The 72089-nt window shown below is 42.8% G+C and overlaps 1 protein-coding gene across 1 annotated transcript; it reads left to right on the forward strand.

The window, feature by feature from the left end:
* The first annotated feature begins 23245 nt into the window (after positions 1–23245).
* On the forward strand, positions 23246–33295 carry gdf6a (growth differentiation factor 6a). The gene is made up of 2 exons (XM_078217035.1): positions 23246–23567; positions 32412–33295. Exons 1-2 carry the CDS (start codon positions 23246–23248, stop codon positions 33293–33295), a joined length of 1206 nt encoding a protein of 401 aa, XP_078073161.1.
* Positions 33296–72089: the final 38794 nt, after the last annotated feature.

Consider the following 72089-nt stretch of genomic DNA (forward strand, 5'->3'; position numbering starts at 1 on the left):
CATCTGTTGTCAGGCTATTACTTGAGTCTACAATTAAGGATGAAGTGACTAAGTACCTTGAAATTCTTCAGTTGATCAGAGAGAGGCAGAATGGATCTGTAAAGGACAGGTTGCATCTGAAGAACCTGATTGAATTTTTTGAAGTAGTGAGCAGTGGAATGTCTATGAATATTATTTATATGGACTTTCAGAAGGATGGCATTCAATAAAGTCCCACACAAGACATTGCTGACTAATGTTGAAGCTTATGGCTTGAAATGGGTGGCACGGTGGCATTGTGGTTAGCACTGCTGCCTCACAGCGGCAGGCACCTGAGTTTGATTCCAGCCTTGGGTGACTGTATGGAGTTTGCACGTTCTCCCTTTGTCTGCGTGGGTTTCCTCCGGGTACTCTGGTTTCCTCCCACAGTCCAAAGATGTGCAGGTTAGGTAGATTGACCATGCTACATTGCCCCTTAGTGCCCAAAGATGTGCAGGTTAGGTAGATTGACCATGCTAAATTGCCCCTTAGTGTCCAAAGATGCGCAGGTTAGATGGATTAGCCATGATCAATGTTCGGGTTTACACGGATAGGGTGGGGGGAGTGGGCTTAGGTAGAGTGCTCTTTCGGAGGCTCAGAGCAGACCTAATGGGGTGAATGGCCTCTTTCTGCTCTGTAGGGATTCTATGAACTAAGGCAGATTCTTGACCTGATTTTAGGATTGAATCTGAATGGCATTTATCTGTTCCTTTGAATCTTATTCATATCTTACCTATATTTTATGGAAAAATAGAAAATAGGGCTGGGAGATGGCCATTTAGCCTTTTGAGCCATTCAACATGATCATGGCTAATCCTCTATCTTAATGCCATACTCCCACTCCTACATCACAATGGTGATTACATTTCAACAATACTTAATTGACTGTAAAACACTTTGAGATGTCCAGTGGTTGTGAATAGTACTATATAAATGCAAGTTTTAATTTATTTTTCTTTTAGCTCACTGATGTTATAGTTTTAATGTGGAGATGCCGGCGTTGGACTGGGGTAAACACAGTAAGAAGTCTAACAACACCAGGTTAAAGTCCAACAGGTTTATTTGGTAGTAAATGCCACTAGCTTTCGGAGCGCTGCTCCTTCGTCAGATCTCCCACTCCACCTGACGAAGGAGCAGCGCTCCGAAAGCTAGTGGCATTTGCTACCAAATAAACCTGTTGGACTTTAACCTGGTGTTGTTAGACTTCTTACTGTGTTATAGTTTTAACCAGTTTATTATTTTAATGGGTAAAATAATGCAAAGGCATTATTATATGGGGATTTTTTTTCATGGTGAGCTGTTTAATGCAGATATTGTGAATTTTGATATTCCTACAGTATGTGGGATGGAAACACCTTTCATGGACAACAAATCATATCTACTTCAAGTACCTGTTACCTCTGTAGGTGTTCCTGTGATTGGAATTTTCAGCGTAAAAGGTATCATGTGCTTATCTACAGCATATGTTAAATGCAATTGCTGCTAATTCATAGTGAGAGTACATTACCTTCTCATTGTGCAAACCTGCCACTGGATTCCCACAAATGACTCCAAATGTTTTTGAATAAATCTTATCACCTGCAATTTTTTTCCTGTAACTGAAATTTCTAACATTCAAAATAAGGGTTTAAAACTTAGAACGTTAAAACTTACTTATTTTAACAAAATGATGATTGTATTTATCCACTGAATTGTGTTTTTTATATTTTGCTAGGCTTTTAACCTAAAGCTGTTAGCCTCTCCCTAAAGCTTAGGCTAGAACTTAATACTATTGCCAAGAGCTGTGTCTCTTGTGAATTGAATTTGGATTCTGTCTTCCTAATAAATCCTGGGATACATCAGTACTATTCGGTCAGCTGCACTCATGGAAGATTGCAGCAGTTCCTGCTCAGGACTTTATCAGGATTATTGAAAGAGCAATTTCAAAATCATTATTTCAGTAAATGTGTCTTAATGTGTCCTTCCTTATTTCATTTATATATATTTTTAGAAGTCAATGAGCTGAATTTTGAAATCTTTAATTACCTGGACAGCAGGTTCAAAGGTCTGAGTGGCCTACTCCTGCTCATAAATCATATGTTTGTAGGTGTGAGTTTGCAAGAATCTGGAGTACCTATAGGCCATACTGGCTAAGTAACATAGATTTCCTTCCCTGGGAGATATTGGTGAGTCAGGTGGACTGTTATCCCACTCTAAAAGCTTCATGATCACGGTTACTAATACTAGTTTTTATTCCAGATTAATTTAATCAATGGAATTTGAATTCTGTAGTTCCTGTGTGGGGATTTGAACTCTTATCTCTGAGCTCATTCATCCAGGCCTCAAGAATGATGAGCCCAGTAACATAACCATTGAACTAACATCTTCCCATTTTGCCTACAAAACTCAAACCACTTTGTTCAAATTAGATATGATTCTGTGATTGGGCAACATTTGTTGAATAATCTTCAATGTGCTAAGAATTACTGTCAACCAATTTAAGATTATCAGTTAGGCTCACAGCCTGGAGCATTTATGTGTACTGGAAGCTACATATATTAATACTTAGGGCTCTGATCTTTGTAGACAGAAAGTACAGGTACACACATTGCACCTGTTTTGTCACCAAAATAAGTGACAACCACTTGCTCACTCATTCCTCATGGCAATGCCTTTATCAATCAGAGCCAAGCTGCCTGGTTTAAATTTCAAGCAATGCTTGACAGTTAACTGTCAGTCACCATCAACAGGTGCATTCTCCATAGCCCTCTAACAATCAGAGTCCACTTGCCAAAGGATCAGCATTCTCTCCTCATTCAGTATAAATTGTGGCTCCCTCGTGAATTGGTGTTCTTGCCAAGTGTCCAGGTCAGTGCAAGATGAAAAGTTTTGATGTGTCTATTTTCAGCAATAAATACCTCTTCACCCAAAGGATGGGAGAGGTGTGGGACTCTACTGCACAAACAAGCAGCAGATGTTAGTGGAATTAATAATTGTGATGGGTGGGTTTAAGTGAACCAAAGGAATTTAGGGAAATGCAGTCAAAACGGGCAGATGGAGTTGGAATGAAGATCTGGTATAACCTCGTTGATTCAGGGAAAACAAAAGCTCAAGAAGCTGACTGACCTTTTCCTGTCCCTATGTTCCTCTTGCATTGTTTTAATGTCAGAATCCAATCCAAATGACTTGCACTTGACCTCAGTGCTGAGGTTGGTGTTTAAATTACGGGAGAAGTACAGTGGTTAGCACTGCTGCCTCACAGCTCCAGGGATCCAGTCCGTTTCCCGGTTGGGTCACTGTCTGTGTGGAGTCTGCACATTCTTCCCTTGTCTGCGTGGCTTTCCTCTGGGTGCTCCGGTTTCCTCCCTCAGTCCGAAAGACGTGCTGGTTAGGTGCATTGGCCAAATTGGCGAAATTCTCCCTCAGTGTACCTGAACAGGCGCCGGAGTGTAGCAACTAGGGGATTTTCATAGTAACTTCATTGCAGTGTTAATGTAAACCTACTTATAACAATAATGCATTGCAAAGGAGGCACGGAACTCCAACTCCCAGTGCTGGATAATCTGACACCTGATCTGCGGGTGGCAGAGTGAACCAGCTCATTTATAGTTGGTGATGGGACGGGGGTGGAGGGGGGAGAGTTAATAAAGACACGTGACATGACAATGACATCATTCAATGACGTCGCCTGTTTGTTCACGTCCACCCCCCCCCCCCCCCGCCGCGCCACCATACAACTAAAATTAAATGTTTATTCTGACAAAGTCCTAGTGATTTCAGGCTGGATGCTTTTAATAATGTACCAGCTCCTCTCTGCTGGCCAATGTACCTAAGCGTTATGGCGTCACCATGCAGGTACTATAATGTTTGTAGACTGAGAGCACTTTAAATCCAGCCAGTTTATGGAAGCTATCAGTGTGAATCGACTTAGTGAGTTCGGATACTTGCCCCACTCAGGAGTCAGATTCAGCCGATTCTAGAGGGATGGGTCTGAAGTTATTTTGAATCGGTGCAATGTTACTGTGTGAAGTGTTTGGGGAATTGAAACGGAACAAGCCAGCAATGTACTTTTCCGTCTGAACTTGATGAAAATTGGAAGCTGCACTGATTACACGAAGGCCGCACTTCTACAGTTTGTAGAAAGTGTGTCTGGTGGGGTTATTATGTGAGATGATGAATATTCATACATAAGTATTGACGGAGTGCCAATATTTCTAAATATAACTTCTGTAATCCTGTGGCAAATATTTTGGCACTCAGTCAGTCAATACTTGTATATTAATACACACTATGAATACATCTGAGTACTCAGCACTTGTATATTAATACATATTGTATGAATACATCTGAGTACTCAGCACTTTATTAATACACACTCATAGAAAATGAAGTCTCATAGAATTGCTACAGTGCAGAAGGAGGCCATTCAACCCATCGAGTCTGCACCGATCACAATCCCACCCAGGCCTTATCCCCCGTAACCCCATGCATTTACCCTAGCTAGTCCTCCTGACAACTAAGGGGCAATTGAGCACAGCCAATCCACCTAACCCACACATCTTAGAGCTAATACTACCTCTAATTTCTCTTTAAGCCATGGTTTGGCCACCATTCCAGTTTTAGTTTTGGCAACAGATTGCTGGAGGTCACCCTTGTACTCCTTGAATGCTTGCCAATGCCTATCCACCGTCATCACTTTAAGTAACACTTCCCAATCTATCAGGAGAGGGGGTGGACACTGTATGAATACATGAGTACTCAGCACTTGTATATTAATACACACTGTATGAATACATCTGAGTACTCAGCTGCGCTCAGTTTTGTTGACAACCACTTTTTTACAATTAATGGTAAGATACACGTCTTTGGCAAATCAGGGAACATTCATGGCTTTCACTTTTTAGAGGCCTGCGGATTAAGTGTACAAACCGGGCCGATGTTTCTGGCCGCTTACTTCAACCAGGTGTTTCAGCCTAATGCCAGGAACACAACTGACTTATGCCCCACCTGCACCGCACTGCTGCACACCCCTGTGACCCTTTCCAATCTCTCTGTACATTCCATAAATCTGCACACTCCGTCGCACCCAGTCTTAGGGGAGCCAAAGTTTCCTGATCCGCTGCTCGCCTTACAGCTGGTGTGAAATAAAGCCTCTTGTTTTATCAAAGGGAAACTTGTGTCCGAGGGAAATCCCCTTTTTTTCCATCGCAGATGGCGAGGCCAACTTGTTTACTTTAACTTCGAAATGATGCCGGCTACTTTCAGATGAATTCGGTGTATATTTGTCTTACGGTTTTCATTATGAGTGAGGGTGGCATTGGGATTCGGACATTAACACAAGAGCTAGTAACTTTCAGTGCTTTTGGTAAGTATTGGATGTATGTCCTCTAGCACTTCAGATAAGGCGTCCGGGTATTGGGATTGCGTGTATATTTGTATAGAAATGCATTTGAAGGTGTTAATGTGATACAAATGTATGTCTTCTACCTGTTCATTCGGCGAATGCATTAATTGTACAGGCCTATTTAACACATGTACGTATCTGTATGTTAAATATACCTGCACTGCTCAATAGCTATCGCACCAGTCTACAGTTGTGCCCCTTAATTAAACGCACGATAAACTGCGAAAGATCTTGTACAAATGATCAAGAAATTGAGAGAGTTCAACTTTTCCCGCATGGGGGATGTGTTACTACTTAAAGGCACAACGTTGATGTAAATGATGTAAATATAGGGTTTCTATATTTCTATATTTCTATATTTCTATATTCTATATTAAATGGCTGGCGATTGGCTGAATTCGTGTGTGACACTTAGGGCAGTAAACCTTGTGTCCGCAATTTGACAGCGATGCAGTGTCCAGCTTGGGTAAGTGCTCGAGCCACCTGATTCTGTTACAGGGAAACTCTTCAATGCGACAAGACCCCAAGCTATTTCACCTCAAATGATGTAATTCAGTTTAAATGCTGCCTGCGGGCTTCTGTGACCACATAAACACCATCCATTCAAGGGTTTGGGACTGTTTCCGTGCCAAGATGACTATGCTATAAATGTATCAAGTTTAGGGTTAAACTATTAGCATTAGGAAAGAACGCGATGAGATCTTTTATTCATTTCACGCAGATTGTTCGCAGTTTATCGTCTCCACTCAAAGCTCTTTCTGAAGTAAACTCGTGTCCATTTTACACTGAGGCCTTTTTTATTTTAGAAACATTACGTTTTAAAAAGAAAATCGAGAGAATTATTTATTGTTAATACAGGAAAATGGTGCTCGAATGATTAACTAACTGATTGCGAAATAATTTATTTTTCGATTAAGCTATTCAGTTTGAGAGAAGTTACAAGTTCATACTAGATGTCGTTGGGCCATAGTTGGAACACTGGATAGCCCATGATAGAGGGAGATAAAGGGCTGTTTAAGAAGCAGAACAGTACAAGATTTGAGGACAACGCCATCATGTTGACTGCTATCAAGGACCCTGAATATTGGCAACCATGATCGCCAACGTTGGAGAAGAGAGAGAGATTCAAAGCATTGGACGGTGCAGCTAAATATTACTAGAATGGGGGAAGATATATAGTTATGAAGAAAGGCGAAAAAGAAATCGGCCTCCTTCACCAGAACTTTCACCAGGTTTGAAGAGAGTGGGATCATGAAAAGATCCAAGGGAGAAAATAGTGCAGGGTTGTCTCCGCTGGTTGGCCATTTGGCAACACAGACAGACCGACCGACTGAAGAATATGCTGGGGAGTTGGAATGTCTTCCCAGCCAGGGCTTTAGAACAGAGAACCACACGATTGAGCATTGAACATGTCATGTAATTTTAAAAGGCGTCGGTTCAAGGATCTGAAATATAAGGGTGTGTGAGACGATGCGAATGGCATTGGGATTAGAATCGATATAATCGCCACCGCATCGGGCACCTTGCACCAATTGCGCTTTTCTGCGTTTTCCTATAATTGTGATAGAATCTTACAGCACAAAAGGAAATCATTCGGCCCATCATGCTGTGCCAGCTCTTTGGGAGCTCTATCCTAATTATTAATGTTCTTTCCCAAAATCTGGCTAGGTCCAATCAGAGTTGAAAATGCACCTATCTCTCCTGTCAAAGCCCTTGGCCGTGAGTCCCTGTTTGCATTGGCTATTTTCCATTGAACGTCATAAGAGTCATAGAGGTTTACAGCATGGAAACAGGCCCTTCGGCCCAACTAGTTCATGCCGCCTTTTTTTTACCCCTAAGCTAGTCCCAATTGCCCGCATTTGGACCATATCCCTCCATACCCATCTTACCCATGTAACCCATGAATGCGTTCGAAACTCCATCCAGTGATATATTAAAAGTAGGGTATGTCACCACTCTGTGCTGCTGAGGAGTAAACTGGTTGGCAGTTTAACTCCAGACTCACCCACAACATGCGAACGGAGCCCAGGAGGACACTGCTTCAGTCCGGTATCAAATTTAGATTTTTTTTTTAAATCCTCAAAATCTTACCCTTACGCTTCTGCATGCGTCATATGCATTGCACAGAACTCTTCAATGTTCTGAACGGCTGGAAGCACCCGTCTGAACTGTCGACATATTGAAAACACAATGACAACGAGTATTACTCCGGTGGTCCACCTCAATATTGCGGTGTTTAGAAGTCAGTTTGCAACCAGGCCACATAGATCAGACACAGCCAGGTTAGAGTCCATTTATAGATCAGGCACAGCCAGGTCAGAGAGTCCATTCATAAATCAGGCACAGCCAGGTTAGAGTCCATTCATAGACCAGGCACAGCCAAATTACAAAGTCCATTCATAGATCAGGCACGGCCAGGTTACATTGTCTATTCATAGACCAGGCACAGCCCAAGTTAGAAAGTCTATTTATAAATCAGGCGCAACCGGGTTTGGGAGACCATTCATAGATCAAGCACGGCCAGGTTGGAGAGTCCATTCATAAACCAGACACAGCCAGGTTAGAGTCCATTCTGTGATATTAGCCGTTCCAATGTAAAAGCAGCCGTAGTGCACAGAAACCCCTTGTGTTTAATAATCGCGCACGAAGTGAGTCCCCAAAGTGTCCTTATTACAAGTGTCACAGGTCAAGCATTACAAGCTGCATCCAAGAGGTTGAACATAAACCACAGTAGGGATAAAAAGAAACTACAAATCTGAAATAAAAATGGGTTTCAAAAGCAGACAGAAGAGGACAGTAGGAAAAGAAAGACATTTCTACAAATACCCCAGCACTTGTGTGTTCCAGTATTTCAAAATGGTCAAGATATCTGTTGAACAAATTATTGGAACTTGCCTAGTCATTAACAGTTTGTGAAACCGCAGCGTAATGATGTGTCCAAGTCTATTAATAATGCCACAGATTGTTGCAATTTCAGTATTCTTTAGCACAAATCCTACCTTTTCTTAACTGGTGGCAAATATAGTTTCGAGTGAGTCTGTATAATGAGTCCAAAGATGTGCGGGTTAGGTTGATTGGTCAGGTTAAAAATTGCCCCTTAGAGTCCTGAGATGTGTAGGTTAGCGGGATTAGCGGGTAAATATGTGGGGGTAGGGCCTGGGTGGGATTGTGGTCGGTGCAGACTCGATGGGCCGAATGGCCTCCTTCTGCACTGTAGGGTTTCTATGATTTCTATGATGAGGACAGAATTTAGCTGTGTGTGGGGCGCACACATGTTTGCGGTCTAAAAGCTCCTATTTGATCACACATTATAAGATGTGTCGGTAAATGCTCATTTTAATTGAAATGGACTCAATTCAAAGGCAATCCAAACATCACTGACTCGTGCCACCTGGGTAGTTTCCCCAGAATGTGAGTATTGGTCTCAGAGCCGGCCAGGTTATTGCCAAGGGCAATTCACCCTCATGTCACTGCAATCTCACAAAGTTAGCTCCAAGTCCAATTTCGCCCAACGACTACTTTTGAATGGAGAGTATTTATAGACGATTAACAGGCATTTTTGTGGAAGTGTTAGAAGCTGGTTGGTTGACATTTTTGTATCGAATTGATTGACCAAATTCATGGGGTAAAGCTGCAGCTGTCCCCGAAGTGGTCAGGGAGAGGGGGAACCCGATTCTTAAAGTGAGGAAGACAAACCACTGAAACAAAACGCTGATACTATACGTTCTCCGAAAGTAGCCGAACCACCTACAATGTTTTTTGAAACATGAAGTGGGGATATCGGGCCGGGGAGACACAGCGAGTCAGATTAACCCTCACTCTCATACTTTGCTTAAACCGTGACCAGCACACAGGCTGAGGGGGTTATTAATAAGAAACAGGAAAGGCGAGAATTTAGAGAGGTTTCTGGCAACATCCCTTCAACCCACCCTGCAAAGTGGGTAAGAGCTGTAAGCATTTTAAAAGTTTATTTATTAGTCACAAAGTAGGCTTGCATTAACACTGCAATGAAGTTGCTGTGAAAATCCCCAGTCGCCACACTCCGGAGCCTGTTCGGGTACACTGAGGGAGAATTTAGCATGGCCAATGGACCTAACCAGCGCATCTTTGGACTGTGGGAGGAAACCGGAGCACCCGGAGGAAACCCACGCAGACACGGGGAGAACGTGCAGACTCCTCACAGGCAATGACGCAAGCTGGGAATGGAACCCGGGTCCCTGGCGCTGTGCTAACCACTGTGACACCAGGCCTCTCCAGCATCTCTAGCAACTATTGACCCTTCAGAGGACAGTTCGGGTGCGATGTGGCTCCCAAGAATTCTAATTCTTTCCTTCCTCCTCGGGGTCGGTGCTCAAAGCCACCCTGAGTTTCCAGCCCAGATTCTGTGACACATATGCACCAAACTCTGTGGTGGAAGTGCAGAATAAAGAAAGCTTAGCAATGCTCTGCTCTCATTCATCAGATACCATCTGGATGGCAAAGGGAAAGTTAGGCGCCGCCAACCAGCAGAGTAATGTTTGGCGCCAACGTTACTCAACAAATTGACAAATATATTAAAGCGGTGTTGCTTACTCTTGTGGTTTATTAAGTTGAACTGGGAATGGTAGGGCGTTTTCTCGCCTCGATCAAAAGTGAGTTATTGTCTCAAGTGATCTCGGTTTCCTTGGTAAATGTTATCTTGCTCTCAAGGCGCACGAGAGGCCAGAGGAGCAGCGAAATCTGCACGGTGAAAATACACGAGAGTAAAAGCATTTCAGAAAGCAGGTCCTGAAATGTGTTCTGGTTCACAGGAACCGAGACTGCAATAGGGGACACGAGAATTGTGTAAATGTGAAACTATAATACCAACGGGCAAATTCACCGAAAATAATGGCAAGTTGCCTTCACATTTTAGGGCGAATGTGTGTGTCTTCATGGGCTCCGTTTCATTTCTGTTACCCTGCTTCATCTGAACCCCTTTCATGTCGGTTCGTTCGGTTAGTTTCGTTCAATGTACTCGAAGGAAAATGCAAATTGAAATTCTGCACAAATAAAGTGCAGTCAGGCTATTTTTCTCTGATGTAAATGTTATCTCCTCTCACATCCTCACTCCCAGTAGGAAGGTTGGAGCTGGTGGGGTTTTTTTTTTAACATCGAGGCTGCTCTGGCAGCCAGTCTCTCTTTCAGCCTGCTTCGTGGGAGGTCGGAATCGAGACAGATTCACATCCGTCTCAGGTATCAGAGTCGATCACTCCCACCTCCTGTCAAAGAACAGAATCCAGACTTTTTGTGCCGAGTGTCTCAGCGTTGCAGAACCTGTTAATACGGCTACGATAGACACAGGCACCCAGAGGACCCAAGGCAAGTTCAGTGTCCAGTAGCTGGAAAGAACAATAGCCAGCGTTATGGCAACAGGTGTTATTACAGAGCCTGAACTGAAGCCAAGTGTGGACCTGAAGTCACCATGCTTCCTTCCCAGTGTCTTGTGTCCGAATCCAGGACTGAGCTGGGAATGGGGCGGGGGGGGGGGGGGGGGCGGTGGCGGGGGGTGGAGGGTGATGTCTCTGTGTCACTTTCACCGGCCACACTATCCATTCAGACATCTTCATTGAACAGAGATCCGACGCCAGTAATTTCCTTTTGATTCCACTTCCACAGAGGAAGACTGGGTTCAAACGAAGGGTTTCGTGAGAACACGGGGTGAGCAGAAAATAATAGCTTGCTGACGATTTGAGCCTTTTGGGTCTTTTCACTACTTCAATCATAATGGTGGGTCACGTTCACTTCTTAAAGCAAAGCAAATTAGGAAAAGCTGGGATGCAATATTGTCCAAACTACTTTAGGAGCATCAATTGCATTATGCTTGCTGTAACAATCCTTGTATTGTATTCTTAGAATACATCATGCCTTTTCTTATTTTTAGCTCTACCGAGGCTTAGAGTCATAAAGTTTTACAGCACAGAAAGAGGCCCTTCGGCTCATCGTGTCCGCGCCGACCATCAAGCATCTATTCTAATTCCATTTTCCAGCACTTGGTCCGGTAGCCTTGATGAGATGATTCTATCCTTCTTTCCAGTTCCTGCGCTCGCAGTGAACTGAAACATTTCATTGAATTTGTTTCCAATTTCCATCCTTCTCACACCGTCATCTGGGCTACCTTTGACTCTCCTCTCCCGTTCCATGACTTTTCCTTCTCCAGTTATGGGAATAGACTATTTACTACTAGTCCGTGGACTCAACAGCTACCTTGGTTAAGGTTCTCTACACCTTGCTTTCTGTAAGGATTCTATTCCATGCTCCCAGTTTCTACATCTCTGTCACATCTGTTCAGACAATGCTACTTTCCACACCGAACACTTCTGACCCGTCTTCCTTTTTCCTCAACTGACGGTTTTCATTCCCCCCCACCAATAGCAAAGTTGACAGGGTCAGGGCCATGGACTATATCTGACCTGTTTCATTCACTTCTGCTCACATCCCGTCCCTTCCTTCCCAAAACCATGATAAGGTTCTCCTCATACTCACCTTTCACCCCACCAGCCTTTGTATTTAATGGCTCCAAATCCACCATGTCTAGTGTGATGGCTTTGCCAAACATGTCTTCCCCTGACCCCCGGTTTCAGAATTAGACAGGGACTGTTCCTCTGTAACAGTTTGATCTGCTGGCCACTCTACCTTTCCTGCAATACCTTTCTGTGCAAGCACAGGAGATGTAACACTTGCCCTTTTACTTCTTCCCTTCTCACCATCCAAGGTTTCAACCACTCTTTCGAAACAAAGCAGTGATTTGCTTGTACTTCTGCCAATTTGTTCTCTGCTGTAGTCACAGCTCACAATGTGATTTCTTCTACGTTGGGGAGACCAAAAGTAGATTGGCTGGTTGCTTTGCGGAACACCTATACTCAGTCTGCAAGCATAACCTTGAGCTTCCAGTCACCTATCATTTCAATTCTCCATCTTGCTCCCACACTGACCTTTCTATCCTTGGCCTACTACTGTGTTCCAATAAAGCTCAAAACAAGCTTAAGGAACAGCACCTCATCTTTTGACTTGGCATTCTATGGCCTTCTGAAATCAAGATTGAGTTCAACAACTTTAGATCATAACCTCTGCATCCATTATGTTTCACGTTTGCTTTGCTGGTTCTGTTTTTTCTTGTTTCTTTATTTCTTTGCATTTAAATAGCTGCTCACCAGCCATTCACACCTCATCTAGACACATCCTCTGTTTCTTTACTATACATATTATCATTCCCTTTGGTTTTTGTACCATGAAACCTTCCGTTATTTAATCTCTCCTGCCCTTCACCCTAGCACAGATCTTAGTTCTTCTTACCCTCCCAAAAGCTCTTACATTTCAATCTTTTTCTCAGTTCTGTTGAAGGCTCATTAACCTGAAACATTGGGCATGATTTTCCGTCCGCCTGTGGCATGTTTTGTGGCAGCAGAGGTGGGATGCCATTGGCCGGCAGTGGGATCTTTAGGTTCTGCTGCTGTCAACAGGGCTTCCCATTGTTTGCACTCTCTGCCGCCGGGAACCCGCTGTCAGTGGGATTGGCTGGAAAATCCCACCCATTGGCCAGAATTTTACCGTCCCGCCCACCAGAGGAATCTGAACTGGGGAGGGGCGGACAATGGGAAGGTCCGTTGACCTCACGTGGGATTTTACAGTTTCGGGATGAGCGAGGCCGTAAAACCCCGTCTTGTAGACTCTTTTTCTCACCACAGATGCTGCCTGATCTCCTAAGTATTTACAGCAATAAATGTTGGTCCAGCCAGTGACCTCCACATCCCACAAGTGAATTAAAACCAACATTCTGGTTTTCATTTCAGATTTGCAGCATCTGCAGCATATTGCTTTGGTGCTGTCATTGGCAAAGTTAAACTCCCATCCATATACAATACAAGATTGCTTGATAATGCATATGTCATATGCTTTGCAGTTTAAAATTACATTTACAGTTATTACCTATAATTTATCTTATTCACCATGGAACAACTACGTAATTTGCATTCTCTCTAGTCTTCTGTCCATAAAAAAAACATTTCAACTCCAAACTCCCTTTCCTTTCAAAACAACTTTGCCTGTCCCATAGAAAAAAAAACTAAGAGCTTCGCCAAAATCAAACCAGGTAAATATCGACTGGAGCCAAAGAAGAAGATTTTAGGAGGGGTGCTTAAAATATTGCTCAACAAAAGAGCCTTAAAGTAGGAGGCCCTTGAAGATGTTACCACATCTCCAATCTGTGTCTGTCTTTCTTGCTATTTGCATCTCCCTAGTCAGAGTTTTGCCCCTCCCACAGAAACAAAATATATGACATACACTATGACAGTAACCTTTCTCATCTCCTCTTCAACCTTTGGCAATGTCGACCATCCCACCCCTCTCCAATATCTCTAGTCTATTGTCCATCTCAGTGGGACTGCCCATGTGTGGGTGAACTCGTTGTCTTTTGTCTCTTGAAGTGGAATTTCTCAGCCTCCAACACCCATGGATGCGCCCTTCAGGAGTTCCCTCAGCATGCATTGTTGATCGCCTTCTCTTTTCCATTTACATGATGCCCTAGGTGACAACATCTATAGACATGGAGTCAACTACTGGAAAGTATCTAATGTGATCCAGCTCAACCACTCCATTTGTCATTGCAACCTTCCTTGTCTCCACTGTCTATGATTGCTCCTGTGCTGACTGCTGGACCAACATCCAGTCTCATATGAGCTGTAATTACCTCCAGTTAACCATTACCTTTGGAGCTCACCATAATGTCTGTATGAATGCCACTGATTTCACCCCTTCCTGATTTCTGTAACAGTTCCACCTTTGACCTTTCTCGTCCTCATGCACACACCTTCTACTTCCAGACCCATTTGCCATAGAAAGAATGCAATGAGATTCACCAAAATATGATCAGCTCAAACCCTAGCTGGCTTCCCATTTTATAATATCTGTAAATGTTAGCTCATCCAAATTCTGCAAAAGTATTCTATCCCACACTTTCTCCTTCCTATTCATTCTCCTTGTTCGTTTCTAGCTTTTGGTTCCGCCAATACCTCTAATTTGAAATTCAGATCCTTATGTTTAAATCCCAATTTGGTCTTTCCCACTCCTGGAGTTAATTAAGGAGAGCCATTCTGGATTTGTCAAAAACAGATTGTGTTTGACTAATCTGATTGATTTTTTGATTAAGTAACAGAGAAGTTTGATGAAGGGAAGACAATAGATGTGGTCTATATAAATTTAAAGAATGTGTTTGACAATGTACCAAATAAAAGGTTGGTTAACAAAATGGAGTCTTGTGGAATGGGGGGGTGGGGGTGGGGGGTGGGGGGGGGTGGGTTGGAAATCAATGTCAACTTGGATTTTTTTTAAATGGCTTAAGGACAGAAAAAAATGAGTCTTACTAAGTGATTATTTTTCAAACTGGAGGATGATAGGCAGTAGAGTTCCCCAAAGGTGAGTGCTAGATCTACTGCTTTTTTGATGTATGAATGACTTGGACATTTGAACACAGAGTAAAATTTCAAAATTTGTTGTTGATATCAAACTTGGGGGTGCGGCAAATAGTAAGGATGATCAACAGCAACAGGACATAGATTGACAGACAGAATGAGCAGACAAGTGGCAGATGGAATTTAGCACAGAAAAGTGTGAGGCAATACATTTTGGCAGAAGGGATAGGGATGGGGGAAGTTCTAAAGAGAGTTCAGGGACAGGAGGTCCTGGGAGTTCATGTGCATAGCTCATTGTCAGTGGCAGGACATATTGAGAAAAGAGTTAGCAAAGCGAATGGGATCAAGTGCGTCATAAATACTGGCACTGTGTACAAAAGCAGGACAGTTATGCTGGACCTTTATAGCACTCTGGTTACAATGAGAGTATTGCAACTGGCGCTGGTCAACACACTTTAGGAAGGATGTGAAGGCCTTTGAGAGTTTGCAAAGGTGTTTTAACAGAGTGGTTCCAGGGTTGAGGGAATTTAGCTACAATGCTATTATGTCGGAGAAGTTGACGTTGTTTCCCTTGAAGCAAAGGAGATTAGCAGGGAGAGGTGGAGGGGGGTGGAAGAAGTGATAGAGGTGTGCAACAGTATGAGACATTTAGATGAGGTAGACAAAGTAAAGTTGTTCCCATTAGCTGGTGATGCAAGAACTAAGGGAGATCAACTTCAGGCTTTGGGCAAAAGGTATGGTGAAGATATGAGGAAAAAAATCTTTTGTACAGAGAGTGGTAATTATCTGGAACATACTGCCTAGGAGGGTGGTAGAAGCAGAGATGATCAGTGATTTCAAAGGAAATTGGATGGGCACTTGGGAATGCATTGCTCTGCAGAATGCCGACATGAATTTGATGGATCTCCTTCCATGCCGTAATGATTCTGTGACTATAATCTGCTTCTTGTGCCGTAACTAGCACAAAATCCCATTCACCCACCATTACAATGCTAAGCAATGAAGCAATCTCACATTCAATAGAAACTGATAACTGATGTTGGTTTTATTGACAGAAAGAAAATCTTGCATTTGTTGTTTACCTTTCTCATCCTAAGGCTGTCCCAAATTTCATCACAATTAAAGAATTGCCTTTGAAATGTAATTAATGTTACTTTGTCACAAATATGGCAGCTGATTTATGCAATAATAGGAATGACCAGTTAATCTGCTCTGCTGGTATTGTTTGAATTATAATAGTTGGCAAATCAACTTTTTGTTGTTCCTCAAAAGTGTCATGGGATCTTTTGTGTACATCGAAATAGGTAAAGAGAGCTGCAGTTTAGTATCTCATCTGAAAATGGTGTATCTGACAATGCAACACTTTGTCCGTACTGCACACATGTGTCAGCCAAGGTGACATGCTCAAGTCCTGAGTAGAGACGAACTGATTCAGAGTAGCATACTACCATTCCAGCAAGCTGATACTTCTCTTCTTTTCTTCCTGATTAAGCTGATTTTGTTCTACTTGTGCAGTGGTTAGCACTGCTGCTTCACAGCTCCAGGGACCTTGGTTTGATTCCCGGCTTGGGTCACTGTTCGTGTGGAGTCTGCATGTTCTCCCCGTGTCTGCGTGGGTTTCCTCCGGGTGCTCCGGTTTCCTCCCACAGAGCAAAGATGTGCGGGTTAGGTGCATTGGCCATGCTAAATTGCCCCTTACCAGGGTAAGTATGTGGGGTTGCGGGAATAGGGCCTGAGTGGGATTGTGGCCAGTGCAGACTCGATGGGCCGAATGGCTTCCTTCTGCACTGTAGGGATCCTATGATTCTAATACAGAAGCTATTTTGCAGTGACACAAGATTAGTAATATAATTAAACCTTTACAGGACAGCATTTCAGAATAGCAAAACCTTATATTCCTTCTCCTCAAGGCAAGATTGAGATAGTCAGCAAGGCTTCCGAAAAATGATTGTATTTTATTTTAATTTGAATTGATTGATTATTGTCACATGTATTAGTATACAGTGAAAAGTATAGTTTCTGGTGTGCTGTACAGACAAAGCATATCGTACATGGAGAAGGAAAGGAGAGGGTTCAGAATGTAGTGTTACAGTCATAGCTAGGGTGCAGAGAAAGATCAACTTAGTGCAAGGTAGGTCCATTCAAAAGTCTGATGGCATCAGGGAAGAAGCTGTTCTTGAGTCGGTTGGTACATGACTTCAGATTTTTGTATCTTTTTCCCGATGGAAGAAGGTGGAAGAGAGGGTGTGTGGGGGGTTGTATTAAATGTTGCATTGAATTGTACTGGAATTTTGTTTTTTTTTCATAGATGGTTGAATTTTAGTCCCTTTTATTACTGTAAACATATCTTTAGTGTGTTATGCAGTAAGTCCCAAGTCACATTGTCAGGTGTATATCACACTATGCACAGAAGCAGAAGTGCTCTGCTCATCAGATCTTTAAATGTTAATATTTAGCTGGAATCAGTGAGCGAGCTAACATTAAAAGTGTTAAAATAAGTTCATACATTTGCCAGAAGCTTGAGTAATATGAACATTTTCCAAGATATAGTTTCTTGGAATCAATGCTGTTTTAATTGGAATCTGAATCTGCTCCTTAAATTTTAATACTGTTTTTGTGTCAATTCACATTTTTAAAAAATGCTTAATTGGCCACAAAATACTTTGGGGACATCCCAAGGTCATGAAGGCACTATATCAACGCAAGTTTGTTCTTCATTCCATTTAGTTCTAATGAATCGACATAACGGTTATGTTTAACACCTTCGTTGAGAAATATATCAGAAAAATTGTTGCATGACTTCTGACACAGAACAATTTATCTTTACCTACCATCTATAAAGCATTCTAATGTGCTCTAAAAGTTAACTTGGGACTAATTTAAAAAAATAATAGCTTGACATTTGGCAATGGAATGGGTTTCCACTCTGGGGAGGGAGAAAGTGCATTCATTGTTGTGTTTCTTTCAGTTGATATAGCATTCCCCACTGACTAGGTGTAATCTCCATTCATTCATAACAAGGAGGCCGCAACATTACATATCGAAAGGATTTACCGGTATTACCATTATTTATGAAAGATTAATAACTCTTTAGTTCCCTAAGAAGAGGATCAATTACCCAATGTCAAACATAAAGTCAGCAAATGTATTTGCCTGTGTTCCAGAAACTGGTATTGTGTTATAAATAAATCAATAAGGGAAAATTGCTGTATGTTATATCACTGCAAACCTGCCGAGTATAACTAATTGTTTTAACTGTGTGATACAGTCCAGGCCCTGTTGATTCTGCTTCTGGCTGAATTGTAGCTTACAGGGGTCATAATTCTCATTTTTACCAATTTTATTGAAAAGATGGTGCGAAAGTGTAGGTATGAAATACTAATGGACCATTCATCTATCTTTAGAATTTCTATGACCATTCCTATCTCTCTCCAAAAATAGCAAAACATTTTATAAAACATTTCCATTTTAAACATCAGTTTTGTTAAACTGAGTACTGAGGACATTGTACAGAATGCTGGAGCATCATGGTCAAATTACTAAGTGCCAATCTTGTTAAAGCTGACATATCATTCGTGAACTTAATGAAGAAGAATTTTGAGGTATCAAGCAGACATTCATAGGAGCCAAAAGGTGATGCATTTATTGATTCATTCTGTGGACTAGAAATGAGATATAATTTGGAATATGAGGTACGAGTTAAAAACAATGTGATAATGCTAATTACTAAATCAATGGCTGTTCCATATAACTTTAAAACCACCGCCAGTAAATTATGGGACCTTAATCCACATCCAAAATAATGTGACTTATAGTTGATCAATGAATTGGTTCTGTGATTCAATCAGAAGTCCCAAATTGTAAAAATATTATTTATAACATAGTTCACAATTACTCTGTGGAACTCGATCCATGAAATAAATTTCATTACTTCTGTTTAAATGGTCCTAATTCAGAGCCAATCCAATTACCTGATTCTGAGAGAAATGAGCTTCTGCCTCCTGTGAGAGGAAGTTTTGAATTAATTCCCATAAAATGCCATCACATGTATTTTGAGGTTGAGTTGCATGCTTATTTTTAAGGAGAGATGGGTAGACTACTTTTAGCAGTAGAAGATTTTTCTCCTAACCTTTGAGGGTAGATTGTTTTTAGCCATTTGCAGTATGTGATTCTCGTGCTCATCTTGCAGTTTCCTTTCACTTATCTTATGCATAACATATATCGTAATTGGAGGTAGAAACCTGAGCTTGATTATATTTTTAGCCTGACCCTGAAAAATGCTGGAAATGAACAATAGGTTGAGTAGCGGCTGTAAAGGAAAAGACAAGTTAACAGTTGAATAGAGGCTCCTTCTAAGTCAGAAAAAAATGAAGACAGTCAAGCTCTATTAAAAACAAAGGGTGAGTAAAAGACAGGTATCAAATTTGCTGAATGAAGTTAATAATCTGTGAACAGATTCCTTCCACAACACCTGAATTCACCTTTATTTCACTTGCACCCCCCTCCCCACCACTGTTTCTCCCAGACACTCTCTTATCCAGCTATTGCAGCTGCAACACCTGTCCATTCATTCCTTCCCAGACAACTGTCCCAGGCCCAAGCAATTTCTGTATGAGACTGTGATTAAAATGTATTCCTTCCAACCTAATACATTGCTCATGATGCAAAATGCTATGCATCAGGAAGATCAAGTGCAGACTGGGAGACAGCTTTGCAGCCATCTCTGCTTTATCTATTAGCATGGCCTCTCATTTGTTTGGTACTTTGTGTACCCCTCACATTCTCAATCTAACATTCCATCTTTGACCCGCTTAACTGTCCAAGCCAAGCTCAATGCAAACTCATAAACAACCTCCCATCCTTTTCTTTGGCAATCTGAAGTATTCTAGCCTGATCACTAACTTTAATGTTGCAGTTCTTGGCTGTCTTGCCCATTTTTGAGCCGATCTCTCCCATTCACATTCTACTGCACTTCCTCCTATTTTAGATGTGTTCTACATTTTAAATTTACAATTTCAAATCAAAATTCTGCAGATGACACATATGCTGATACATTGATAATGGGCTGCCTCTATCACTATCCACAATGGCGAGATTGGTCGTCTTTTAAATAAAGGTTACATTAGTTTATTGTGTAGCATTTTGGCATGCACCAAATTTATATGTACTGGCTGCTTCTTCCATTGCAAGTAATGACAGTGCTCAGTCTAAATGTTGTTGCAGAAATATTAAAGGGATATACCAATAGTGCAAACTTCTGACAGCATGTCCAAGCAGCATTTCCATTCACATTAATTCTTGACAAGTTGAAGTTAGCCAGTTCCTGGAAGTATGATTGCACCCATATACAAAAGTGATAGTTATTTACTGCAGATGAATAAATTAAGCCGCAACAATAAAACCTACTCATTTAACTAGTAGAATGACCAGAAATGACCAATTTACACCAAATGCTTGTTGGTTTTGTACTATATTTATTATTGTGCTGGAACATAAATTTCAAAAATTCTATTCAAAATATAACATCATAAACCAAAAACAATGAACCATATTATGATGCCTTCTGGGAAGGCAGTGGTGTAGTTGTATTGTCACTGGACTATAATCCAGAAAATCAGGGGAAGGTCTGGGGACCCAGGTTCAAAGCACACATTGGCAGATGGTGAAATTTGAATTCAACAAAAGTCGAGAATTAAAAGTCTAATGATGACCATGAAACCATTGTCAATTATTGTAAAAACCCATCTAGTTCACGAATGTCCTTTAGGGAAGCAAATCTCCTGTCCTTACCTGCTCTGGCCTACATGTGACTCCAGACCCACAGCAATTCCAATTCCAGCCTCAGCTCACTTCTGTGTGGAGTTTGCACATTCTCCCGTGTCTGTGTGGGTTTCCTCCGAGTGCTCCAGTTTCCTCCCACAGTCCAAAGATGTGATGGCTAGGTTGATTGGCCATGCTAAATTTCCCCTTAGTGTCAAGGGAACTAGCAGGGTAAATTCATGGGGTTATGGGGATAGAGCCTGAGTAGTATTGTTGTCAGTGCAGGCTGGATGGGCCAAATGGCCTCCTTCTGCAGTGTAGGGATTCTATGATTCAATGTGGTTGACTCTTGACTGCGCTTCTGAAATGGGTTAGAGGGACATTCAGTTAAAGGGGCAATTAGGGATGGGCAACAAATGCTGGCCCAGCGACCCCCACACCCCCTGAACGAATATTTAAAAAAATATCTTCAGCGTCAAAATGATTATCTTTTTCTGCGCTGGGCTTCAACCCATTCTAATGTAGGAAAGTCAGCGCTGTCTGCTGTTTAATCTGAATACATGCAATGTCTTTGCAGTGCTCTCAGTTGTCCTTCAACCATTTTCTCCTATATTTTCATGCTCCAAAGCTTCATGAATGAAACACTGGACGTATTAAAAGATCATTATTGCTGATGTACCATGATCGATTGCTTTGTATATCACAATTGGAATCGTATCCAAAAACAGTCGTTCCTGCAATTTACTTAATTTTGACAAAGAAACAAGCACTTTTTTCTAAAGGAACTTTGGAAAACAGTGGCTATATTTTCCTTCATATCTTTACAAATACTGCTTGAGTACAGTATTTTCGCACTCTTTTATGTTTATTCTATCATTTTCCCTTTGTACTAATTTTCATGGAAGGTAAAAGTGTAAAGTACATTTGGCGTTTCCATCAAATTTAGTGGACAGGTAAATATACAATCTATTTCCGATTTGTGCCGCTTTGATCGAATTATTCATTAATATATGTTAACTGAACAGCACAGCAACATGGGAATCTGGTGATAAAAGGTAAAAGATTAGATAATAAGCGATGAGGGTCTGCGGATAAAGAGTAGACTGTATCCCTGCTAAGTAGATTGATGGTTATTTATACTATTATTTCTAAAAGAGTATCTTGTTTACGGATAAATTGCAGAAATCTACGACCGTTGTGTTAATTAGTATGGGGCAATCGATAGAAATGAGGTTAAAAACACAAATTTACAACAATAAATAAGGTCACCGTTGATTTCAACGTTAATTCAGTGGATTCAGATGTTAAATCAGCACAGGGGTCGAATTTAAAATGCAGGCGTGGGCTATGGCACATCCTTGTATTCACTTACAGTATGTGATTCACTACTGCTTAGTACTGCCACCAGATGGGGGAATCGTTTAATGTTTTAGGCATTGTCAACTTTACCTATACGCGCAACAACCTATAATTGAGACATAGCATTGAGGGTGCAGTGGTCAGCTGGGAGACATAAGCTTGGTAATCATGAATAATTTAGAATGCAAACCTCCCCCACGGCCCGCATATAACTTGCTGCATTGTCTTCGTAATTTACATTTGTAGCAAATTGGAAACCTAGAACAATGAAGCTAGTTTAGTTATAAACTATATAAAACAGAGTTTGAAGAGTAATTACAGTTCATTATTAGAAGCTATTAGTGACTGCGGATCACACTTCATTAAACAAAAAGGGCTTGCATTTATGTTTGATTTACTAGCATTATGTTATTTGTCCACAAACTTATAGAGTTTTCTTGCACTGATAAGACACAGAAGTTAGTTTGATATTCATTTTTAAATTTAAAATCTGAAGATACATACAGGCATCTGTATGTAACATTGATCATGTATCATTTCATTTTGACATTAGAGGGAACAACTTCTCACTGGTGAGAATAAAGAATGGTATCCACTCAAATAGATGACCATATGACTGCTGCCTTGTCTTGTTTGTCATCCGTTTTGCAGTAAATCCGTGTGTGAAATATTGAATGGAAAATCCATAAATTGACCTGAGTTTATTCTGGAGGAGCGGGTTTCTTTAAAAAAAAAGAAACATCTGACCAGTGCATTCTTCTGTTCAACTCTTGTGAGAATGCAGAACTGTTCCTGTCATGGTTAACTTTTCCGTGGGAGGATGGTGTTAGTGTTCTGGGGAGTTGGTTTGACAGTGGGTGGTGAGGGAGGGGGGAGAGTGAAGTTGTTCTTGGTGGGGGTGTGGGTGTGGGGGGGGGGGGGGGGGAGAACTCCAGCCACCCACCTCCCCCCCCCCAAAAAAGCCACCCCCCCCCAAAGCCATTCCCCGCCCCCTGGCGGCGAGGGGAGGGCAGTATTCGCCACTCCGCCAATGAGCGAGCGGCGGTGAGTGGGCGGCTCGGCTCTGAGTGTGAGGGCAGTGGGTGGCGGGGCGGCCGGCGGGGCGGGAGGGGAGGGGAGGGAGGGACACAGAGAGTGAGACAGAGTGAGGGGACACAGAGAGAGTGTGTGTGAGTGAGTGAGCTCTGCGTCCTGGGATTGATTTGGAAGTTTTACCCCCCTCCACACACACACACTCACACTGCACACATCCAGCGATCCGAGGCGCCGAGCGCAGCGGCTGGAAATTCCACCGGGGATGGATCCGCTCCGAGCCGCCGCCTTCTTCCTGTGCTCGGTCACCTGTTGCTGGTGGGATTTACAGAGCGTGGAGCCGGCAGCCCTGTCCCCGGCTCCGGCCGCTGCTGCCAGTGCCTCCGGGGCAGAGCCGGGGCTGCACAGGGCGAGAGAAAGCCCTCAGCGGGCTGCCAGGGGCCGGCGGGCCGACAGTGTGAGCCCTCACCACTTCATGATGGCAATATACAGGACTTACTCTGCAGCCGAGAAACTGGGAATAAACGCCAGTCTCTTCCGCGCGACCAAGTCTGCCAACACCATCACCGGATTCGTGGACAGAGCAGGTTGGTCCTGAATTAACATCTCCCTTCTCTCGTTTTGTTCAGAAAAGAAACGTTGCGACCTTATCTTATACCCAGTTCGTTTGCTTTCCCCCTCATGTGACCCTGTATGATCTATGTACATTTTCAGATCAAAAATGTATGCCTGTTATTTTAGGGTAGATTTAGTCTGCAGCAATCTGTGCCAGTCTGTGTTCAACGGGTTCTGAGCATCTGGGATCGGGTACTGGTTGCTAATCCAGGAGAAGAGGGCGATTGCTGGCAGCCCCCTTGCCTTTGCGAAGGATAAATCCGAGGGCAATAATGTTAGAAGGTTCTGGGGGTCACTTCCAGAAACAAGAAGGGGGCACTCAGTGCTTTTGGGGTCTTTGCAGCTTGCAACATTATAATCTAACAGTCCCCAGGTAAACCTCTTTGATTCTCCACAATGTGGGCAAACCCTGATTTTAAAAGATTTGGAAAAATACTCAGTCTTAAAACAGCCCTGGGCTCTCAGAGCAGCCCAATGCAAACATTTACTGCACCCACTTATCAGTAATACTGCCCTACCATACGCATTGTGGGAGTTGATGAGATACTTTCTCCCAGCATTTAACCTGCTCCATTATGTAAACGTTTGGCAAAATAATATATTTTTCTTTTTTTAAAAAAAAGATTGATTGAAAATAACTAATCCCGTTATGGCAGCCCTAAAGATCACTTGTATCTCAGCTTTCGTTAAAAAAAAAACGAAACTTGTGCATTGATGTGTTTGGGGAAAAGGAAGCAACAGTTGCAGAGTCGATTCGACAGCTATTAAGCTTAAAGGAAGTGTAAATAAAGCTAATATTTAATAAAGCTGATTACTGGATATGATTATGAAGGAGCTGTGGGGCTCTGACCAGCCTGGTAATCGGTTTACAGTTAATGGCACATTTCTCAAGATGTCAATCCCACTGTAACAGTGCGGGGCAGCCGCGCAACTTCCCTTCCCTCGGTATGACTTCAATGGAGGAATGTTTCCGAGCCCAGGCTGACGTTTACCTGTGATTAATAACATGCTAATTGATGTTAGGCCTTAATGACTTGTTGTAAATTCTGGCCTTGCCCTGCTCTCTCCCGCAACACAGACCAACCCCCCCCCCCCCCCCCCCCCCACCCCACCACCACCACCCCACCTTCACAAGAACCTGTCTGATCTTTCAGTGTTAAACTGCAGGCAAACAGCTTGCATTGAAATCAGCTGGATTGATTGGTCTATCAAGAGAGATCGTGTAAATCACCTTATTTTATTTCATGGTGATCTTTAATTTTGTGTTCCTGTCTGTCTGGGGGTGAGGGGAGGCGGGTTGGCGGCACCAGGCACTTGGCCCTGAAGATTTTGAATGTGGCTTAGCCTGCAACTCCATTCATGAGTTGCTGGCAGCAGGGGAACATACCTGTGCGGGTCAGGTTACCCGGCTCGTATCGCAATAAGGCAACAAACGTGCCCAAGAGTAACGGTAAGCATTCTGGGATAACATATGATTTGAAATGAAAAGAAAAACGGATCTATCTGAGCACCTGAGCCACCTTGAGAGGTGAACGGATGACGGGACATATCTAGGAGGGTTTGAGAAGACAGGTTTTATCGAAGCTACATGATATTCCTTCCAAACACCTTCCCTTCCCCCCCCCCCCCTCCTCACCCCCGCCGAGCAGCTCAAATCAATTGTGAGTTTATTTAATCTTTTATTTAGAAATCGTGATTGCGAAAGCGGACAAGTGCGATAGGGTCTAATGAGCTGGTTTGGAAAAGAGTAGGGAATGACAGGGAGACTTCACTGTGAGAACATCAGCAATTTCAGTCTGACTCGAACAGAAACTGGACCAGAAATTCACAGCGACGTTTGGGATGTTACCGATAGAGCAACATTGGAACGGGATGGACATCCTGATGTTGGGGGCGGCGAGTCCAGAAAGCAAGATCGCAATTTTAAAAAAAAATATGGGGCGGAATTGTGAGAAACCGATTTGTTCTTGTGCGGTTAGTTTTATTTTGTTTGAATCCGTTACTGAAAGGTTAACGTCACCGCAGACCGAGAGCCTGGCCTCAGACACATTCCCCGATTGAACTGGTTCCCGGGGATAGAGACCTGCCCGGCTGCCCCCGCACTGTTCCAGGAGGTGTGGATGTGACATGTGGAGAGATACCTGTAAACCGGTAACAAGGCTGGCCAGAGCCCCGCAGCCTCTCCAGAGTTCCACCCAGCTATCAGCTCAATGAAATATCAAGGTTTATTTATACTAAATTCCTTTCGCACCATAGATGTAAATGCCCCCTTCAAATGCGGGAAGTAAGTTTGTCATCCAGTGCCGGCCAGAGTCTTAACTTGGTGACAGTTTCTCGGCTCCGGCCTGCTTTGTGTGAGCAGAGGCAGTGGCTGGAGCAAACCTCAGTCTCCTCGCTGATGTGATTTGATGTGTCACGGCTATGACCCTGCGCTGGACCTTCTGTGGGTTGCTTAGCATAAAGACAGTGATTTGAGTATTTGAACTCAATGATCTAATTGAGTGTTCATGTCACAACATATCAAACATTGTCTGTTCCCCCATAATGAACTGGCCCAGCCAATGGCACATCACCAGCAGAACTTCCGTTCCCCTTGAAGTGGTTATTTCTTTTACTAGCCACCACCCTCCGTGATCGCTACTTTGCTGGGCATTAATTGGTGGATGTGAATTCCGCTGCCCTCGAGAACTTAGCAGACTTCTTTTATTCCAGCAATGAACCAGTTTCTTAAAACAACACTTACAGTACAGCTTGTAACCGACCGCTTTTGTTCGAACCCAGAACTCCCACCATCAGTTATAGAGTCATAGAAAACAGGTTAATAGACTAGAGGGCATTAAAAAAAACAGTCAGCAAAGCACAAGGCTGGAGAGGTATGCGAATTTCATCGTTCGTTACGGTCGCAAGATCAGACAAGAACGAGTTGAATGCAGCAAAATTACTTTTGGCACATGAAGTAACTCATTAAAACGCAGATGGTACGCGCTGGCCTCGGGAGCCCCAGCATTAGAGCTTTCAAGGGTAAAACATGACAATTAGGGAAAAGAATTAAAGAAAATACGACAGGTTTAAGCAGCAGCATCTAACGCTGATTTTTCTTTAAAGCAAAAGATGATTTTTTCACCAGTCTCATTACAAACACTGGTGATAACGATTCTCTCCCCGTGTGTCAGTGTGTGTGCGCGAGTGTATGGTACATAATTGAATCTACTATTGCATTTCTTGAAGTAGAAATAATGAATTCGCTCCAGAGAACCACATCTGCCTGTTTGAGGTTAAAGACATCATTAGTTGGATTTTAAATCCTTTACTTGCTCCAGGTTGCATTTCCAGTGTGAGAGACAGTAAAGCCGGGTTTAATGCGGGCCTGGGAAACGACAAGAACCTGGAAAAGGGGGATAGATTTTCACAGCCACTGACATTGTATTTTAACTACAAGAGCGAAGCTCCCTTGTCTAAGCAGCTACCTAGGAGTGGGTCGAACTAAACGCGGTTAACAAACTTTAAGACGCAGGGGAAATGAAATATAAGCAGGAAAGTATTTTAATGGATGAAGAGGGAATTGGAAACTGTTAATTATTTGGTGACCTTGTATTCGATTTGTTTGAGAGCCATATAAAACGCTAATATGGAACAGACGCTTAAAGGAACTGCCCAAACAGAAGGTTCCAATCTAAGTTTAATATTACAGTGTTCAGGCAAAGTGAAGGGAGAAGGGGGATATCAAAACTTTTAGTGGAATCGACGGAGGAACATGCTCTCTGACCAAGTCCAAACGTGAATCTGAGGTAAGAACGGCCCTTGGCGTGCAGTGTATAAATATTTAAGATGCGTGTTTTATGGAAACGTTGCCGATGCGGACGAAACTTAATGCTCGACGCAAGATTAATAGTAGGTGATTCTTTTCGGGGCCGCTTTCCTTTCAAGCTCGCATTCGCCGCGTATAATTTTAACTGCATTTCTTTGACGGTCATTATCAGTGTGGAACAAGCTATAGTAGTAACATGCATCTCGTTGAACCAATTTCCGACGCTTCAAAACTAAATGAGTGACCTTGGCAATCTTAAAATCAAATCATTCCAGCTCCAAACTCATTGCCTCCTCCCGTGTTTACGCAGGTTAAACGCGTACATATTTTTGGGGTTCTAAAAGAGAAAAATTAAGTTGTGCTGACTGTTGGAACTGAATCTTTGCTGTGTTGTTTGTTAGCGCCATTCATTCTTTTGACACTCCGGGACCAGAATCGATGTTGGCACAGTGCAAATTGGTTTCTGTTTTAAATTAGTCCGCTTCCGCACTGGATGTACAATAATAGAGGCCAGGGCCAACCTCAAGAAGAGGGACCATTTGGTGATTATTATACATATATATATATATATTTTGCACTAAGAGCAATTGCGTACATCCACAATGAAACCAAGTGTTGCAGCCATAGGGATAGCATGAGATAGGTGGAAACTGGCAGACTGATGGAAAGAAGCAATGGCAAGTACATACGCCGAGCGAAGCAAGTGGACAGGGCAATAAATTAGACCAAATCATTTCTTTTAGTATCGCGGTTAATTTAGATGTCGTGAAAAGCACATTCTCTGGCAATTGCTTACTTTCCACGATTTGAAAGTAAATTTTATCCCGAAGTCCAATACTGTTATAGCCAAATCATCTCGACACAGGCCAGTGGCTGTGCGTCTTGCCTGTTGTGTTTATGTCGAAATAAGACTAATTTGGAATTTGAATTCAGTCTTTCTTTCACAAAGGGAGGTCAGATAAGATGGTGAGCAGCAGACTGGAATATGGAGCACTTGTCTCCGTCCCTTTGTAATCCTATTCAAAGTTTGTGGATGAGATTAAATGGAGTAGTAAGCGAGTTGAATAGGGTGGCAGCAGGCACGGGACTCAGTCTTCTCTAACAAAGCAACATGGCACGTTTGACATAAATCGCCTGGCTGGTTCTATTTGTACCAATACTTCAGCTATAGATGTGCACGGTGCAAAACACTGTCCGAACTGAGTTTCCAGCCATGGTAAGCGTGTTCGAAGCAATTCGACAATGCTTAAATCTGTATATATATATATATATATAATCCTGAATGCAGTCGCCATGTTTTCCGTGGGGTTTTGCTCCGTATGTCTTGAGTTGCAGGGATATTCGTAAACAACTAACATATTGATTTGTAGGAAGGGAAGCACTTTACACAATACTTCCTTTAAAAGCAACCCTTTTTGGAACGGAGATAATAGTTTTGTAAAAAATAGAAACGACACAATCCCAGTTAACCAGCATGAATCTTTGATAATTATTGAAGCTCTGAGACTTATTATTTTCCTGAATTGAAGGTATCCTGTCACATTTTATTTGCAGGTTTTGGATTGATAAATTTAAAGATCTTCTGTGTTGGATACAATGGACCATAAAAAAGAAGCTACTGATTTTAAAATGCAAACAGTCAGGGGGTTTTGCGGCAGTGCAGCACCCACCTTTACACCCTCCTCAGATTTCTCCCCCCCTCCCTCCCCCCAATCAAGCCTTTTTCCCGATTCCAACTAGTTTGGAAACAAATGTGGCGAAAGGGCGGTGCCAGCCTTCCGACACAGGTTGCTGCTTTGGCGGCTAGTGGAGGGACTCCAGAGAACAAAGCTGGCTTTTTCCTTGTGTGAATGTCACCCTCAGACTTCACTGTGGAGTTTTTCTGCAGATATACACATGACACTTTGACAACATTACAGGGCCCAGGTTTAACGGAAAATTTATTACTCGGTCATGTCAAACGACACCGCAGTCTCTCATGTCCTGCCGACCCTCCGCGGTACCTGTCGGCATGATTGTGGACTTTGGTTCACGTAAAATATCCGTAACATTCCAGGAGAGGGCTTTATTATCTTTTGTTTTTAAAGTTAGGTTTTATTTCCAAATTTGATGCAGTGAAGGAATCTAGTTTTGCAGAGCCTGACAAACCCCTTTGCCTGATATATGCACACTCACGGGTAAACCGCACTATCTAATCAACACGTTAGCCAGTCCAACCCTGGTCATTAAGGGAAACTTCATTAGGCAATGGTCTGTGAAATAGTGAGGGGAGAGAGAGAGAGAACAGTATAAGGGAAACCAGCTGGACATGAATGTTCTTCAGGCGCTGTAACACCATAGGCTGGTATCATTTGCCCATTAAATATACTGTTAACCGTGTAAGTAATTACTGTATTGAAAAGAGTGTTGATTTTAAATCATGCTGACAAAGTAAGGAGCTGGATCTATATAGAAGTTAAAGGATGGTATTGCAATATCACGCTGTCTAGACGGATTTTGGCCACTCCAGCTCTTTAAATTAAAATGCAATTTCGCATGGTTAACGACTACACACGCACAGGCACGGGTCACGAGTGAAGAGAATGTTAAAATGCATTCCTAAAAAGTGTATACATTGGAGACAAGAGCATGGGGCTACTCATCTGGTTCAAATCTGTTCAAATTGGCAGAGCTCGGTCTGTGTGGTATAGTTTGATTCTTTTCTGGAAAGGAAGGCTTACAGACAATTCCCCAGTACGACACACGAGCCCACTGTCAATAATAATTCTTTCAATGTTCTACATTGTATTAGGAATGTTTGCACTCCAAAACGAATCCACCTGCCAGCTGGGATCAGGGATTTGGACAAAGGCACGGGGTTGGTAAAATGACTGCATCATCTAAGTCGAATGCACACGTGACTTTAGCCTTGCATATTCCTGAATTCTAGCACAAGATAAACAACAAATTGGGGATTAAAGCTCGAAATTCGACGACGAGCATTTATGTGTGAAGAAAAAAAATGTAGTATATTACTGAGGGAAAGACATGTCTGTCTAACCATTCTGCTGTTGTGTAATCGCCATTGAGACAATACAGTGCATCAAAAATACCCCGCCCTCGTAAACATCTGCACTCCAGGCAAAGACTCCGGGTTGTTTCAAATGTAGTGCAAAACTGAAATGTTTGATCATTTAAACGCTCATGCGTTGATTTTCTACACCAATCAGCGTGCATAAAGAACTGTAGATGTTCTGTTTTAATGGCTCTCCCGACCGCAACAGTTCCCCTAACAAGCATAAACACACACATTTAACACCACTAATTCATTGACATTTTGTACATTGCAAGCCAAACATGTTTTGCTTGTTGTATGCCGATTAACCCGATCAATCCACATGCAACCAACTGAGCGACGACTTGGTATTTCCGACTACAAGGTCTTATGCAGTGATTTCTCTGGGGAGGTGTGGCTGTTTCTAAGCACACATCTGCAGTGGCTATTAAAACACATCGTGGATAGATTTTCATATATTGATGAGACACCGTACCTACGCTAACATGTGAGCCAAAAGATAATATGCATTTGATTGGACATTTGCTGCTTGTGGTTGCAAGGCCTTTGTTTTTCTTTTAAAGTTTAAGTGTGATCAACTCAACTGCTCTTAGCGATATAAATAATTTAAAATATCCGTGCATGGGAGGGAAAGACAAATTAACTATTTTAATAATTACCGCAGCAGATTATTTGGACATGGGTTTATTGTAATTTATGTGGTAGACTACCAAATCAATGTACTCTCTTTATGGCCTATTCGTCAAAACACAATTTCAGCGTAATATCTCAGACAAAATAATAAATAAATCTAAAACAGAATCACTAAAAGTCTACCGGAGTAAGGCACGGAACATGTTGGGTTGTTACATTTCTATCCAATAGGCTGAAATATTAATACATGGATTGGGAATTATTCTCTCCCCTACCACCCCGCCAAAAAAACAGGAAACAGCTTGGAGGCAGGAGCTCGTGAAATCATGACACTGCGACTTTATGCATGTCTCTTTAAATCAAAACAGTACTTAGGCTCCAGTTTCATAGCCTGTTGTCATATAGAAGTTTTATGGGCGAGTTTGGGGCAAGTCCCGAGGAAGTTATTTTGCTTTCAACCTGTCTCAACGTGGCTCCGAATAATTTATAATGGCTCTGCTGAAAGCGACCACAATGGAATCCGAATTTAAAATGGCAATCTGTCTGTTCCAGCGATCGCCAGTTTGTGCTGGGACATAATTATTTCACAAAGAACGAACAACAGACGGCACAAAATGTGCAGCTTCTGCGAAAGTAACTTTAAATCTTATTTGCATGTAGCCCAGCTAAAGGTTTGAGCTGGGGTTGCAGTGTCAGTGATTGCTATCTGGTTAATTAGCACTCGCAGCATTGCGGAGCAGCATGGTTTCAAATCTTGAAGAGGAACTTCCTTTGAAACAAGTGGGGTAACGAGGCGATACTCAGTCTGGTGACCGTACAATAACAGCCTTTCTTTTTCTTTATTATTGGCAGCTTAAGTTATTAACCGTCTGACAGAAAAGGATTGTCTTGTCGAACTCAATGTGAGCTGTACCTAAAAAAAAATGAAAGGCTCTCGAGATCCTTTAGTACAGCGGGAACGAAGCCAGTTGAGCCTGTCAGGAATTTATTTTATTCTTATAGAATCATAAGAGAAGATGTCAACTGATTTCTGTCGCATGGCAGTCACATCTATTTCATTTATTAGAATAGCTTATCTTAAATTCTCCCTCAGTGTACCCGAACAGGCGCCGGAGTAGGGCGACTAGGGGATTTTCACAGTAACTTCATTGCAGTGTTAATGTAAGCCTACTTATGACATTAATAAATAAACTAAAATAATCTCTGGTCACCCTAGAAATAGTGTAGAGAGAAACACTGTTTGACCCTGAGCGATTTCCAATTAATGAGCCTGGTTTATGTCCTACCTTTTAATGTCTGTTTGCACTTTTTCTTTTACAGACGATCCTTCGCACTCACATTTAAGGAGACAAAAATACTTGTTTGATGTGGCGACCTTGTCGGACAAGGAGGAACTAGTCGGGGCTGAATTGAGGTTACTGAGGAAGACACCCGAGAAATTTCGGAACCCGCACTCAGGTCTGTACGACATCAAACTGTACTCCTGTTTGACCGAGGGTCAACCACCCAAGCTGCTGCAGTCCAGAACGCTGGATCTTTACCACTCGGATGCACAAGGATGGGAAGTTTTTGATGTTTGGGACATGCTGAAGTTCCTACAGTCTGCCCAGCTGTGTTTTGAATTTAAGGTGACATCGAGGACAAGCGAGCGGGACATTGACCTGGGGCAAGCCGGCTTTGGCCGGAGAGGGAGGCAACCTCAAGAGAGAGCCCTGCTGGTGGTGTTCACCAGAACTCAGAAACGGGAAAACCTCTTCAGCGAGATGAAAGGGAAAATCAAGTCATCCGAGGGCGCCGAGGAGGAGGGCAGACTTCAGTTCAAAGCGCGGAGGAAGAGGCGAACCGCCTTTTCCAATCGCCACGGCAAGAGACATGGCAAAAAGTCCAAGTCCCGCTGCAGTAAAAAACCTCTGCATGTGAACTTCAAAGAGTTGGGCTGGGATGATTGGATTATAGCTCCCCTGGACTATGAAGCCTATCATTGTGAGGGAGTATGTGACTTCCCGCTTAGATCCCACTTAGAACCCACCAACCATGCCATTATCCAAACCCTCATGAACTCCATGGACCCTCACTCCACCCCTCCCAGCTGTTGCGTTCCTACCAAACTGAGTCCGATCAGCATTCTGTACATCGACGCGGGCAACAATGTTGTCTACAAACAATACGAGGACATGGTGGTGGAATCCTGCGGGTGCAGGTAGCAAATTGCCCCTCACTTCGGAGGCAGGGAGCCTACCGTGTATAGATTTGGCGACATCACGGGGGGCGGAAGGCTGTCCGCTTGGAGGACCAGAGCCGCTATTTAAAAAAAATAATGTACTCAAATAGCTGCGGTTCTCACACCAGCCCTCCCGAATCCCAAAACATCAGGGCAAGAAAGAAAAAGAGAAGGGGAAGAGAGAGAAATAAAGTCTAGAATGTTTCTCTGTAATTTATTCATATAACAGTCATTTAGTGGATATGACATGGATATTTTAATACACTACCTGCAATGACCTGTAAGGCGGTATGTAACCCCTCTGCAGCCAGACATGTCACACTCTATAAGGCGTCACATTACAAGCGATAAGGGGGCTAAATAACTCTGGGTTTCCGTTCACACAGAGGAGCGGAGAGCCCTTCAAAGTGGTGCAAAAACAACTAATCATGATATGGTGATATTGCTCTCCGACATTGGAGGCAGAACATTCCTTCGGAGAAAATCTTCCCGCGCGTTATCTTGCGAGCAAGTTTATTCATTCAATGGGAAGTTTAGTTGTGGTCGGTCCAGATATGTATTTCCCATTTATCCTCCCCAGTCAATGTGCCTTTTCAGTGAAGGGTAGAAATGGGCAGTTATTGACATCCACTGACGGTTCTCAGACTGGTGTGTGCTTGGATTGCCCCCATCAGCACATGCCCCATCCTCAGCGCCCCCTCTCCTCTCCCTGCTATTAGATGATTCCAGTCAGGGCTGGGTCATTGAGTGGAGGTAGAAGGAGGATTATGTTGGGTCAGTCTGCAATCATTATCGCAGTGTGCACAGGATGCCACCTGTTCAAACTGAGCCAGTTTAGATTAGGGGGAGAAATTAGGGCCCAGCTCCTTTCAGGGGCTGGCATGCGGAGTGTAATGGGACCCGCAAGCAGAAGGCAAAGCTGGGAAGAAAGTTTCCGTCCCGTCCCCCCCGCCCCCCACCGACCCCATTCGCCGCAGATTATCTGTTGATCTCGATTGCCCTTTTAAAGGTGCATGTAATTTAGCAGACACATACACACACACACACACAGCCACAGCTAATGAAAGGTAGAGAATGACTCCGCTCCCCCAGGTTTCTTGCTTAAAGAGGGTTATTCCCTTTTCGCTTCTGACATTCCGACAAGATTACCAGCCAGAAAGAGCCGACGGCCAAAAAGGAATTGTTGCAGATTGTAATTACATCTATGGTGGAATTTAAAATGCCTGGTGTGATTAAAAACTGCGAGAGAGAGAGGGGTGGGGGGGGGGGGGGGCGGTAACAGCACCTAGAAATGACCAAACTGACCTTGATAAAAGGGACAAAGCGGACAATGGGATCGGTGGCATTTCACCAGCGCTGCACAATACAGTATTTACAAATTTAGGTTGGGAACAAGCAAACTCTTGTACAAATAGTTACCTTCCGCCGGCGATCGCAACGGGAAAACATTTGGAGAGCCCTGCTTTGCTTGAATTAGGATTTTAAAAAGAAGAACAAGTGCACTTCTCTCCATTAGTAAAGCTTTGCTCAGTTGAATCACCACTTGCTTGGTAACCCCCAAGGGACCACGTTGCAAACTGTAACTTGCACCATCCCGCAATTAGGAGGCGGGGAAATAATCGACCCCCCTCCCCCACTCACCCCCAGTCACCCCCACCCCAAGACCGTATGTATAAAAAATGCACATTAGCTTTGATGCACTGTTGTTCATATGTTGTGTTGTATATATTGTGTATTTAAACGAGACTTTAATGTGCAAAATGGAGAAGTTAACAATTACATTAAGTATAAAAAAAGATAATGTATAGATCTTTGTATGCACTCTGAACTTTGTGATATTTCTAATATTTTTTAAAAAAGAATAATATTTGAGTTGTACAGGGTTTTAAACGCCAATCAAACATTGTCTGACATCCCCAAGGTTGTAATTGTCCTAAAATAATAACGTGTTTATTTCTTTTTATACCGAGGGTGGAGAGACATCTTTCAATGCCTACCTCACATTATATTACAATGCTTAGAATTTCATAGAATCCTGACAAATTCACTTTTCGGATAATCTGGCGTAAATAGTTGTTTTCTTTTAACTGGCTATATCCTCACTTTTGCTGTATCATTAAATTTTTATTTGATCAATTTGTTTGTCATTTCTGGGTTCATTTCGAAAGTCTAAATGATAAAAAAGTACAGATACCAGCATCTTGATGAGGCCAAGTGAGCATTGTGTCTTGCACGCTGTTGAATCGGTAGATATAGCTGTGTCATTCACTGAACCGGACTTAGCAATCAGTGTAATGTTTTTAAAATGATGATCTATTCGCCTGTTTTCATATACATTTTCAATGTGATATTTGTAACGTGGGTGTATATTCAGTTATTTAGATGTTACATAAATTCGTTGCCACTTTTAGTATAAATCAGCCTGCAAAGAATGCGTGCAAGAAGGACACACTGGAAAAGTGACATTGGCTAAATTATTTTCTCGATGTTATAAGGGTGCATTCACATTGCAGCTATCCGTCTGGGACTGGACTGCAGCCTCGATCAGTGAGGCAGAATTCCAGATCCACTGTTTAACTCCTAACTGGCTGAAACCACAACTTTCGAATAGATTGTTCAGCGGACAATTTGGTCTTTTGCTGGATACGTTCACATAGTCAGCTCTTCATTCGAATTAATATCATGATGTGGAGTTGCCGGCGTTGGGGTAGGCACAGTAAGTAGTCTCACAACACCAGGTTAAAGGGAATCTGGTGTTCACAGTAAGTAGTCTCACAACACCAGGTTAAAGTAAACCTGTTGGACTTTAACCTGGTGTTCTGGAATTAATATCAGTTAGATTTACAAAACATCCAGGTGGCCCAACATGGCCACCTAAGCCCTTTGTAAACCAGGTATGGCACCACAGTGCATTTACACCATCTTTCAGACTGAAGTGATATGAGATAACCCCTCCAAGTAGTTTCACGCTGCTTAGCTTGAGAATCAGCGTTTGGGTTTGCCGTGAGAATTAAGCATTAAGTGGGAAACAAAATTCATTTTGCATCAATGTTTAACTTGCAATATAATGCACCCTAATGTTGTTTTCATTCAAACCATTCCTAGGCACACCAAGGCATTGAATCTTTCCATACCTACCCCATCATTACATCAGAATGCCTTTAGGAAATACGATTTATTTAGATATAAAATTAGTAAAGGTAAACAAAGTTCCAATAATTATAGTGTTAAGAAAACTAGAGGTTAACAAAAGAACTCAAATATTGCATCAAATGTTTAGATCTCCTGTTTATAAATGTAAAATTATATCACAGGTTATTTAGGAATTTTAACAGATGGAATATACAATGAACAAATGATGTGGTTCAGGAACAGGGTAGCTTGTTGGATTAGACACTGACCTTTCTCCTCTGGGTTCAAATCCAACCCATACTATTGGATGAAAGTCTTCTCTGTTGGGAGTTACATGGCCTAGGTAGGCTTGTTTACTTTTGTTGGCCATATTCCTGTAAGTCCAAAGCCATAGCATTTTATCACATGGCATTGCCTGAGCTTACATTCAAGGAATGGCCATGATGGGGTCAACTATGGAACTGTATCTTAGTGAAAAATCAATGCCATGACAATCATCCTTCAATGACAATCAGTGCCAGGGGAACTGTAAGCCGGTAAAACTCACTGTCAGAACAACGCTACCACAATGAGGTTTGATGCTAAGGACACAGAAAGTGTCAACACCCAGGATAATGTAGTACATTATGTACACCAGGCTAACGGTATCCTAGTGAGATTTGATCATAGAAAATATAGAAATCCTACAGTGCGGAGTAGGTGTTTCAGCCCATCGAACCGGCATCAACAACAATCCTACCCAGACCCTATCCCTTTAACCCCACCTATTTACCCTGCTACTCCCCTTGATACTAAGCGGCAATTGAGCATGGCCAATCAACCTAACCGGCACATCTTTGGACTGTGTGAGGAAACTGGAGCACCCGGAGGAAACCCATGCAGACACAGGGACAACGTGCAAACCACACAGTCGCCCAAGGCTAGGATTAAACCCAGGTCCCTGGCACTGTGGGGCAGCAGTGCTAACCACGGTACCACCCTGCCGCCCACAGAATAGAGATTGAGCTTCCCTCGATCCAGAATTGAATCAGCGACCTAAGGATGACAATTTTAACTATGGAACTTGATGGCAGAAAACCATGCACAAGTGAGAGTTTATGCCAGTGCCTGACTGAAAGTTAATACTTTTGGGCAAGAGGGTGAACAAATTGGGGAAAACAACAGAAAAAAAATAACCATGCTGTTGAGAAGGGAGGTTATCGCATTGAAAGGAAGAACTCCCCTTTACATTCTGGGCTATTAATATATAGGATTTCCTTTTATGAGGTGTTGTGTTGCTAACTTTTCTGATGCATGATTCAAAGCCTTTGTATTATTTTCCAGGAGCTGATAGTTGCTGATTCAAATTCTTTGCAGTTATTTTTAAATTCTAGGTGCAAAGGCCACCCCAGGAATCCCCTATGGTCCCTAAACCACGGGAAGGTCCACACTGCATTGGTGAGGTTCAAAAGCGGCCGGTTGCTGTACAACGAGACCGGCCTCGCATGCTAAGTGATGAAGTAGCGCTATGTCTCAGTGTTGACACACAGGATGACTAGAGTTTCCACTTCCTGCAGGCAAAGCTGCAGACAGCCTGCAAAGTGAAAGGACGCAGATCCAGACAGCAAATAACAAGTGGTTTCCTCTTGCGTTCCTAACAAGTGTTCAGAGAATCAATTGTCCATTCCAGGAGGATTGGCAATCCAAAGTGAAAAAAAGTTTTGAAATTCTCAACAGCAGTGACAGCTTATATTTATATAATGCCTCTCAGGTAATGAAACATCCCAAGGCACTTATCAGGTCTGTTATAAAGCAAGATTCGACACTGAGCCACATAAGGAAATATTATGGCAGACAGCCAAATAGGCAGGTGTTAAGGAGTCTCTTAAAGGAGGAAAGAAAGTTATCGAGATGGAAAGGTTTAGGGAGGGTATTCTAGAACTTAGTGCTGTGGCAGCTGAAGGTACGACTGCCTTGGCGGAGTGATTAAAATGGAGATGCAGAATAAGACAGAATTGGAGCACAGATATCTCAGAGGGTTATGAGGTTGGATGAGATTACAGAGATGGAGAAGGGTGAGGCTGTGGGGGATGTTTAAAACAAAGATAAGAATTTTAAAATGGAATCATTGCTTCACCAGGAACTTAATGTAATTCAGTGAATACATGATTGATGGATGAACAGAACAAGGAGCTGGGATACAGGCAGTAGAGCTTTTGATGACCTCAAGTTTAGGTAGGGTTGAATGTGAGAGGCTGGCATGGAGAGTGTTGGACTGTCCACATCTAGGGGTGACAAAGATATGGGTGAGCAGTTCTTGCAAAAGAGCTGAGGCAGAGGTGGAGTTGACTGATATTACAGAAGTAGGAATGGCCAGTCTTAGTAATGGTGCACATATAACGGCAGAGGCATATATCTCAAGGCCAAATGTGAGCCCCCAGTTCCTTGTAGGCTCAGCAAACATCATAAAACTAACTTGGCATGAGCTGGCAATTTCAAGTGGAGAAATGACAGGATGAGTGATGATACACAAGTGCAGTAGGGGGTGCTGTTCTGAAGTGGTGGATGAGGTACATTTTTGGACCAGAAAGGAACCTTTAGTTTGCTTATGCCTGAGCAGTACATCGGGAGCACTGAAGTGTGAAGCATTCTGTCCTTCACACTAGGATTGCTCAGTTGGAGCACAAATCCATGGAAAAAAATCTTAATGTTTGCTGGATTTTGTAATCATCATGGATGATGCTTTTTCAGCTTCAGATAAATTTATTCCTTTCTGTCTTCAAGATGGTGATTCAATTGGAATGCAGTTCCACAGGTGCAGCAGCTTTACACAAGCTCAATCAAATTGCCATTCTCCATGTGTGAGTCTGGAGAGTGAGGCTCCACAGTGGGAAGTGGTGGCAATCTAACAGAAATTCTGGCTCTGTGATCCAGTGACACCGAGGAAGATTGTAACATTCCCAACTCTGCTCTGGCAAAGGGAAGCACAGAATGAAAATGGACCAGATACATCCGAAGAACAGTACCACTTTATACTGAAAATTTGTGATGTGCCTATCAACACTTGCAATATATAACTTATACTTAGCAGTAATTACATTCTAATCATTGAAATCTTTCATGTAACATTATTATTTTATCCATTGAGAAGACTTGTTGAAGCTTTCTGGAATGTAAGAACTGTAGCGTTATAAAACATGTATTTCCAGTCCAGAATGTTAATTTAGTTGCTTCAATACATTTGTCATATGATCATTTCAACCATTAGAATAACTTTGATGTGTTTTTGAATTGGCAATTTGCAGAGCATTGTTGAACAGTAGCTAATTTTCATATACTAGAGGAGAATGAAATTGCAATGTTGGAAATTTGGAATGCTGAAATTAAAGAGGGAGAAAGGAAAACACCTTGACTGATGATACTATGGAAAGCTTAGACGTGAATGTTTAAGGAATCTTCCATTATTGTTCGGCCATATCTAGTTTCGTGTAGCACTTTCCTTTATACAAACGCAGAGATAAATCTAAATTTGCTTTGATAAGGACACAAATTTGCATGTTGAAATTTGTTCATTTAGGTTAGTAAGTGTAGTAAAACATTGCTATATTTTCTCAGCTCCCAATCCATTCAAACTGGATTTACAGTTCTTTGTACAGTGTTCAAGTTACAGTATAATGCAAGTGCTTTAGACGTTGTATAATCCTAACTGTTAATTGGGTGGCAAGCATGGATGTTGTGTACAGAGTTGAGGGTGGTGGAAGGGATTGGTGTTGTTAGCATGGGGGTGTGTGAATGAGAATCATGTGCTAAAGTGAATGTCTACTTCTTTCTCTCCAGGACTTATCTGACCAAATATTAACATTTTTTTGTAACATATCACAGTTTCTTATTTAAAAATTTCAATTCTGCGTCAGCATCTTGATGCTAAATAAACTTGTCAGCAGAAAATGTTTCATCTCCTTTCTGTTATGTGAAAAACCACCAACATACTAAAGGTTGAAAGCTCTGGATAGAAACGATTCATTTGCACTTACTGTCTATTCTTTTGTTTATTCAGTTAAAATGACATTCTTTGCTAGATACCAGACCTTCATTAATGGATTCTTGTCTTCCTGCCAATGACTATAGTAGTTTTATTGCATCTTTGATGAATGAGTATGATCTCTTGAACTGTATAGCACTTTACTTGTTATCAGCAAACAGGCTTAATTACAGAAATTAGTGCGTTTAACAACCTCAATATAAAATCAGATGCCCACTACAAGTTTTTAGTACTTAATTGAAAAGTGTCCTGAACTCATTATGAAAGTATCCTAACTATATAGCTAGAATATAATGTACACTGCAGGTTTGTATGGAAAGAGAGCAGTTTGTAATAAATTTTGGGGTCAGAATGAACAAGGCAAATTGAATCTGTTGGTAAAATGAGCCACAATACTTGCAACCAATTTCTTAAATCTGGATGTTATAAAGTTAATTGCATGAAGGAATGAAACAAACATTCTCCATCAATTGACTACAGCCCTTCATTAAAATAGCTACATTTAATACATAGCCGTAACCTAAAGTGAGGAAGCAATGGCTTAGAAATCACTTCCAACTTCTACATATTGGCATTTTATACAGGAAGACTTGAAATGAGTAGGTGAAGCAAAGTTAGAGGGAATTGGTTTGGTTCAGTGCAGTTGATCTTGTAATCATTTTGTTTGTTCATGGATTGTGAGCACTGGTGGTGTGGCCAATATTTATTGCCCTTCACTAATTGCTCCTGAGAAGCCACTTTCTGGAAACGCTGCAGTTCATAGAAACCTGACAGTGCAGAAGGAGGCCACTTGGCCCATCAAGCCTGCACCAACTTCAATCCCACCCAGGCCCCATCCCTGTAACTCCAGATATTTACCCTGCTAATCCCCCTGACAGTAAGGGGCAATTTAGCATGGCCAATCAATCTAACCCACACATCTTTGGATGGCACAGTGGTCAGCACTGTTATCTCATAATGCCAGAGACCTTGGGTCACTGTCTGTGTGGTGTGTGCATATTCACTCCTTGTCTGCGGGTTTCCTCTGAGTGTTCCGGTTTCCTCTCACAGTCCAAAGATGTGCGGATTAGATTGATTGTTGTCGATGCAGGCTTGATGGGCTGAATGGCCTCCTTCTACACTGCAGGGTTTCTATGATTCCATGATCTTTGGACTGTGGGAGGAAACCGGAGACCCGGAAGAAACTCTTGCAGACACGGGGAGAATGTGCAAACTCCACACAGACAGACAGCTGAGGCCGGAATTGAACCCATGTCCCTAGTGCTGTGCCACCCATAGTGTGTAGGTGTTTCCAAAGTGCTGTTAGGGAGGGAGTTCTAGGAATTTGACCCAGTGACAGTGAAGAAACAACAATGGGGGGAATTTTACCATTTTGAGTCTAAGTGCCGAATCTGGGCGTCAAATAGATCCGCGCCTGGAATCCTCTTTGCAGCGCGCCCATACGCGTTTTACCGGCTCCGGCCCGATCCGTGCTGTGGGCGGGGCTTAGCGCTGGCGGACCAATCGGAGCTCTGAATTGCGTATGCGCAGTTCGAAAAAAATCTGACGGGGCGCCCCGGCACGAAACAAAAAGCCGAAAGCGGAGAGAGCGGCTCTCTGACGTTCATCCTCTGGTCGGGGGGGAGGGGGGGGGGTGGCAGGGGAGGGGGTGTGACCTATCATCCCCTGGGGGGGGGGGAGCGGAGGAGAGGGGGTGTGACTGATCATCCTCTGGCTGGGGAGGGGGGGGGGGGGTTCCACTGCCTGTCTGTGGCCAATCCCTCCTGGCACCATCACTGGTACACTACCAGCCACAGCCATCTCTCCCGCTCTCTCGCACCTGCAGGGAAGAGTAGTCGGTGGCTGGTAGTGTACCAGTGATGGTGCCAGGAGAGATCGGCCGCAGACAGGCAGCGGAACCCCCCCGACCAGAGGATGAGACGTCACACCCCCTCCCCTCCCACCACTCACCCCCCCCCCCCCCCCCCACCTACCCCCCGTCCCCCCCCAGGGGATGGTCGGTCACACCCCCTCCCCTCCCACCCCCCACCAGGGGATGAGACGTCACACGCCCTCCCTTCCCACCACCCACCCTCCCCCCCAAGCAGGGGATGATCGGTCACACCCCCTCCCCTCCCACCCCCCACCAGGGGATGAGACGTCACACGCCCTCCCTTCCCACCACCCACCCCCCCCCCCCCCCCCAACCAGGGGATGATCGGTCACATCCCCTCCCCTCGCGCCCCCCCCCCACCCCCCAGGGGATGAGACATCACACCCCCTCCCCTCCCCCCCCCACCCCCCAGGGGATGAGACGTCACACCCCCTCTCCTCCTCCCACCCCCCTTCCCCCCCCACCCCCCCCGACCAGAGGATGACCTGGGTCAGAGAGCCGTTGCAGTCTCTGACCCCGCTCTTCGGAGGCTGCAGCGGCAACTTCAGACTTTTATTTTGCAGGTCGGTGACAGCGCGGACGCGGATCGGGCCAGAAGACGGTAAAGTGGGATTTGGCGATAGAGTTGGGCGCGCGGTTCATTAAGTCGATTTAAATGCATGCAAATGCATTTAAATCGTCGGGCCGCTCGATTCGGGCGCATGCCGGACCCGCGCCCGAATTGGGTGTCGGTAAAGGCGCGATCTGCTCGGATTTGGGTGCAGATCGCGTTAAAGGTCCGACGCCCATCTTTACTGCGATTTCACGCCTGAAAACGGGGGCAAAGCTTTGGTAAAATCAGGCCCAATATAGTTCCATGTCGTGGATAGCATGTGATTTGGAGGGGAATATTCAGATGGCGGTGTTTCCATGCTGCCTTCTGCACCTAGGTAGTAGAGGTTGTGGGTTTGGAAGGTGCTATTGGTCATTTATTGCAGTCCGGATGATACACACGGTTGCCACTGTGTGGGAGCCGTGGGAGTGAATGGTGCGCCAATCAAATGGGCTGATTTGTCCTGGATATTGTTGACATTCTTAAGTTGTTGGAATTGCACTCATCCAGGAAAGTGAAGGATATTCTATCACATTCCTGACTTGTGCCTTGTGTATACTGGACAGGCTCTGGGGAGGCAGGAGGTGACTTACTGTAAAGTGCATCCAGAACTGGGAACGTTTGTTTGGTACATGCATTTTCTATGCACAAGTGATAATTCTGGATACCACAAGTATATGGTTATGGCGGAGTAGTGGTTATATTACTTGATTAGAAATCCAGAGACCAGAGCGTAATTTTAAATGACAGCCCCTGGTCAAACTGCGGGGCCAATAGCAGGTCGGTAATCCATTGCAAATTCCAGTTGGTTTTGCTGTGACTCATTAACGGAGCCACGGGCATCAATGTATGCTTTTAGGTTACAGGATGAGGCACTAGACCTGTCAAAGGAAGGAATCTGCTGTAGAATGTGCTAAGCTAGGATTCTCACCAGAAAGAGCTGTAGGTGTATCAGGGCATTTACATAAAAATAAATTTAGCTACACTATTTTTAGTACATACATTGTGGGTTACATAGAAGGTACATCTTCCCTCAAGGCTAACCGTCTGCTGTATGTAGCACATAACTGCCTGACATCAATACCACATGATCAACAGATATTCTGTTAACCCTTTATACTTCACCTCCCCTCATACACACTATCTTCTTTCTAACAACAATATGAAGCAGGGCAGAATTTTCCGGTTGCGTCTGCCCTGAGACCAGAAATCCCCACCCAAGGTCAATGGACCTTTACACGATCTGTCAAATTGTCCATCCTGCCGTAATGATTCCCATGGCGGGTGGGATTGGAAAATGTACTTCTTATCTTTAATTATTTGCATGGCATTTATTTTTGAACTATTTACACTACTGCCTCCTTTTCCTCACCGGCTCTCTCCCCCACAATGCCGCCCCCTCACACACATTCCTGTCAGAGACCCCAGCCATAGATTAAGTTTCTGGGAAGGTTCACCACTCTTCCCAAGCATGTCCTGATGATGGCTCCATTGCGTCCGAGGTCTGGGAATGGGTTCTGGAATGCATCAACATGTGACGGTAGTGTACCTTTAAGTGTTTTTCTAAGAAAATCATGTTCTCTGCAGTTGTAAGCAGACCTTTTCTGTTTTCTTTCTCATTGTTGCTGGGCCATCTGCTAGAGGTCCTTTTATTGCTATTTCAATGGCTTAAATGGGGTTTTGTTTATTTTTACTCTGGGATCTTTTATGACCTTGCATTGTGAGGGGGAAGACTGATTGACTAGTCAAAGTATAATGGTTCCGCCGTAGGGAAAAAAAATCTAAGGATTAATTTTTCAGTTTTAGCTTAGAAGGGGGTGACCATCAGACTGGAAAGCAATGTTACTCTCTTTCTAGTTTTTGCAAATTCTGCTGTTAGCTGGATGCATGATTCATGGCCTTCCTGGAATAGAAAATCTCCTGTTGGTGGTTGGCTTGACTAGAGTCTCCCTGGTGTTTTGGGAAGTTGTTCTGACTCCAAACTGGTCTGTGTGTCCTCAAGAGAATTGTAGCATTCAACCAAAGGATTAAATTCCAGTATCACGTGAGCATAGTCTTTGCTGTGTTAAACCTGTGGCAAAGGTTTTCTTTATGGGATTTATTAAATTGGAATGGTGTTTAACTGTTAAGGTTTATACAATATCATGATTGTTTTTTCTCTTGTTGGCAATTTTAAAAGATTATTGCTAATTTTCTTTCTGTACATGTTAACTGTATTCTTAAATAAACTTTGCTTGATAAAAGCTCCCTAGTGGGCCGTTTGAATCATACCTGAAGTGAAACACATCATGCTTACCCTAGCCAAATTCAAAGTGCAAAATTTATGATCCAGGCGGACTTCATAAAACACTTTGGAATTTCTGACCTGAATTATAACGAACATTCCTTGGAGCATCTGAATTATTTTGAGGGTCTTTGGTTTGCATCTCATGGCAGTCAAAACCTTGCAGTCTAGTGGGTGTGAGTGCAATGAGGGCCCACCTGTTTCTTTGGATAGTACCAGGCAGCATCTGGACCAAATGCATGCTCAAATGCTCCATTCTAGTGAGAATGAGGTCTTCAGCTTTCCCGTCCCAGATCCCCACTCGCTGGCCTGGCAATGAAGGTGGCAGAGCTTTCGCTCTGTGTCTGCTATTGTACCGTTGGCGTGTGTTTCCTGGAGGTTTAAATCCTTCAGTCTCACTGGGGTGATATGAGGCTGAGAGTTCATAGGCAATGGGGAAAGCTACATTTTTAAATGACTGTGGACAATGACAAGTTGATGTTTGTCATTTATACAGATTTCCAGAAGGCTTTTGATAAAGTCCCTCCCAAGAGACTGTTAGCTAAGGTGGAAGCCAATGGAGTTGAAAGTAGATTGGTGACGCAGATAGGAAATTGGATGAGCAACAGGAAACACAAAGTTTTAGTAATGGTTAAGGACTCAAATTGGGAGGATGTGACTAGTGGCGTCCTGCGGGGATCTGTCCTGGGGCCTCAATTATTTACAATATTCATTAACAACTTAGATAATGAAAGAAAAAGTCAAATATCCAAATTTGCAGATGTCAGCAAATTGGGCAGCATTGTAGATAGTGTTGAGGACAGCATAAAACTACAACAGGATAGATTGGGTGAATGGGCTAAGTGTGGCAAATGGATTTTAATATAAGTAAATATGAGGTTATCAATTTCGGATCATTTAAGGACAGGTTAGGGTGTTTTATTAGAAGGCACAAAGTTAAATTCAGTGGATGTCCAACGAGATTTGGAGGTTCAGGTGCATAGCTCCTTAAAATGCTATGAACAGGTGCAGAAAATAATCAAGAAGGCCAATGGAATGCTGGCTTTCATATCCAAAGGGCTGAAGTATAGGGATGCAGATGTTATGCTGCAGTTGTACAAAAACTTAGACCCCACTTGGAGTGCTGTGAGCAGGTATGGACACCACACCAATGGAAGGATCTTTTGGCCCTGGAGGGAGTGCAACGCAGGTTTACAAGAATAATACATGGACTTCAGGGGTTAAGTTACAAGGAGAGATTAGACAAATTATGCCTTTATTCTCTCGAATTCAGACGGTTGAGGGGTGATCTGATAGAAGTCTGAAAAATATTTACAGGGAAGGACAGGATGGATAAGGATAAACTATTTCCATTCATTGAAGGCTATAGAATCAGGGGTCATAATCTAAAAATTAGGGCCATGCTATTCAGGAGAGTTGTTAGAAAACACTTCTACATGCAGAGAGTAGTGGAGGTTTGGAACTCTCTTCCTCAAATGGCGATGGTTGCTGGTTCAGTTGTGGGATAGACATTTTTTTATTGAGCAGGGGTATCAGGGCCTAGGGTAGATATGTGGAGTTAGGTCACTGATCAGCCATGATCTTATTGAATAGCGGAACGGGCTCGAGGGGCTGAATGGCCTATTCCTGTTCCTATGTTCCAAACACAAAAAGTTTCAACAAAGATGTTTCTCTTTCAGCAGTAAATTAATGACCTTCTTCAGCATTTCACTTTCTTACACTGCTCCCTATTTAAATCAGAAGCTATCGATATCCATAGTCCTGTTTCTGAGACCAGCCGCTGCATTGGTAATAATCACAGTATGGGAATTCCAATAGACTTTTCAATGGTGGAGATGTACTTTGGTTGAACTTCTCTTCCTGCTCTAAGGGAGAAAAGCCAAATTCTCTTGCGCTCGGATGTTTGGTAGGCTTTGGGCCTTATCCCGGTAGCAATGTCTTCAAACTGAGGTAGTGCTAGGGAGTTGGAATGAAATGAAAAGTAAAGAATTCTAAAGATAGGTATGTAGCTGCACTGAGGACTTGTGAGATGTCAATTAGACGAGTAGCAGGGTGAGACTGATACCTTGTTAAACAAAGTAGAATCTAGCAATCTAGTGGCCTGGATCATAGTCATGCCCAGTTTGCAAACAGAGTTCTTTTTCCTTTAGAAAGTCAAGTTGTTGTGCCGAAAACAGAAGAAAGCTATCTGTGTTAGACCCCAAAAGTTCTGCTCTAAGCTAGAAAGGTTCCTAAAAGCAGGTTGCAAGGTCCTGTGTAGTAATTGTTAGCAGGATCTGGCTCAGAGTGTTAAAACCTGTGGGATGTTGTTTTGGGAAGGTGTATTCTTGGAGTTTAGGAAAGTAGAGACATTAAATTGGGACATAATTCAAGTATACTTTCTAGGTAACCATTATTGTAATAAAGAACAAAGAAAATTACAGCACAGGAACAGGCCCTTCGGCCCTCCAAGCCTGCACCGACCATGCTGCCCGACTTAACTAAAACCCCCTACGCTTCCGGGGACCATATCCCATCTCATTCATGTACTTGTCAAGACGCCCCTTAAAAGTCACTACCGTATCTGCTTCCACTACCTCCCCCGGCAACAGGTTCCAGGCACCCACCACTCTCTGTGTAAAAAATCTGCCTCGTACATCTCTTTTAAAACTTGCCCCTCACACCTTAAACCTATGCCCCCTAGTAATTGACTCTTCCACCCTTGGAAAAAGCTTCTGACTATCCACTCTGTCCATGCCTCTCATAATCTTGTAGACTTCTATCAGGTCTCCCCTCAACCTCCGTCGCTCCAGTGAGAACAAACCAAGTTTCACCAATCTCTTCTCATAGCTAATGCCCTCCATACCAGGCAACATCCTGGTAAATATTTTCTGTACCCTCTCCAAAGCCTCCACATCCTTCTGGTAGTGTGGCGACCAGAATTGAACACTATATTCCAAGTGCGGCCTCACTAAGGTTCTATAAAGTGTCAACATGACTTGCCAATTTTTAAACTCAATACCCCGGCCGATGAAGGCAAGCATGCCGTATGCCTTCTTGACTACCTTCTCCACCTGCATTGCCACTTTCAGTGACCTGTGTACCTGTACACCCAGATCCCTTTGCCTATCAATACTCTTAACGGTTCTGCCATTTACTGTATATTTCCTATCTGTATTAGACCTTCCAAAATGCATTACCTATTTCCTTTACAATTTAATTGTAAATGTACTTTACTGTTGACTTTCTTGTTGTGTGTTTTTAATAAACATTTTGTTATTTGAATAATTTACAAGAATGTTCCTTTCTCATCAGGTTTAATCTCCATTCTCACATTTTTCCCAATCGCAAAAATAAACTGTTAACAACTAACATTCCAAATTTCCCTTCTGGGATTTGGGATTCCCTCACATTGAACATCAGCGGGGTTCATAACACTATCTGTTCATTGGGACCTTATAAAAGCCCAATCGATTATGATTTATTAAGGAAGCTGTCACAGTCTTACGTCATATCCTTGAACCTGACCTTCAGGAAAAAAAAGAACAGAACAGAATTACATCTTGTGAAAAAGGTTATGACAGTGCCAATGACTGTTTCTGTCTAAATTGTTGGACAATACAGTAGCCATATCAGTTGGTCTTCAATTCAATGGGGCGTAATACAAGTGGCAGGGGCCCTTCTAACCTCATTTAAGTTTCACTTTAAAACCTACATCTTTGGTTAAGTTTTTGGTCACTTGTGTTAATATCTCTTTATCAAATTATGTCTGATAATACTGCTGTGAAATGTGTCACGAAAATACTTATTTTTAACCCACTGGCTGGAAATTGGACTTAAACTTTTAGGAATAGACTTTATAAAAACAACTGGCTGAAAAAGATGACTGGAAATCAACGCCTATAAATGGCTGCCCCAATTTACATTACTACACATTCCAAATTCCCCTTCATTGCGATGGAGATGCTGGGTCTGTCAAGGCCCCACCAGAGACAGTATATCACTGAGAAATGTGAAAGACTTCAACCTCAAGACGTCATGTCAAACACCTGAGATTCCACTGTTTGAGATGGGGCAATAAATCTAATCGCTTGGGCCGTGAAGCAATGGCTGCGATAACTTTGCAGACATGGGCTAATCAAGCTACCTTTTGGAGTACATAAACAACTGCCTAATTTGAATTCCCCCTACAACAGTGGTGAGAGCAAGTCACATGATCAGTGTTATGATGATGGAGGAAAAAGCAATAGAATTAAACACAGAAATATTGGACTTTAGAAAGACCTGAGTATTAAATTTTAAAATGGACACCAAACCCAAAGCTGCCTGAGAATGTATAATTGGCCAATGACAGGAATGGGGGAAGGGCCATTTCAGAGGGCAGTTGAGAGTCAACCTGGCTCTGGAGTCACATGTTGGCCAGACCAGGTAAGGACGGCAGATTTCCTTCTCTAAAGGACATTAGTGAACCAGATTGGTTTTTCTGACAATTGACAATGGTTTCAATGATCATCAGTAGATTCTTAATTCCAGATTTTTAAAATTGAATTCAAATTCCACCATCTGCCGTGGTTTGATTCAAATCTGGGCCCCCAGAACATCAGCTGAGTTTCTGCATTAATAATCTAGCAATAATACCACTAGGCCATCACCTCACCCATAGTGTATAAACCACTAGACACTTACAAAATTGAAATGTGCATCCTTCTAGGTAAAAAAAAACCTGTTACAATCTAAAAACAGTGGGAAAAAGGGGAGCCTTCCAACCCCTCATCACCTGGTTGTAACAAGCACCATGGGTTGGTTTACCACATTAAGGTGCTAGATAATGTCATGTTTCACTATGTTATGGATTTTCAGTCAGTACTTCATATATTTGAGAATACACAATAGGTTATAAAAAGATGGTCATATGAAATTCACCTGACTTCTTTTATGGAGTGAAACACTTCAACTGTCTAAAGAGGGAACAAAGGGAACTTTCCAGACTGATATTGACTCAATGCCTTTTCCTGAAACTAATTTAAAAGGATAATTTCATATTGAATGGGTCATTCAGATACAAAGATTATGGCTGTCTCAAACATGCAAGCTGTGAAAGCCACCACCTAGGAGGTGTAATCAATACACACCACCCCTTTTTGGAAAAACAACTTTGAACTTGTACAAGTCACATAGTGAAGCAGTCATTTTGTAGCCCACAAAAAAAAATCAGTAATAAACTACTCAGAGATAGATTCCACAGGAAGCCATTCAGTTGTAAGTCTTCCACGCAACCGTGGTAATAAGCAAAAATATGTTTAATGTAGGACATTCCTCACAAAGAGATGGATTTTCCCCAATCTGTTCCAACTTCAAGTTAATCTGAGAAACAACATATTAGAAATTTGACTGCAAGAGGCTTCGCAGCTGCCTGAAAATCCTTTGCTTTACATAAAGTTCACTTCAAGCAAAACATCAACTCATCAAAGAATCTACAGGCCTGACATAAAATGGACCGAGGCAGGAATAAATTGTATTTCTTTTCCTCATTTGTATCTATTCTTTGTGTGAGTGATGGTGTAGATAAGTTGAGTGTGTGAGTGTTTTAAACCTTTGGGGTAAGAAATAACCTTCCTTATTTTTAAATTCACAATGAGCCTTCTGCTAGAATTATTTAAATTTGGACAATCACTCTAAGGATAAGAAAACACAAAGCTCTCACATTCAAAACACACTGATCAGGAACAGTAAGAAAACACATAACCTCCATGACTAGATAAATGTTGTACGCTGGGGAGAACACTTTGGGGGCAATCTTACCTCCTCATCCCACCGGTCAATGGGTGGAGTGAACCAATAAGATCGTGAGAGGGGTGGAAAATTGGGTTCGTGCCTGATTTCTCACCTTTCGCAATCTTACCGGCCTGGCTATCTGGCGAGATCAGGGGTGGCCAACAATTGGGAGGCAGGAGCGGGGGGGGAGATGGGTGGTATCCAGGGGGTGGAGGTGACTGATAGATCTCTCTGTTGCACAGAACATAGGGATCTATGCATGCGCGATTGCACTCTCTACTGTCAGCTTCCGGCTTTCCCAGAGAGCTCAGGCCCTGCCCCCACCCCCTACTGGCAGGATACAGACTTTGCATTATTTTTTCACAGAGCGGCATAGGATTGGACTTGTGACCTTGTTGAAAAATGGATCTGAAACTCTCTCGTTTTGACGCTCATTCGGAACTTAGAATGCTTTTTGGTAAGATCGCCCTTATCTCTCCATGAAAAGGAAGCAACATTAGTGGCCTTTATCAGGGAATAAGCTTTTCAGTTGTTTAGGACCTCATTTATAGCACATAGTCATTAGGATACTCTGTGGCATGTTAAGAAACAAAGAAAAAGAATTAACTTACATTTACATTGTGCTTTTTACGTCCTTTGGATATCCCAAAGTGTTTTTTAGCCAATTAATTATTTTGAAGAATGGTCACTTTTTGGTAGATGAACACAGCAGCCTATTGGTACAGCAATTTTCACAAATAGTATTGGTGAGTAAATCATTTGCTTCGGTGAGGTTGGCAGAAAGCTAAATGTTGGCCAGATCAAATCCCCTACGCTTCTTAAAATAAGGGTGGCACGGTGGCACAGTGGTTAGCACTGCTGCCTCACAGCGCCAGGGACCAGGGTTCGATTCCCGGCTTGGGTCACTGTCAGTGTGGAGTTTGCACGTTCTCCCCGCGTCTGCGTGGGTTTCCTCCGGGTGCTCCGGTTTCCTCCCACAGTCCAAAGATAGTGGGTTAGGTGGATTGGCCATGCTAAGTTGCCCCTTAGTGTCAAGGGGACCAGTTAGGGTAAATGCATGGGGTAATAGGATAGAGTCTGGGTGGGATTGCGGTTGGTGCAGACTTGATGGGCCGAATGGCTTCCTCCTGCACTGTAGGATTCGATGATTCTATGCTTCTTAAAATGAAATCCTTTGTAGCCACATCACCAACAGCTGGGGCCCTGTTTTAATAGCATTTCCAACAATGTAACATTTCCTCAGAGTGACAATGAAGTGCGAACCTAAGATATGCACCCAATTCCTCGGATTGAAACTTGAACTCACAAATTTATGACTGCGAGAGCAGAGAAATAGCACTAAGCCAAGGTGACAGGTAATGTTTTCATTTCCTCAATGTGCAAATGATATCAGTTTACAGGAGCAGAATGATGTAATTTTTACATTTTTTTTATGGCTGGGGAAGCAGTGAGTGTTTGATGTCAAAGTTTCAATGGCTTCAGTTGATGCAATGTGAATTCTTGTGATGCCACCAGGAATTAATCTCTTAGGGCAGAAGTACAGTGTTAGGATGTTGGTCTGACTTGGATGGCCATAGTCACATTTTGAGCTGCTCCTCATGTTCCACTTGTGGCACCAATGGCTCCACAATGCTGGCTGAGAAACATTGCCCATAAAATAAAACCGTCCATGCACACCATGCACTTTGGCATGTCTCAAGTATATGATTGCTTGGCTTCCTCCATGTAGAGTTTGACAACTACCATGGATAGCCTGGTTGAGCAGTTGACTCATATGTGCTCTGTCACCATTCGCTCCATACAGCAGTGGCTAGGCAAGGTAGGGGGTGGGGAGGGGCATGGGGGGGATTGCATGGTGGAGAGGCACATTGTCTCCCTCTAGTTGGCCCTTCTCAAGGAGACAAGGAGGTGTCAAAGTGCATCCAGATGGAGGAGGAGTGTGTGCCAGCTGCCCCAGGGGTTTCATCTTAGAACACTTCTGGGGTGAGCAGCCTCTTGCAGTGTTAATGTAAGCCTACTTGTGACTAATAAATTAACTTTAAAAACTGTAAACTTTAAAAAACTTATTTTCCCCTCTACTATTGTCTGCATTGTCTCCAGAAGACGTTGTCAAGGAGGTTGACTCTACGCCCATGCAGGACACCCACAGTTGGTCAGAGCTGTCAAGGGCCTGGAACTGTAGAGGATACAGGCCAAGGTCATTGCTGTCAACGGGCCATCACACGTAGCAGCCTGCTTCCACCCCAGGTGCTGGTGGAGTGTTCAAACCAAGATGTGGTGATAGGTAAATAAATCGTAATCATTTATTAGAGTACAAAGGTGGCATGTCTGTTTTTTTATGAAATTCACTTTGTCACATGTAAATATTGCAAAATATATTGTTTTCACTTTATTCAGGTGCGCATCATTATCCTTTTAAGAGTTGAATGGACAGAGAGCTAACCATACGGTCATGTCTCATGGCCAGCATTCACTGATGGCTGCAGGGAAATGCTAGGCACCTCCTTTACTATGTAGGAGACTCTGGTGTTGTTTGTGATCAGTCTTTACTTTCTGTTCATGTGTGTATCCAGTTATAAGGTTGGCCACATTGAAGAACATGTAGGCTCTGCAGACATTCCATTATAGGAGACTGCCTAAGATTATGTTGCACAAGGGCAAATGAACATCAGACTACAGGAAAAAGATAGAGAATCTGGTGAATTGGTACAACGACAATAATCAACGACAATGTCAGTAAAACAAAGGAGATTGTCATTGACTCCAGCATTTCCAGCAGTGGAGGGCATGCCCCTGTCTACATCAACGGGAATGAAGTGGAAATGGTTGACAGATTCAGGTTTCTAGGTGTCCAGATCACCAACAACCTGTCCTGGTTCCTCCACACTGATGCTATAGTTAAGAAAGCCCACCAACGCCTCTACTTTCTCAGGAGGCGAAGGAAATTTGGGATGTCCGCTATGACTCTCACCACCTTTTACAGGTGCACCATTGTGTATCACAGCTTGGTATAGCTCCTGCTCTGACCAGGACCACAAGAAACTACAAAGGGTCGTGAACAAAATCCAGCCTCACGCAAACCAGCCTCCCATCTATTGACTCTGTCTACACTTCCCGCTGCCTCGGAAAAACAGCCAGCACAATCAAGGATCCCTTGCACTCCAGACATACTCTCTTCTACTTGCGTCAGGAAAAAGATACAAAAGTCTGAGGCCACGTAGCAACCGACTCAAGAATATCTTCTTCCCTGCTGCCCTTTGACTTTTGAATGGACCTACCTCACAATAAGTTGTTCTTTCTCAACACCCTAGCCATGACTTTAACACTACATTCTGCAACCTCTCCTTTCCTTCTCTATGTACGGTATGTTTTGTCTGTATAGCATGCAGGAAACAATACTTTTCACTATATATTAATACATGTGACAATAATAAATCAATTCAAATCAAAACAATCAAATCAAAGCTATTTTATGCAAAGTCAAGGACCAGTAATGATGCAGCAGCTTCTGAAATCGCAGTCAATATAGTTTGCTTTACATATGGGATGGTGAATGTGTGGAATTCACTACCACTGAACGTAGTTGAGGCCAAAACATTGTCTGATTTCAAGAAGAAATTAGGTATAGCTCTTGGGGCGAAAGGGATCAAGGGACATGGGAGGAAGGGGGGAATCAGGATATTGAATTCGATGATCAGCCATGATCAAGATGAATGGTGGAGCAGACTCGAAGGGCCGAATGGCCTACTCCTGCTTCTAGTTCCAAATGCCCACTGGTGCAGTGATTGTCCTGGGTGCGGGTGTAGTGACTGTGCATGATGGAGGTCTGCTCCCCTTGCTATTCTAGGTGGTGGAGGATACAGGTTCAGAGGTAGTTGCTGGGGGAGAGGCTGGCAGGTGTTTGCAGACATCCTGACTACATAGCCATACCTTTTGCTAAAACACTGAGTAGAGTGCCAAAACAGAAAGATTTAGAGCTGGTTATAGGAATATAGAAATAAAACATGACTGAAAATGAAAAATACAGATCACAGCTTGTATTAGGTTTATTACCTAAGGGATTAAAGTTACATAGTGCACTGCGTCAAATATTTAAAACTTTTTATAAGATTATAAAAAGACAGATCATGGCTTGCATTAAAGGCAACAGGCTCTTACCTAAGGGATTACTGTAACTTGTTTTACAACATCAAAGTAGCCAAAGCCAGCCATTCTCATTATTTATTTAAATACCTTTAAAAAATTACAAAAAGTAACAGAGAATAATTGATTTACAATTCAGTTTTTCTTCATTGTTCAACCTAGCTCCTAAATATAGATGCAATTTTATTCCTGGTTTTCTCTCCTTTTATTCCCACTCTAATACTGTTTCATTTGAGCCTCAAGGCTGGGATCCAGTTTGTCAGATTTTCCTCTTGTCAGAATTCAGTATCGGATTATGGGGGAAAGAAACTTTGAGGAGTGGAATGGGCTTCCCAGTTTGGTTTTCCATTTTATGCAGAAACTGAAATCTAACTGAGATAGCCGATTTTGTAACTAAAAACGAATGGGACTTGCTCCTAATACTTCTCAGCACTATTTATTTTTCAAAAAAAACCCCACACTTGTAGAATATTCATCAATTCAAAATGTTCTTCTTTTCTCTCATTCAAAACACATATTTTCTCAATTCCTTTGTCAACATTGTACCTTACATATTTAATTATATTAAAGGGTCAAGGAGGTTATCTGCTTGGAGACTTTGTTAGTGGTGTTCTTGATTTGACGTCTAGAAATTTCAATCTGGATGCTCTCAGTTTAAATTTATTTAAGAGCTTTTCATATCCCTGTTGAGTTTAGAATGTTATTTTTGTGTTGGCTACTGTTTTAGCTCACAATTCTTGCTCTTGTGTCACAGTTTCCTCCATTACTGAATCTTTTCATCAAACATGAACCACTGACATGCTGAAATCTGACCCTTTCCCAATAGTTGACAACCTTGCTGGCCTTTAACACTGATTTGAAATAGACAAGCTTTGCACTGGGCAAAACTGGAAGCAGGAGCATTGGAGGCTCAAAGGCTATCACATTATACCCTATTTGCACTGAAATTACTTATTCTGTGCGAGCATTGCCAGCAAGAAAGCATTTTCATTCGCGAGAAGTTTTGCTAATTTAACATTGAAAATAACCCAGAGAACCATATAATCCTTACAGTGCAGAAGGAGGCCATTTGGCCCATTGAGTCTGCACTGACCCTCCAAAAGAACATTCCACACAGAACCTCCCCCCCCAACCTTATCCCCGTAACCCCGTGTGTTTACCATGGCTAATCCATCTAATTTACCCATCTTCTGACACTAAGGGACAATTTAGCATGGCCAATCCACCTAATCTGCACATCTTTGGAATGTGAGATGAAACCGGAGCACTCGGAGGCAACCCACACAGACACGGGGAGAATGTACCAACTCCACACAGACAGTTACCCAAGGCCAGATTCAAACCCAAGTACCTGGCGCTGTGAGGCAGCACAGCTAACCACTATGCCACTGTGCTTCCCCCAGTAATTAGATTGATAATATAGATAAATCGTTAATGGAAACAGAAATGTAAGACAGTCGAAAGCTGAGCTGTGACATTGGAGGTGATGATAAATTTTTTAGTGAAAGGCCCATTTTCTCATATCCTTCAGAGAAGGAGTCAGCAATGTCCTGGAGCTCAGTGTCTGAGTGAGTGCACGCACAAGTGTCGTCTCTAAACTGGAACTCAGTGACTGAGGTTGGAGTGGTTTTGGTTTTCAGTTGAAGACAGTGTAGGTTGAATGATTTTCTATATGTTCTGTAGATAATCTGCACGCCTGTGGGTAATTTGCTGGGGGTGTGGTGCAGTGTTGCAGTGAGGAAAATGGAGAAGAGGATTGGTGCGGTGACATAGCCTTGTTTGACCCCAATTTTCACTGAGATAGGGTTTGCGGTGGTTCCACTAGTGAGATCAAATCATGAATGCTATCGTCGATTAGCTGACAGATGGTGACAAATTTCTGAGGACAGCCAAATTTGAGGAAGCTACCACAAACCTTTGTGGTTGACAGAGTCAAAGATTTGGTTGAGATAAAAAAAAGACCATGTGCAATGATTGATGCTGTTCCTTGCACTCTTCTTGAACTCTTCAAAGATCATGTTTGTGGTGTCTTTCAATGAACTAAAACTGCACCATCACTATGGAAGGTGCTCTTTGGCCAGTGAGAAGGAGCGATTGAGAAAGACCCTTGCAATAATCTTTCCTGTGGCGGACAACAGGGAGACTACTCTGTAGTTACCACAATCAGACTTGAAGAAGTAATAGTAGACATGGATGAACAAGCCTTTGAGGTTGTAGCAGGAATTCAGAGAAAAGATAATAAAGCTCTCCTTACATATGCAAACTATGTTACCAATACTGTCAGGTAGTCAGTGTAATGCTAAGAGAAAGAAGGATAAACTGAGTAAAGTCAGTTTTGGGCCAAGTCTTATAATCCATAAATGCATACAGTGCTCATGAGCATTTAGAACATTTTGTGATAACCAAACTTGCTGATAGTAAGTTGGATTTGACCAACAGTCAATTCTTTTTCAAGAAATGACTAATTGGATCACCAAAAGAAGTTAGTAAGCTGTAGTTTATAAGGATTTTTGGAAGGTCTTTGATGAGCCTCTCAAGCGGTTTGTTACAAACATTGTTCAGTGAACATGTTTGAATGACCTGTGGCTGCAGGCAATTGTTGGAGTTCTCCAACTTTCTTCCAGTTCTCTATCCTACTTCCTCACCATCCTCTATGCTATCAGTGTCTACTCCTTCATCGTGCTTAAGTCGTTCACTCAGTGTGGGTTCCATATGTCTTTTGCATTGCAGGTTGCTGTTATGTGGCACACAGGAAACCTTCTTGCCCATTCTGAATCATCAATTAAAGCAGACTAATATCACCAGGATACAGAATGGAAGGAACCAGAGGCAAAAAAGCCAAGGGCTGCAGTGACCTTGTCTGCAACAAGCAATGTTGTGCCCATTTGGCAGTTGGTTACAGGTACTTTTTTTGCAGGAGGTAATATGAGTTGGAAAGAAGCAAAGTCCTTTATACTGTTCCTGAGAACAGCAGATATATTGGCTTTGGCCTATAAGCTGTGTTGGAAAGATAACAATTCCTGCAAGCATGTCTGCTTGTATGTAGTCTTCTTCCAGCTGTAGTTCTGTTTGCTCCTTTTTCCTGCTGTTGCTGTTCCTTTATCTCTCACCAAAGCAGGATTTCGATATGAACCCCATGAAAAGATAATATGTGTCAAATCGTACTTAAATTGAGTCATTTAAGAGTTCTGCATGTTTTATTACAAAATGGGACAAGAATTAACTCTCCCAGTAGAATCCATAGAATCATAGAAGAGTACAGTACAGAAGGAGGCCATTTGGCCCATCGGGTCTGCACCGACCACAATCCCACCCAGGCCCTATTCCCGTATCCCCACACAAGGGTCAATTTAGCATGGCCAATCAACCTAACCTGCACATCTTTGGACTGTGCGAGGAAACTAGAGTATCCGGAGGAAATGAATCCATTCAGACCAGTGTTAAATTAAGGCTTGAAGACTCTGAAATTGTCCAAGTAGCAAAAGTGTAAGATTCAAAATGTCTCCAAATTTTTTTAGCTTTACCTGAGACTGTCTGAAGATCTCTTTATTAATGCTAGAAATGGCAATATCGCTTGTGCTGTCATTGTTTGTTAGGTGGCTTAGAAACAGGTGATCACAATTTGGGTAGAGACAAAGGTAGCATGGGGATTGTCACAATGTAATTTTACTCCAATTGCCTTGTATTAATGAGGTTCCCACCAGTTTCCAATGGGAGCTCTGGCCACTTAGATCAGTGTTCACCTGACAAAATTGATTCTGGATTAATTTTCCAGCCTTCCAGGAATGCACGATTTCCACTCCAAAAAGTAGCCAAATTCTATGCCTCAGGAAGGCCTCAGAAAGTCTGACATACCTTTAAAGTTGTGGTGTCACACCTTGCTGGAGTTGCATTATACGTCAAGTGAAATGAGATTTCTTACTCTGGGTTCTTGTTACTTCTTTCACTTCAGTGAATTTACCAGTCAAAATGCAGATCTGTTCCTGAGTGATATGGCCACTTTTGCATTGATATGCACCCAAGACTGCTTCACATCAACAGGAAAGTGGCAGTATACCTGTACGCTAGGCTTTAGTAGTTCTACTGAGGTGTATCTACTTTGAAGTAAAATCCCCTAAAACCTGAAGCTTATTTTCAACTAGCCATTTGCAATTATGTGCAAATGTATGATAATGTGCTCAAACAAGAATAATAAGGGTTTCAGATAGACTGCATCAATTAATAGATGATATGCTTTGATTGTTAAAGATGTCATTATTAGGCCTTAAAGGCACTTGGTGGGTCTAACGGACATTTAAGCTAAAGCCTATGCATCCCTGAGTGCACTCTGTGCTCATGTACAGAAATAAAAGGTAGGTCACATGCTAGTTTAAGGAATACTTTGTTAAAGGAATCAGGAAATAGAACAGTGCATGGCACTGTTGAGTGGGACATCTGAAGAGCGTCCCTGTCACTTGAAGTGGTACTTCAGATTCTTCCTGTTCTCACAGATAAACCATCTGTGAGGATTTTACTGAGTCCTATTCTATGCTACCTCTTCAAACAATCTTATTTCCACTCTACCTTTTGACTCCTCGCAAACATTTTTGTGATTACCTGCTCTCCAAGAAAGGTAATCCTGCTTTAGCCATCCAATTGCTACCATTTTGCCTCCTTACTTTCCACAAAGGCAACTTTCAGACGTAATGATGTTGGCCTCATCTACTGGAACTACAGAGCACATTTGAGTGCACACAGCATGCAATTTGTTGACTGCTTTAAATAAGCTGAAGTTTAAGTTTATTTATTAGTGTCACAAATAGGCTTATACTAACACTGCAATGAAGTTACTGTGAAAATCCCCTAGTGGCCACACTCCGGCTCCTGTTCGGGTACACTGAGGGAGAATTTAGCATGGCCAATGCACATCTTTCAGACTGTGGGAGGAACTCAGAGTACCCGGAGGAAACCCACGCAGACACGGGGAGAACATGCAGACTCTGCACAGACAGCGACCCAAGTCAGGAATTGAACCCAGGTTCCTGGCACTGTCAGGCAGCAGCGCTAACCACAGCAGTGCTAACCACTGTGCCAAGTTTGGAGAAATGCATGCACCATGGAGATCTGCCGTGAGACAGGATTCCTCCAGCAGCAGCATCAAATCAGAATACTCCCCTTTAAAGTTCATGAAATTATTCCAAGCTCACAAATTATCATCCATGTTGGAAGTCTGGGCCTAAACAGGGCTTTCATCTCGGTCATCCTTTTGGCAAACTATTCACATGTTATGTATCTCTGGAACACTATTTTGGTAAATTATCCATTATTGTTTTGGACAGACCACTATGCACACTTAATCTAGCATCATATCTCCTCCAAGCAAATCTGTGTTCACTGTCATTTTATGCTAAAGATTATGTTGTGTGTGATTAGCTGATGAGCTCATTAAAGCATTTTTATTACATTACAGAACTAACTGCTTAAAATAAATGGATAGACAACTCTTTAAAATAAGTAATTTCGTACAAATGTGCTGATCGTGCCTCCAACAATACTGCATAGTGTAATATCTAGCTTTCTCATTTTATCTGTGCTACCACTGATGTCTCAAACTTTGCTTTTCTTTTCCAAGTATTCCACAAAACTTGATCCTGGTACAAAAACAAAGTCTCAATAGGTCCGACAGCATCTGTGAGGAGGGAACAGAGCCAATGTTTCGAGTCAGGATGACCCTTCGTCAGAGCTGGTATTCTGGATCTCCTTCACACTGCTTTTTCTTCAATTCTTCAAAGGCAAGCTCCCAATATTCCAGTGATGCCATTTGCCATTGCATTGTAGGTATAAAGCAATGCTACTTTGGCTCCACGATGACCCCCTTTACCACATTTACAATGGAAGCTGCCTATGTAAATTTGTCATGTTCTAATTACACCTCTCCTTAGAATTATAGAATCAATAGAATCCCTACAGTGCAGAAAGAGGCCATATGACCAATCAAGCCTGCTCTATCCTTGTAACCCATGCATTTACCCTGATAATCCACCTGACACTAAGGGTCAATTCAGCATGGCTAATCCACCTAACCTGCACATCTTTGGGTGGGCTCATTTTGTGGTTTGTGTTTCCACCAGCTTGGTTTCCCTGTAGTCAACCAACTCAAGTGTCCAATATTCCCAGATACTGGATTACGAATCATTACCTATCTCAGGAGTCACTTTGTTAAGTCTTGAATTGTTTATGAACATGTTTACTTTTTGTTCTCTCTCTCACATCAATTTTACTATTTAGGTTTACTTCCTTTCACCCTTCTTTTTCCCAAAATATGCTCTTTCCTATTTCACTGTGTTGAACTGCCTCTTCTATGTCTATGCCTTCAATGTGTCTGTGTTGTCCTGTATTATCCTGCACTTTTCTGTAGTTTTCCCACGTCCTGAATTTGATGTAAGTAGAAAACTTTAACTGTCTTTTTGGGTGGGATTGTCCCACCTCGTCTGTAAGTGTAAACGGAGAATGTGGCATTACAGCCAAAACTCCATTCACTTTCAGCGGTACTGGAGAGTCCCAGCCGCAAACAAGGACGGAGGTTTTCAGTGTTTGTGTTGCTATTCAAATCTACCTACCTATATTTTAAAAATCTTATATCTATGGACAATACGTTAATGTTTTCCATTATAAATCTCAATGTATACATTTATAATTGGAATGAATTTCATAAATTTGTCACTCTGTAATTACACCTCCCCACATTGGAAATGCTGATGGATCAGGTCCATAATGGTTATTTCTGGACTAAAATTTAAAGGCCTGGATTACTCATCCTGAGAAATTAAATCCAAACCCTAAAACAGCAGTTTATGCTTTTCAATTCTGGTAAAACATCTTGAAATAGTTTTAAAGCTTGTGCAGGAACAGAGAGAACATAGGAATTAGGAGCAGGAGAATTAAGAAAATTTCATAGTGATCACAAACCGATGAATATGGGTGGGTTTTGTAGATGGAGAAAAGATTTATGAATTTTCATTAGTGAACATTGGTAAGATGCAACAGTGCCCAAGATATCGAGATGGTGATTATGCTGACAGGATTTTCTCAGTGAGATCGCAGTGTCGATGCAATGACATTGAGACACAGGCAGTACACATGTCTGGGAGGCCAAAAATGCTTGAAGTACTGGAACCTCTGTCTTATTAAGACTTACTGTGTGGCCTGGCTATCCATGCGCTCCCATGCAGGACCTTGCACTTCTCCATCAAAGTGTTCCCTCACCTCTCATCAATCTCATCCTCAGAGGAATGCCTACTATCTGCGTCCCCTCATCCTCCAGGGCATCCTCTCTCTGACTGGTGAGGTTATGCAGTGCTCGACACTGTGAGACGCTGAATGATGCATACTGCATTGCTGCTCTTGATTCAGCTAGGCATCAGAACGTCACCATTAGCAACCCAATTGTCTGATCCATGATGGCCTTGCTGGTGCCGAGGCTGACATTATAGCTCCTCTCCACATCTGTTCTGCTGGCCTTTACTGGTGTCATGAGCCATTTCTTCAAAGGGTAACCCTTGTCATCCGCATTCAGCTCTACATGTCCCATCTGGCTTTCTGTAGTCAGGTGACACCACCATGAGGCAATCTCTGTAAGCAGGCACCTTAAGTTCAGCAATGAGGATGTCTCACTGAGAAGACACCAAACAATACAAAACATCACCCAACAGCCAATCTCCAGGCATCAGGTCCATTAAACATGTCTGGCATCTGGGAGTTCTGGAGAATGTAGGGGTTGTGGCTGCTACTCGGGTACCTAGCACAGATGTGCATAATTCTTCAATAGTAGCCACATTAAGAGTGCTAACTCTTCCTGTTAATGAATGTACAGGACTGGCCTGCTGGAGCCTTTATGAAGACATGAGTGCAGTCTGTTGCTCCCTGAACCCTTGGGAAACCTGCACTCACCATAAATCTTCTAGCTTGTTCAAGTTGATCGTGGCGGTCCATTGAAAATGCAATGTACTGACCTACCCTTGGAAATATGGTATCAGTAAAGACCTTAATGCAATGGTGTGCGGTAGGCTGCGTAATGTCACTGAGATCTCTGCATGCAGCCTGAAAGAATCCAGTGGTAAAAAAATGCAGTGCAGCAGTCACCCAGACGATTACTGGCATTGGGTGACCACCCACACAGTTGGAAGCTAGCTCCTCTGCTAGCATCTCACAGTGAGGGGCCACTGTGGCCTTAGAGAGCCTGGGTGTCCTTTGGCACTGTGTCTCTGACATTTGAAGGTGACTCACTCTTTGCCTAAATACACGATTGGCAGCATGGGTCCTAGCTCTGAGCCTCCATTGTTGCACAGCTTGCCTTCATCAGCTACTTCCTCCGGCACAGGTCTGTCACTCTCCATTAGTGCACGCCATTCTGCCCTTGAACATCGGGCCTTCTCCCTCATCCTCTTAATCTCCTCCTCTGTGAAGATGTGTCTTCCGCCAAGACCACTATCCTCACGTTTTTCAAACTCAAAAGTGTTGTGGCACGAACTGTACATTTCTGCGGGTTCACTCAAGCCTGAAAACAGTGAAAGGTTTGCCCTCAAACCATTGCTTCCAATAGCAAATTGTAACAGCACTCACAGTAGCCTGAACTGCCAAATAAAGGTTGATTTTTAACCCTCCCTTACAATCATTCAGTTCAGAAAAAAGATCCCCACCTGGCGTGCTTCACACTCTCTAAACATTTTATTGCTCCCAGCTCATATTATTCCACTCAATTGCCTTTAACAAGCCTAGCAATCCAATTGAAATCAATTTGAATAAGGTGAGTAGGCTCCAAATTTCTAGGGCTGCCTGACTAGCATATTACCACGTTCTAGTGTGATGACCTGATATCATCCTGCCCAATAATATGTGGGTGCGACGTGTTACAAGCCCGTTTTCATCCCTTATGTTCAGCCCTGAGATTACCTTTTCGTCCTCCAACAGGCCCTACCATTTCCTTTGTTATCCTCTTGCTCTTTATGTATTTCTCTTTGCTTTCCTAGTTTCCTTTACAATTTACAAGGGCAAAAAGGGGCACGAGATTGCTTTGGCAGATAAGGCAAAGGAGAATCCAAAGAGCTTCTACAAATACATAAAGGGCAAAAGAGTAACGAAGGAGAGAGTAGGGCCTCTTAAAGATCAACAAGGTCATCTATGTGTGGATCCACAAGAGATGGGTGAGATCCTAAATGAATATTTCTCATCAGTATTTACTGTTGAGAAAAGCATGGATGTTAGGGAACTTGGGGACATAAATAGTGATGTCTTGAGGAGTGTACATATTAAAGAGAAGGAGGTGCTGGAAGTCTTAAAGCACATCAAGGTAGATAAATCCCCAGGACCTGATGAAGTGTATCCCAGGACATTGTGGGAGGCTCGGGAGGAAATTGCAGGTTCCCTAGCAGAGATATTTGAGTCATCGATAGTCGCGGGTGAGGTGCCTGAAGATTGGAGGGTGGCAAATGTTGTGCCTTTGTTTAAAAAGGGCTGCAGGGAAAAGCCTGGGAACTATAGGCCAGTGAACCTCACATCTTGGTGGGTAAGTTGTTGGAAGGTATTTTGAGAGATAGGATCTACAGGCATTTAGAGACGCAAGGACTGATTAGGGACAATCAACATGGCTTTGTGAGTGGAAAATCATGTCTCACAAATTTGATTGAGTTTTTGAAGGGGTAATGAAGAAGGTAGATGACAGCAGTGCAGGTGATGTTGTCTACATGGACTTTAGCAAGGCCTTTGACAAGGTACCGCAAAGTATGTTGTTGCATAAGGTTAAATCTCACAGGATCCAGGTGTGGATACAAAACTGGCTTGATGCCAGAAGGTTGTAGAGGGTTGTTTTTCAAACTGGAGACCTGTGACCAGCGGTGTGCCTCAGGGATCGGTGCTGGGTCCACTGTTATTTGTCATTTATATTAATGATTTGGATGAGAATATAGGAGGCATGGTTAGTAAGTTTGCTGATGACACCAAGATTGGTGGCATAGTGGACAGTGAAGAAGGTTATCTCCGATTGCAACAGGATCTTGATCAATTGGGCCAGTGGGCTGACAAATGGCAGATGGAGTTTAATTTAGATAAATGCGAGGTGATGCATTTTGGTAGATTGAACCAGGGCAGGACTTACTCAGTTAATGGTAGGGCGTTGGGGAGAGTTCCAGAACAAAGAGTTCTCAGGGTACAGGTTCATAGCTCCTTGAAAGTGGAGTCACAGGTGGATAGAGTGGTGAAAAAGGCATTCAGCATGCTCGGTTTCATCGGTCAGAACATTGAATACAGGAGTTGGGACGTCTTGTTGAAGTTGTACAAGTTGTGTAAGGCCACACTTGGAATACAGTTCTGGTCACCCTTTTATAGAAAGGATATTATTAAACTAGAAAGAGTGCAGAAGAGATTTACTAGGATGCTACCGGGACTTGATGGTTTGAGTTATAAGGAGAGGCTTTATAGACTGGGACTTTATTCGCTGGAGAGTAGGAGGCTAAGGGATGATCTTATAGAGGTCTATAAAATAATGAGGGGCATAGATCATCGAGAAAGTCAATATCTTTTCCCAAAGGTAGGGGAATCTAAAACTAGAGGGAATAGGTTTAAGGTGAGAGGGGAGAGATACAAAAGTGTCCAGAGGGGCAATTTTTTTACGCAGAGGGTGGTGAGTGTCTGAAGCAAGCTGCCAGAGGTAGTAGTAGAGGTGGGTACAATTTTGTCTTTTAAAAAGTGTTTAGACAGTAACATGGATAAAATGGATACAGAGGGATATGGGCCAAACGTGGGCAATTGGGACTAGCTTAGGGGTTTAACAAAAAAAGGCGGCATGGACAAGTTGGGCCGAAGGTCCTGTTTCCGTGCTGTAAACCTCTATGACTCTATGACTCTAATTCCAACGTTCCACATCCGCATTTTCTACACTCTAGATTTTCTTCAACATCAACATCAGCCTCTTGAGGCTGGATTTACATCTTCAAGGTGGACATTGGGAGTCGGAAATTTTCCCGACTCTGCAATCCCGCCTCCATCCTGGCAGTGCACGCCTGTTGTATTATCACCCCCAGGAGGGGATGTACATGTCCTGGTCTGTGAATCACATAAAGTTAGTATGCAGGTACCATAAGTGATTAGGAAGGCCAATAGAATATTGGCATTTATTGCAAGAGGAATGGAATATAAAAGAAGGGAAGTTTACTACAGCTGTTGGTGAGTCCACATCTGGAGTAGTGTGTGCAGTTTTGGCCGACTAATTTTTAAAAAAGGATCATTGCTTTACAAGCAGTTCAGAGAAGCTCGTTGGTGTATGGAGTTCTCTTCTCCAGAAAGAAGTGGCGGATTGGGCCTTTTGTTCAAGGAAGGGTTAGACAGATTTTTGTTAGGCAAGGGAGTCAAGGGTTATGGGGGTCAGACAGGAAAGTGGGGCTGCCTCATATTGCCATGGACCCAGGTTCAATTTCAGGTGACTCACTGTGTGGAGTTTGCACATTCTTCCTGTGCCTGCATGGGTGCTCCAGGTGCTCCAGTTTCTTCCCACAGTCCAAAGATGTACAGGTGAGAAGGATTGGCCATAATAAATTGCCCCTTAGTGTCAGGGGGGATTAGTGGGATAAATAGGTGGGATTTTTGTTGGTGCAGGTTAGATGGGCCAAATGGCCTCCTTCTGCACTGTAAGGATTCTATGATTCTACACTGTTAAGCTATGGGCTCATTACCTCTTGAAATGTACTATTCACTTAGTTCTTAACTTTGCAAATGCACAATTACTCCAGTTGTTAAAAAACTGGAGCTTGAGCTTCTCCAGTTGACACCAGTTCCTGCACATGTGGTTGTCCAGAACATGAGAAAAGTTCTAGAGTTCCCACATAAAACATTATTAAAAAGAACTGAGGTTCGCAATGTTGCCATGCTTCTATTTAGTGGACTGTTTTCTAAGCTTACTAGAGACAAACATCCTGGTGAATCTCCTTTGTGCAATTTCTAAGGCCTTTACATTTTTTCTGAAGTATGGCAGCCTGGAATTATTCTCAATACTCCAGCTGAGCACCTAACCAAAGATTTATAAAGTTCTAGTATGATCACATAGTTTTTATATTACTCTATCAGCACCACGGCAAACCATCCATCCCCTGCAACCTTTTGCTTCCTGTCGAGCTTGGTATCCACCAATTTCCCATTAATTCCATGGGCTACCATCTTCTCAACCAGACTTCCGTGTGGCACTTCATCAAATGTCTTCCAAAAGTCCATTTTTGATCAAATTTCTTTGTTACCGCTTGCAACAGGCAGGATTTAGTTACCTAATTAATTTCTCTCCCCTTTCTTGAATGAGATTACATTAGCAATACATCAGTCTTCTGATATTAGACCTGTGCCCAACTAGGATTGAAAGATTGTATCCAAAGCCTCTCATGTTTCTAACTTCTATCAGTAATCTAGGATACAATTCTGGACCAGGAGATTTACTAACTTTTAATATGTCTTTTCCAACTATTCACATCCTGACCATAATTCCCCTCTGCTTTTTAATGTAACCTTCACATTGTGCACTTCCTTTGTGAAAACAAGTGCAAAGTACTTTGTTAACGCTTTAGCTATGTTCTTTGCCGCTACATATGGAATGAGAATTTCTGGTAGAAATATAAAAGTACAGGCAGAATGTATACTTTATAATGGGCAGTATTTTCCATCTGTGGACCCTGTTCCAATTATCCCCTTGCCTTTAACTCTGCTAACAGGCTGACTATGCTTGGCATTGTCTCCTTGTATGTCATGCCAGAGAAGATCAACTGGTTACTTCTATAAAAAAAGAAAGTAAACTGGGCCCCAGCACAGATGCTTGGGACATATTATTACCCACAAAGTAACATACAATCACAATCCCCCTATTCTTTCTTCTGTCTGTCCATTTCTGTATTCATTCCTTTTAACATCATCTGCCTTCATTTTCAATGAAACATCTTTTATCCAATGCATTATTAAATAGCATGAAAAGAAAAGCAAAGTAAATAGGAAGTAATAACTGGAATGCCAAACTCAGATATTTAAAAGTGCTAGGAGAAAGAAAAAAATATATTAAACTCCACAGTTGTAAGAGCTAATGAAAGAACAAGTCAGTAAAGGAGACTTTGCGAATTGCTGTGAAGCAGACATTGCTGCATGAGTTAGTCAGAGTAGAGTCCTGGGCCCAACCTCCTTCAGCTATTTTGTCAATGACCCATTAGAAGGTAAGAAGTGGGAATATTTGCTGGAAGTGTTTATTACCATTTGCAAATCATCATATAATGAAGTTGGCTGTCCTGTACGCAGCAAGTGCCAGGCTTTTACAACAAGAGAGAATCTAACTCCAAAGATGTGTGGGTTAGGTTGATTGGCTGTGCTAAATTGCCCCTCAATGTCAGGGGGATTAGTAGGGTAAATATATAGGGTTACGGGGTTAGAGCCTGGGTGGGATTGTTGTCAGTGCGTGCTCGATGGGCTGATCGGCCTCCTTCTGCACTGTAGGGGTTCTATCTCCCCATGAAATTCAACAGCATTCCCATGGCTGGATTTCCCCAGCGTCAAGGGTGACACGGTGGCACAGTGGTTAGCACTGCTGCCTCACAGCGCCAGGGGCCCAGGTTCAATTCCCGGCTTGGGTCACTGACTGTGGAGTTTGCACATTCTTTCTGTGTCGGTGTGGATTTCCTCTGGATGCTCCGGTTTTCTCCCACAGTCCAAAAAGATGTGCAGGTTAGGTGAATTGGCCATGCTAAATTCTCCCTCAGTGTACCCGAGCAGGCGCTGGAATGTGGCGCTTAGGGGTTTTTCACAGTAACTTCATTGCAATGTTAATGTAAGCCTACTTGTGACTAATTAATAAACTTTCAATATCCTGGGGGTTGACCAGAATCTTAACTGCACCAGCAATATAAATACTATAGCTGCAAGAGCAGGCCAGAGGCTGGGAGTTGTGCATTGGGTAACTCACCTCTTGAGTCCCCAAAGCCTGTTCACCATCTGGCACAAGTTAGGAGTGTGATGGAATACTCTCCACTTGCTTGGATTAGTGCAGCTTCAACAGCATTCAAGGATCTCAAGACCATCCAGGCCAAAGCAGCCCGCTTGACTGGCGCTCTAACCACCACCCGAAACATTCTCTCCCTCCACTACTGACGCACATCCCTAAGATCCATTCCAGAAACTCACTTCAACAGTACCTTCCAAACCCACGACCTCTACCGTTTCGAAGGGCAAAGGCAGCAGATACGTGGGGAAACAACGAGCAGCAAGTTCCCCTCCAAGCCACACACTATCCTGACTTGGAAATATATTGCTCGCTGTTCCTTCAGTGTCGCTGTGTCAAAATCCTGGAACTCCCTTCCTAACAGCATTGTGGATGTACCTACATAGAGTTCAGCAGTTCAAGAAGATGGGTCATCACCACCTACCCAAGGCTAATTTGGGATGAACAATAAATGCCGGCTTTGCCAGTAATGCTTATATCCCATGAAAAACAAAGAAAAGTCAGCAGTGTGATGCCCGGGTGGGTGCGGCTGTAATAACACTCAGGAACACCATCCTGTTTGATCGTCACCCTACCCACCACCATAAACATTCAGTTTCTCCATCACCAGTGTACAGTAGCAGCAGTGTGAACTAAATACAAATGCAGTGCAGCAACTCACCAAGCCTCCTTCGACAGCACCTTGACCCCGGCCCTTTATCACCTCAAAGGACAAGGGCAGCAGATATGTGGGAATATCGTCCTGTGCAAGTTCCCTTTCACTCAACATCCAGACTTGGAAGTATGCCACTGTTCCTTAACTGTCACTGGGTCAAAATCCTGCAAGTCCTTCCCTAACAGCACTATGGGTGTACCTACACCACAGCAGCTCAAGAGCTGATCACTATCACCTTCCCAAGGGCAATTAGGACTGGGCAACAAATTCTGCCCTTGATAGTAATGCTCAGATCCTGTGAACAAATGAAAAAAACACTCTCGGGGTGGACGGCTCATTAACACATCAGTAGAATATTTACGTATTACACCATCAGGGGATGCTAAAGCCACTTTTTAATCAAACAGCTTTGCATCAGCACTATCTCTGGTGTGTAACTGACTTGTAATGATTTCAGACATATGGTGACCTCTGACATAAACCTATTTCTTTTATTATAATATTGTAATATGCAATATTTTCATGAATTCCTGTTTCATAATGATAACAAAGTGACTTAATGTCAACTAATTTACTGAATAGCCTCAATTTTAATCCCTGCACATGACAAGAGTGATGCATGCAGAAGTTATAATATTGTCAGTGTGGCATTCACCAGAGTCACACTGTTCCACGTGGCATTTTAACAGGTTTGTGCAGCATTGTGAGGCATCCACTTCAGACAGGTGAGCGTCTCATTAAGATTCAAATGTTGGGTGCTAATGATGTCATTCAGACCCTAATGCTTTTCTAACTTCATGTTGCAATGTCAGTGGCTCATCAATAGAATACTTCAACTTGGTGGAACAGGCCGAACAGGTCAGCATATAATTCTTTTCTAAATTTCCTTGTGGGTTTAGAGGAGCAGGATTGTACCTCTGTGATCCCAAGGAAATCTTGGGTCTCCATTGTTCCTGCTTGCCCTTGTGATTCCTGTTGGTTCCACGTCCCTGGCCCTGATCCATTTACTCAAGTGTCGGAGATTGTTCCAATGGGCCTCCTGTTGTAGCATCCTGCTGCACTCATCTGCGAGCCAGTTTCGAGTGAGAGTCAGCCTCATTGTGATTAAATGAGGCTTGAGCCTCATTCATCAAACCGGGATAACTTGACCCTCACCCTGTTGGTCACTCATGCCCAGTTAAAATTGTGGCTGATAACTCCACTTTGCTTATTACTTTCTATAAAGCTGCATTTCTATCAAAGCTGCCAATTCCAATGGAATAAGGATCGACAGGAAACAGGTTAAAGATGCAAAACAAACCAGACAGATTAAGAGTAATAAATGCAGATGACACAACCAGATAAAACACTATCATTTGCTGATACAAAGCTAGTGCGAAGGTAAGCTGTGGGGAGGATACAGAGAGGCTGCAAAGAGATATAAAAACAGAAAATGCTGGAAAATCTCAGCATCTGTGGAGAGAGAATAGAACTAATGTTTCAAGTCTGGATCACCCTTCATCAGAGCTAAGGGCAAAGAGAATCAGAAAAGATTTATCCTATGAGGGTTGGGGGGGTGGGGGGGTGGTGCTGTAAAAGGACAAAGGGAATGTAAATGAGGATAAAGGCAGCTGAGAGAGGGCTAAAAGTGTCCAATAGTGTTCTGGGAAGTGTTAAGGGAAAATGGAATTGACGCCCATGATCAGCTATGATGGTACTGAGTGGTGGAGCAGGCTCACTGGGCCATGTGGTCTACTCCTGATTCTATGTTTTGTGTTCTTGTGGTCATATGAGTAGTTGAGCATTTCTGAATGCGACTTTATCAACCAGAGCTGGAGGTGTCTGGGGAGCCTGCATGGAAACTAAGAGGGGAATGTCAATATATATTTACATCCTTTCTAGTCACTGACGTGACATTACTGGGACATGTTGCCTTGTCCATACCTTGCTTGGCGGTGGGAGTATTGTTTAGGGGATTTTACTCAGGGAAATACTTGAAAAAAAGGCAAAACATTGCTGGAATTTTGGCAATGCTGGATTTCAGTATCAGGTTAAGGCTGTGTAAACATTTGACTCAAATTCATTCTTGAGTCAGTGCCAAAGAATGCATCATGTACATTGCCTTCATTATTAATGTGAGCTAGATATGTTTTGACTGAATTAACTTGTCTTTGAATGGAGCTAATGTCGATATCGGAGATTCAAAGTAATTTAAGTTCACTATTCTATAGGGAACATCAACGTTGGTTAGGATAGAACTGAGCACAGGTAGTCTGGAAATCCCAAGTCGAATCTGACCTGGGTTGAGCTGGCTGATTTCAGCTTAAGTGGTGGTAGCAATTCAAGTA

This window comes from Mustelus asterias, chromosome 7 (assembly GCF_964213995.1).
Source record: "Mustelus asterias chromosome 7, sMusAst1.hap1.1, whole genome shotgun sequence".
Taxonomy (NCBI): domain Eukaryota; kingdom Metazoa; phylum Chordata; class Chondrichthyes; order Carcharhiniformes; family Triakidae; genus Mustelus; species Mustelus asterias.

Excerpts from the sequence above, each read along its gene's own strand:
- gdf6a (XM_078217035.1), top strand. The coding sequence starts at position 23,246 with ATGGATCCGCTCCGAGCCGCCGCCTTCTTCCTGTGCTCGGTCACCTGT. Across the intron at positions 23,568-32,411 it reads CGGATTCGTGGACAGAGCAG|ACGATCCTTCGCACTCACAT; the intron begins GTTGGTCCTGAA and ends TTTCTTTTACAG.